At 44.2% G+C, this 66058-nt stretch overlaps 1 protein-coding gene and 1 long non-coding RNA gene across 4 annotated transcripts in view; one reads left to right on the plus strand and one right to left on the minus strand.

The window, feature by feature from the left end:
* The first annotated feature begins 385 nt into the window (after positions 1–385).
* Positions 386–28408, plus strand: NCLN (nicalin). 3 transcript variants are annotated; one of them, XM_056518066.1, is made up of 15 exons: positions 386–778; positions 5310–5500; positions 8588–8732; positions 8841–8935; positions 14981–15061; positions 15169–15272; positions 16076–16164; positions 16394–16533; positions 17923–18101; positions 19470–19557; positions 19660–19698; positions 19838–19998; positions 20613–20666; positions 26431–26509; positions 27855–28408. In XM_056518066.1, exons 1-15 carry the CDS (start codon positions 604–606, stop codon positions 27912–27914), a joined length of 1680 nt encoding a protein of 559 aa, XP_056374041.1. In that variant the 5' UTR covers positions 386–603; the 3' UTR covers positions 27915–28408. The 3 variants fall into 3 exon arrangements, with proteins under 3 accessions (XP_056374041.1, XP_056374039.1, XP_056374040.1); XM_056518064.1 differs by having other exon boundaries at positions 387–778; positions 19814–19998; XM_056518065.1 differs by having other exon boundaries at positions 387–778; positions 19835–19998.
* Positions 28409–52313: 23905 nt separating this feature from the next.
* The window catches only part of LOC130269090 (uncharacterized), a 34871-nt gene continuing 21126 nt past the window's right edge, over positions 52314–66058 (minus strand). The window contains exons 2-3 of the long non-coding RNA XR_008843548.1: positions 54280–54370; positions 52314–52649 (exon numbers count right to left, since the gene is read on the minus strand). This is a non-coding gene — a long non-coding RNA (uncharacterized LOC130269090). The remainder of the gene's footprint in view (positions 52650–54279; positions 54371–66058) is intronic.

The raw sequence follows: 66058 nt of genomic DNA on the forward strand, positions 1-66058 counted from the left end.
GCTTGATAAATCTCCTTCATAGTGGATGGATACGGCCAACCCAGGTCCTGCATCACAGGACATAAAAAAAAAACTGGCGGGTGTGTAATGGGTGTTATATGCCCTGGGGGGAGTGTTTTATTATTATTTATTAAAGATTCCTAGGTCCTGCAGCGCTCAGGAGCAGATAATCACTCCATCACTGTGCTGCTAATCAGACATAAGGAAAATCACTTGAACGGAAGACATGTTCAAGAACTACTCGTCAGTAACAACACACAGCGCCCCCTAGCGTCTGCACATAGCCTCCCCACTACACGTACAGAGGAGCGCACTGAAGACGAGGCTACTTCCTCCCAGCTGTGGCTCCGCCCGCACGCCCTCTGCTGTCCTTCCTCCTGACCTGTGCACGAGGCCCCCGATTCAGCTGTCCGTGCACCGCCTGTCACTGTGTGATTGGTCATCGTTGTCGCACCGGTAGGACCCACACAAAGGTGTCCACGCAGTGCCTGCTGGTCCCCAGTTGCTGAGGAAGCTGTAGGCATTTGCGGCTTCGCCATAGCACTGGTTCCCGGCCCGTCTTTCCCCATTACCGCTGAGGAGAGCTCTGCACAGAGCGGCAGGATGCTGGAAGAAGCCGGGGAGGTGTTCGATAACATGCTGAAGGCGTCTTTTCCCCTCACGTTCATCGTCTTCATCCCGGCAGTGCTGCTCCTCGTGTCTCCCCTGCAGGCCGAGGCCGCCCATGAGTTCACAGTGTACCGCATGCAGCAGTACGACCTCCAGGGCCAGAGCTACGGTCAGTGATGGCGCCGCGTCCCTCAGGGACTGTTCTGTCATTGTGTCCAGCAGAAGTCTGGCAGGCTGAAGGAGTGACAGCCCTCTCCTCAATGGAACATCGCCTGCACTGTGTGAATTCAGACACAAGACTTAAGTAATGTGCTATAGATTTCACTTCTACTGGTAAAGTCATTGACAAACATCAGATAATACTATGGCCTGTCATTGATCAGAGGGGGGCATCACCCATCATAAGGGGTATCACAAATGGGAAGGGTAGCACCGATCAAGAGAGGGTGGCATCCCCAGTCAGGAAGGGAGGAACACTGCCATTCAGGAGGGGCATCATTAGGTGTGCCACCAATGTGGAAGGGTATTACCCCTCAGGTGGGCTGTTATGGCTGTGCAGGGGTAGGTGTTACCATCAGTGGTCAAAGCTGTCAGCCCCTGGTCCCTATCTGACCACCGTCTTGTGTCATTTGCCTTCTTTTCTCAAATTCCTTCCAATAGGTTAAATGTTAATATTGAGATCCCTATTAACTAGACGGCCACCAGATGTATTTTCTACCATGATTTTGGAACATTGCAGCAAAAACACATAGTCAAAATGCAAGAGGGGTTGTTAAAAAAAGCCATAGAAATTCAGTAAACACGGAATAATATACCTCAATCTTTAATAATAACTTCAATTAATAACAAAAACCATGGTGAAACGGGAAAAAAAAATAGTTCTTGGTGATCTCTGTAAGGCATTACTCAGATCTGTAGCAAAGACATTGTATGAATAAGTGATCATTCATTCCCCTTCCTCAGCACTTCTACAGAGATTACTGTAACAGAAATGAGAAGGCACAAAACAGAAGGCATAGAGGGGGTGGGAACACTAATAGCTGATGGGGAGGAATGTACGTTTCCACAGACATCACCATTAGAAAGAGAAAAGTGTTGGCAGAAAAAAACACCTGATTGATGTTGTCTGCCCTAGATTTCCTTTTTATTTTTATCTTGGGATAGATATATGCTTTTATAAGACAGATTTACATTTGCTTCTGCTAGAAGTTTGTTCTAAGCATCTACTACTTAAAGGGGTAGTCCAGTGGTGAAAAACGTATCCCCTATCCTAAGGATAGGGGATAAGTTTGAGATCGCGGGTGGTCCGACCGCTGGGGCCCCCTGCGATCTCTCTGTACGGGGCCCCGGCTCTCCGCCGAGATAGCGGGTGTCGACCCCCGCACGAGGCGGCGGCCGACACGCCCCCTCAATACATCTCTATGGCAGAGCCGGAGATTGCCGAAGGCAGCGCTTCGGCTCTGCCATAGAGTTGTATTGAGGGGGCGTGTCGGCCGCCGCCTCGTGCGGAGGTCGACACGCCCCCTTCCCGCGGGCTGTCGGGGCTCCGTACAGGAGATCGCAGGGGGCCCCAGCGGTCGAACCCCCCGCGATCTGCAACTTATCCCCTATCCTTTCTGGAGCCAGTTGATATAAAAAAATTTTTTTTCCTGGATAACCCCTTTAAGTAAAATAATGTTTTTGCCTCTATTTCCCCTGGTCAGTTAGAGGAGATCTGTAGTGCTCTGATCTTTGTCTCCTATCCGAAGGAATCCCATAGAGATACATGGAGGGGCGTGCTGGCTGCCGCGTCATGCGGGGACGGAGCCCCCTTTCCTGTACATACCTGACAGCGGCGTCTAAAGCGACATGTGAACGCTCCCTGGTGGGCTAGTGGGGCGGATCGTCCCCTGCAGCGCGATCGTGGGGGGGGGGGGGGGGCAGGGGAGAGAGATCCAGAGATCCACTATAGAGGTAGCCGGAGGGCTTACCTCTGCTTCCCTGGTGTCTGTGGCTCTGTCCTTAATAGAGTTTGGCCGGACTAGGCTCTATCAATGGAGCGCAGAGCACACAGATCTATGGAGTTCAATAGAATGCTGTTGATCTGTATGAGGAATCTAATGATTCCTCCTAAAAGTCCCCTAAGGAACTAATAAAGTGTAAAAAAAATTAAAAAAAAATTAAAAAGTTTTAATAAGACACACACACCCCTTGAATATTTTTTGTTCAAATCACCCCCTTTTCCTATATAAAACATGTAAAAATAATAAAAATAAACATATTTAGTATCACTGCGTGCATAATTGTACAAACTATTAAAATATTATATTATGTATATTATGTAAATGACGTAAATGTAAAAAAAATACCAAACCACAGAATTGCAATTTTTATAATATCCCAGATTTTTTTTTAAAGTGATTAAAAAGTCAGATCAATACCAAAATGGTACAGATTATGGCGCAAAAAATTAGACCTCATACAGCCTCGTATGCGAAAGAAAAGAAAAAAAGCTACAGGGGACAAAAATGGCAATTAAATCTTAAGTTCAGAATTATTATTTTTTTTAATTAGTAAAACATGACAGAAACTATGCAAATCTGGTATTGCTGTAATCAGGCCGGCCTAAAATATCAAAACATGTTAGCTCAACCATTGGGTAAATAAGGTAGAAAACTACCAAATTAGCAAAATTATCTTCTATTTCAATTTCACTTCACCAATAATTTTTTTTGTTTCGGAGCATTTGTTATGGAAAAATTTTAAAAGGTATCATAATAGTAGGTAGTTATGGCTATTATAGGGCGAGGAGGAAAAACGAGAGTGTAAAAGCGAAAATTGGTCCGGGCAAACGGATCATCATGAGGGACAAGTAGATTTTGCTCCATTTTAATCCTGTGGACAAGTAGTTTTTTATAAAATTTCCACACCCCTGGGAGGGCTCTTGACTCTTCACCCACACATGAGGTCGGGGGTGTTGGACTTTTACCGCTTGATCCTATTCTGGAAGGAATAAACTGGCACCAAAGCTGTCTGGCGGCAGCTTACTCCTCCCCTCCCCTAGAACACATGAATGTTCACCCATGCCTAATGTTCATGTGTATGGGGAGAGGAGGAGAAATAACTGTCAGCCAGATGAATGTTCGGCTGACCCTATTAACCTCTTAAGGACCAAGCCCATTTTGACCTTAAGGACCAGGCCAATTTTATTTTTGCATTTTTGTTTTTTCCTCCTTGCCTTCTAAAATCCATAACTCTTATATTTCCATCTACAGACCCATATAAGAGCTTGTTTTTTGCGTGACCAATTGTACTTTGTAATGAAACCTCTTATTTTACCATAAACTGTAGGGAGAACCCCCCCCCCCCCCACAAAATATTTTTTTAGGGAGGAAATTTTTATGAAAACCACAATTTTGCACATTTTGCAGGGTTTTGTTTTCACACTGTACACTTTATGGTAAAAATGACACGTGTTCTTTATTCTGTGGGTCAATATGATTAAAACGATACCCATGGCTAGATACCTTTATATTTTTGTATCGCTTAAAAAAAAAAATCTAAAACTTTTTGTAGAAAATCGGTAATCTCCCTAGTTTGACCACCTATAACTTTTTCATTTTTCTGTATGGGGCGGTATGAGGGCTAATCTTTTGCGCTGTTATCTGTACTTTTTATCGATACCACATTTGCATATATAAAACTTTTGAGATCATTTTTTATTAATTTATTTTGGAATAAAATGTGACAAAAAAGCAGCTTTTTGGACATTTTTTTATTTACGTTTACGCCGTTCACTTACGGGATCATTAACATTATATTTTGATAGTTCGGACATTTACGCACGTGGCGATACCAAATATGTTTATAAAAAATTAATGTTACGCTTTTGGGGGTAAAATGGGAAAACATACAATTTTCATTTTTATTGGGGGAGGGGATTTTTCACTTTTTTTTTTTTTACACACTTTTTATGTCCCCATAGGGGACTATCTATAGCAATCATTTGATACTGTTCAGTGCTATACATAGGGCATAGCACTGATCAGCATTATCGGCTATCTCCTGCTCTGGTCTGCTCGATCTCAGACCAGAGCAGGAGACGGACGGATGCAGGTGAGGGGACCTTCGTCCGCCGTTACAGAGGATCGGATCGCTGCGGGCGATCTGATCATCTATTAATACATGCGCATTGCCGCAGATGCCGTGATCTGTACTGATCACGGCTTCTGAGGGGTTAATGGCTGACATCCGCGCAATCGCGGATCTCTGCCATTACCGGCGGGTCCCCGGCTGCTGATAGCAGCCGGAACCTGCTGTGTATGACCTGGTGCGCGAAGTACAGCCAAACCAGGACGTACATTATGTCCGTGATCGTTAAGGGGTTAATAATGTATGGCTACCTTTAGGGCATATACTTAATCTGCTGCAGATTTCAGCTATTTATTTATATTGATTAAATCTGCAGCTCAAAGTTCACAGTGGCGTAAGTGTGAACGTGCTAGTGAAGTGTGACTGCTGAGCAATATTGTGAAACACCAAAGACAATAATCGTGTTACGTTCTCTATAGCCCTTATCCCATTTATTCTGGAAATGTACTATTACATATATAAAGGTTTTTCTGGGGTTTTCCCTTTTTAAGGCTTATTTTTTATTAATAGATTTTATGAGCAATGACTATGCTTTTCCTTACCTGACTTGTGACATTTGTTGTGTGCAGGTACCCGAAATTCAGTTCTTAACACAGAGGCTCGTACAGTGGAAGCAGATGTACTGAGTCGACGATGTGTTCTCATGCGCTTAGTGGATTTCTCTTTTCAGCAGTATCAGAAAGCGCTGCGCCAGTCAGCAGGTGCCATAGTGATTATCCTGCCACGGGACATGGCAGCTCTGCCACAAGATATAGTACAGGTTGGAAATCTTTTTATACTGTTGATATCTTACTTTATTTTTTACATTTATATGTATGCTAGTTTCAGACATTCATTCCAATGGTAATAGCCCATTACATGTGTTGTATCTTACTGTGTAATATGTTAAACATGCATCAAGAAAGTCATAGAATCTCTTTTAAACTACGGTCCCACGTAGCGCTAACAGTGTATTACGCTCTGCACAAAATGTGCTGCGCAGCAGGAATATTCTGCACTGAACATGTTCAGTGAGGTTTGGGGGTGGGACCACGTGCCGGCAAGCTTGTGATGCGCAGCCCTGCCCCCAAACCTCACTGAATACACAGGGCTGCCACTGGTTAGCCCTGTGTGTATGCTCAGTGCAAAATATGCAGAGTTATCGCTACGTAGTAGGGATCGACCAATATTGTTTTTTTTAGGGCCGATAGCCAATAACTTATATCGATATTCCGGTATAAGTTAACGGCTATTTAGGGGTAAGCAGTTATTTTTTGCTCTTAAAGGGGTTCTCCGGTGCTTAAACATCTTATCCCCTATGCAAAGGATAGGGGATAAGATGCCTGATCGCGGGAGTCCCGCAGCTGGGGACCCTCGGGATCATGCACGCTGCACCCCGTTTGTAATCAGTGCCCGGAGCGCGTTCGCTCCGGGACTGATTACCGGCGACCGCAGGGCCGGCGGCGTGTGACGTCACGCCTCCGCCCCCGTGTGACGTCACGCTCCGCCCCTCAATGCAAGCCAACGGGAGGGGGCGTGATAGCTATCCACCTCACACCGGCAACACTGGAGGCTTCGGATCCCGACCACAATGGGGGACGAGCGTGACGTTACGACTCCGCCCTGTGTGACATCACGCCACGCCCCCTCAATGCAAGTCTATGGGAGGTCCGTCATGCTTTGAGGGGGCGGGGCGTGACTTCACACGGGGCGGAGTCGTGACGTCACGCTCGTCCGCCATTGTGGTCGGGATCCAAAGCCTCCAGTGTTACCGGTGTGAGGTGGAAGCCGTCCAGGTGGATGCTGCAGCCGAGATCCCGGGGGTCCCCAGCAGCAGGACCCCAGCGATCTGACATCTTATCCCCTATACTTTGGATAGGGGATAAGATGTCTAGGGGTGCGGAGTACCCCTTTAAGTACAGCTACAAGCCATTACAGCTCAGCTGATATGGAGAGACTTTTTTTTTTTTTTTTTTTTTTTTTTGCGTGTACGCCATTGACCGTGCGGTTTAATTAACTATATATATTTATAGTTCAGACATTTACGCACGTGGCAATACCACATATTTTTATATTTATTTACACAGTTTTTTTTTTTTATTGAGAAAAGGAAATTATTCTAACTTTTATTAGGGAAGGGGTTAAATGATCTTTATTAAAGGGGTACTCCGGTGCTTAGACATCTTATCCCCTACCCAAAGGATAGGGGATAAGATGCCTGATCGCGGGAGTCCAGCCGCTGGGGACCCCAAATCAGTCCCCAGAGCGTGTTCGCTCCGGGTCTGATTACCAGCGACTACAGGGCCGACGGCGTGTGAAATCACGCCTCCGCCCCCATGTGACGTCATGTGTGACGACTTGCATTGAGGGGCGGAGCGTGACCACACGGGGGCGGAGGCGTGACGTCACACGCCGTCGGCCCTGTGGTCGCCGGTAATCAGACTGGTTACAAACGGGGTGCCACGCGCAAGATCACAGGGGTCCCTGGCGGCGGGACTCCCGCAATCAGGCATCTTATCCCCTATCCTTTGGTTAGGGGATAAGATGTCTAAGCACCGGAGTACTCCTTTAACTTTTTTTTCACTTTATTTTTTTGCAATGTTATAGCCCCCATAGGGCATTATAACATGCAGTACATTGATTCAATACACTGATCACTGCCATTGCATTGCAATGGGAGGGATCAGTGTAGAGATGAGCGAACTTACAGTAAATTCGATTCGTCACAAACTTCTCGGCTCGGCAGTTGATGACTTTTCCTGCATAAATTAGTTCAGCTTTCAGGTGCTCCGGTGGGCTGGAAAGGTGGATACAGTCCTAGGAAAGAGTCTCCTAGGACTGTATCCACCTTTTCCAGCCCATGGGAGCACCTGAAAGCTGAACTAATTTATTCAGGAAAAGCCATCAACTGCCGAGCCGAGAAGTTCGTGACGAATCGAATTTACTGTAAGTTCGCTCATCTCTAGATCAGTATTATCGGCGGTTGATCGCTCAAGCCTGGATTTCAGGCTTGGAGCAATCAATCGCCGATCAGACACGCAGGAGGCAGGTAAGGCACCCTCCTGTTGTGTTCTAGCTGATCGGGACATCGCGATTTTACAGTGATGGTCCCGATCAGCCCGACTGAGCTGCCAGGAAGCTTTTACTTTCACTTTATCAAAGTTGATCGCCGCGTCTAAAGAGTTAATGCCGGACATCAATCCGATCGGCGATGTCAGGCATTAGCCACGGGTCCTGGTTGCTTATAGCAACCGGGACCCACAGGGTATGATACACGCTCACCTTGCTCTGTGTGCGTCATACCTCGGGAGCCGCTTATGGACGTTTATAAACGTCCATATGCGTTAAGTGGTTAAGATTTACATATGCCCTGTTAGGTAGTCTGGTTGTTTGCAAAGTTTAAGTAGTAGTACGTTACAGGAATACCGTAGTGGAATATAACTTATCCCCCATCCAAAAGATAGGGGATAAGTTCTAGATTGCGGTGGGGGGTCCAACTGCTGTTATTCCCCGTGATCTCCTGTATGGGGCTGTGGCAGTCCGCAGGAAGGGGGCGTTCTGTCCCCGCATGACGAGGCGGCCGGCACACCCCCTCCATGTATCCCATAGAGATACAAGGAGGGGGCGTGTCTGCCATGGCTTCCTGCTGGGGACGGCACGGCGCTTCCTGCGCACTGCTGCGGCCCCATACAGGAGATCATGGGGAATCCCAGCGGTCGCCCCCCCCCACGATTTATACCTTATCCCCTATCCTTCGGATAGGGGATAAATTATATTCCACTACAGTATTCCTTTAAATTGGTCAGCAGTTATGGGAAGCTGCCATGTAGCATTTAACAGCTATTTGGTTGTTATTTTTCATTTATAGCAATTCATGGACATAGAGCCCGAGATGCTTTCAATGGAGACTCAGGTTCCTGTTTACTTTGCTGTGGAGGATTCAGAACTTCTGTCTATATATGAACAGACTCTTTCAGCTTCTGCTAACCAGGGCACCTCTTCTGCCGCTGAAGGTGAGTTACTGTAACAGTGGTTGTAACATTTCACAGCTAAGGTGGTTTGTTACAATACAGATTTGCCATACATATATTATTCACTGACTGCCATTTCTGCCCATGTAGTACTCCTTCACACTGCTACTGCAAATGGTTTCCAAATGGTGACAAGTGGAGCTCAGAGTAAGGCGATCAGTGATTGGCTGGTAACCAGTGTGGAGGTGAGTATGTATGTTTACAAAATTTTCTAGACTTAGTCATAGTGCCAAAAAAAAAAAGTGTATGTAAGCATCTTATCCTGATCATGTACATATATTTTTGTGTCTAGGACCTATATATCCAGAGCAAATATAATTTATATGCTGCTCAGTTACTTTATCTTCCTGCTTTCTGGAGGTGTCTGTCTTTTTCCCTCACAGTGATGACTCATCTTCTCTGAGTCTCGGGAGCTGGCTGGATTACTATACAACTAACCTGTTGGGTGTCCCGGAGGCCGAGGGAGCTGCAAACTAATGTTCTTGTAGGGCCCGTGAGTGGTTTCCCGGCTCTCTGTAATGTTATACTGTGGGATTACTCTGCACTGCCTGTGTGCGTGCTCCCTGCGCTCGCTCACAGGCAGTGCATGCCCTCGCATACACTGTACCTGATACAGCAGCGATCTCCTATAGCGGATACCAGCGCGCTTTAGGCCAGTATCCATAATGTTTCAAAATATAGACTAGTTTGTTCGTTTAAAGATAGTTGACCCCTAGTGGCAGCTATTTTTAGTTTCAATTTTTGGGTACCCTTTTGGGTATCCTATGCAGATTTGCTGCATAGGATTTTCTGCTGCAGATTTCAATGTAAACTAAATGACTGAGCACAGCTTCTAATCTGCAGTTACAAATTCTGCGCATCAAATCTGCACAGGATCCTGTATGTGTTAAAATGCCCTTAAACGGCATCACTCACACTATTAACCTATATATTCAGGTTAGTGTGGGTGCAGCTGCTGTCAGTTTCTCTTTGTTTTGTGTAAACCAGTACCATCTGCCTAAAATCAATGCCACGTGATGGGTAAGAAAACAAACACAAAGATGCAGCAGCACCCTGTGAAAGCTAAGATATATGCTAATTTTGAATGTTAAAGGGGTTATCCAGGAAATTTATATATATATGACTCCAGAAAGTTAAACAGATGTGTAAATTACTTCTATTAAAAAATCTTAATCCTTTCAGTACTTGTGAGCTTCTGAAGTTGAGTTGTTCTTTTCTGTCTAAGTGCTCTCTGATGACACCTGTCTCGGGAACTGTCCAGAGTAGAATAAAATTCCCATAGCAAACCTCTTCTACCCTGTGCAGTTCCAGAGACAGGCAGAGGTGTCAGCAGAGAGCACGGTTGTCAGACAGAAAAGAACAATTCAACTTCAGCAGCTGATAGTTATTGGAGGGATTAAGATTTTACAAATTTACAAATTCTGGAGCCAGTTGATGTATAAAAAAATGCATCTGTTTCGAGAAACTTTTCAGGATATGCTGTTGTGTGTATACAACAATATTCTGCACTAATTATTGTCACTATATGACAATTTTTTCTCAGATTTGTGCTCTGCATGCTTCATCCCTAAGAAGCCTAACATCAATGGTGTCCGCCATATACTGCACACACAGAAGAGGATTTTGCTCTTCTTTTTTATTCTATTATTCCCTAAGAAGCAGCATCAGCATGGAGGACATTATAGAGCAGTGTAAACTGTGACTCGCCTAGATCTAATCCCTAGAGATGTCTCTGCAGTTTCTCTGCCTCTGCTCTGTAAACTTACTCCCCTTTCCTTTCTCCATCTAAGTGAGCTATAGGTCTGTCTTGTAAGCACAAGATATAATGGAGCTTTTTTTTTAAACTATAATTCAGCAAGGGGGAGGGTCTTCTCTCCCTTGTACAGATTAAAGACAGGTTTTCAGAAGCACTGAAATCAGTTTACACTATATATTGAAGCCCATGGAGAGGGGCAAGTGAAGATGATGAAAGGTGATGAGCGAAGAAGGTGCAGCTAGAAACACACTCTGCAGGCTTACTATCACACAAAAAGTGCTGAATTCAAAGGTTTGACTGCTCTATATGCTGCTGCAACATCTAAGGTTTTGTTAGAGAGAGCTAGGGAAGTTGGATCCCCTGTTTCTCATGTCATTGGGGGACACAGACACTGGACAAGAAGTTCTGTATGAATTGGTTACATTTTCTGTATCTCTTTCCAGAGAACTTGGTGGAGAAGTTGTCTGTCTCCCTCTGTGGATCCTTCCATCTCCTAACTGTCCAAGACTACTACTCTGCCCACTGCAGATGTCATGTCCTTTTGTGACCCTCTGTACTATCACATGGAGCACTCTTGAAGGCTGCATGTTCAGCTCTTCGACCCATTTTCTCCTCTGCCTAGATCACCATGACTTCTACAGAGTTAATTCACCAACCATGCCACAACATCCTATCAGGATCTCCTACTGGTGGGCATCACCTACTAACTTTCCTCTGCTAGCAAGTACCTCTGAGGCTTTCATGGACACTGCCTGTATGGTCGCTTGTGCATCTGCCTCTGTCATTGCCATTCCCAGGTCTGCTTGGCTGAAAACCTGGTTGGCGCTCTTGCAGCGTTTCCCTTCCAGCCATTTGGATCCCACTTGACCAAGCTCATTTTTGAGGCCACTGGTCATAGGATCTGTTTGCTTCCGCAAGCCAGCACTTGCTGGCAATTTTAGGAAGCCTTTTCAGACTTTGTCCATTCTCTCCTCAGCGGCCTCCTGTATGTCACAGCGTTTCCCCCTCACCCTGGAGCAGAAAACCAGGCCTGCCTACAAGCTCAACCCCTCACCCACAACCTTCCACCACCTCAAGAGCTGTCTCCACTCAACTCTCCTTGAGTGGGAGGGCAGACTCCTCCGGTTTCAGGACATCTGGATTTCGCAGATTTCAGACACTTGAGTCCTGCAAGTCGTTTGATTTGGCTACTCCATTGAATTTCTGGGCACCCTTCAGTCTTTTCCTTTGAGCCTTTTAAGGGAGACCCTCTGCATCTTAGCCTGGAAGGTTGCCTTTCTGGTGGCAATCATCTCCCCTTTGGGGATTTGTTGGCCGCCCTATCTTGCTACTACTCTCCTAGTCATCCACCATTCGTCATGTCCCCTCCATCCTTCCCAAAGTGGTTTCTGCCTTTCATTTGAAAGAGGACATTGTCGTTGGCCACCTGGGCTTCCCTACACATGTTCAAAAAGGTCTATAGGGTGCATACCTTTGCATCTACAGATGCTTCACTGTGTTGCCGGCTTCTGTGAGCCTTTGTGATTGATCTACTTCAATTTTTTTGCCTACTGTTATATTGGCTATTCTATCCCATGGGGACTTCTTTAGGATATCCCATATTGTCTTTGCCCCCCAATGACATGGAAAAAAAAATCTCAAGTTCATTTGGGAACACAGCTCTCTCCCAGTTTTTGTTGGTGGCTCATTCATTGTGGCCATTGGGAGGCCTGTCTTTTTCACTTTGACTATCTGCCCTCTTACTACTTGGTACAGACTGGATTTGCTCACTGCCTGCAGGAGGGGATAGGCTGAAGGAACTATGACTTTTTAAATTTTTTTTAGCTTATTGTCTCTCCTAGTGGCAGAAGCACATGGTTTTGGTGCCCCCCCCAATGAACTTAACAAGAAAGGGATTTTACAGTGAGTTCTCACAAAATCCACTTTCATGTTTGTAGTTTAGGGTGTACCAATATTGGTCATTTGCACAAGTACTTGTGCAAATATCCCTGTAACCCATCCCTTTACCCGCAGATTGGGCAGTCGCCAAGCAATCAGTGGACATGGAGACATAGTTTCCCCAATAAGTCCCCTCCATAAAAAAAAAAAAATTTTTAAAACCCTCTCACCATCCTTTCATTTCCGCACTTAGGCCTCTTCGTCGTACACTTTATTGCAGTGATTCGCATAACATAAAAAAAATTATTGGTATTCTGTCTCTGTCTTACTCTGAAATGTGACATGTTAAAGTTATCTAACTTTGTAATGTACAAGTGTAATCTTTGCTTACCACATACCCTGTTTCCTTCAGGCAGGAAGTCTAGTAGTAGTTCTTAGCACACATGATGACTGTCATCTCCACCTTGCTGGGTGTAGACCACATGTCACTTTGCAGTGTCACACTCCTTTCTTCTCAGAGAGAGAAAGTGTGCTTTAAGCTGTTGTTGGCTGAGGTGCACACACTTCCCTCATCTATATTCACTACTTCTCTTCTCTTGGTCTGACACGATTTTCAGTCCGTGTCAAAAATCTGACATGTTGAGAAATGACCAGATAGTAGTCAATAGCAGACTACGATCGGGTCCGCAGCCTCATAATAGTTAAAGGGCTAGTCCAGTGGTGAAAAACTTATCCCCTATCCTAAGGATAGGGGATAAGTTTGAGATCACGGGGGGTCCGACCGCTGGGGCCCCCTGCGATCTCTCTGTATGGGGCCCCGGCTCTCCGCCCAGATAGCGGTTGTCGACCCCCGCACGAAACGGCGGCCAACACGCCCCCTCAATACATCTCAATGGCAGAGCCGGAGATTGCCGAAGGCAGCGCTTTGGCTCTGCCATAGAGTTGTATTGAGGGGGCGTGTCGGCCGCCGCCTCGTGCGAAGGTCGACATGCCCCCTTCCCGCGGGCTGTCGGGGCTCCATACAGGAGATCGCAGGGGGCCCCAGCGGTCGGACCCCCTGCGATCTGCAACTTATCCCCTATCCTTAGGATAGGGGATAAGTTGCTCACCACTGAGTCACCACTGGACTACTCCTTTTAATGGCTCCATATCTGTCAGTACATGTCCGTGCACTGATCTGATTTCAGGAGATTTGAGCTTCCGAAATCGTATCTCTGCATCGGAAGGTCAAATCGTGGTGTGAAGCTAGCCTAAGTTAAACCTGTTAGTTCTAATCTTTTTGTTCTTTTCTATGTTGTACATCTTGGCAAAACATTAACCTTTCTAATATACTTCATAAAAATTTTTTTCTTACCTGCGCAGGCATGGACAATGTCCAGTAAGTGAGGGTGGGTTAACACTCCTCTGTCCTCTTTCCTGTCTGGTAGGACCCCTCTGTGCGCTCTCCTGTCTGATAGCACTCCTCCGTGCTCTCTGTGCCCATTTAAAAGACTATTTTACAAATGCTACTTGCAATATACACTATTCAAAAATATAAAGGGAACACTAAGACCTGGACTAAAGCATCCGCCAACTCCTGGACAGTCCGTGGTACAATGTGAGTGGATGGAGCGAGACATGATGTCCAAGATGCGCTCAATCGGATTCAGGTCTGGGGCAACGGGCGGGCCAGTCCATAGCATCAATGCCTTCCAAACCGGTCATGCTGGAGGATGTTGCAGGCAGTCACGTGCTCAGTGTGAACCTGCTTTATCTGTAGAGAGCACAGGGTGCCAGTGGTGTATTTGCAAATGTTAGTGTTATCTGGCAAATGCCAAATGGCCTGCACGGTGTTGGGCTGTAAGCACAACCCCCACCTGTGGATGTTGGGCCCTCATACCACCCTTGTGGAGTCTGTTTCTGACCATTTGAGTGGACACATGCACATTTGTGGCCTGCTGGAGGTCATTTTGCAGGGCTCTGGCAGTGCTCCTCCTTGCCCAAAGGCAGAGGCAGCGGTCCCACTGCTGAATTGTTGCCCTCCTACGGCCTCCTCCACCTCTCCTGATGTACTGGCCTGTCTCCTGGTAGCACCTCCATGGTCTGGACACTACTCTGACAGACACAGCAAACCTTCTTGCCACAGCTCGCATTGATGTGCCATCCTGGATTAACTGCACTACCTGAGCCACTTGTGTGAGTTGTCGACTCAGCCAGCAAGCATAGGAACTAAATGGTCTGTGGTCACCACCTATAGAACCACTCCTTTATTGCGGGTGTCTTGCTAATGGCCTATAATTTCAACATGTTGTCTGTTCCATTTGCACAACAGCATGTGAAGTTGATTGTCAGTGTTGCTTCCTGAGTGGACAGTGTGATTTCACAGAAGTGTGATTGACTTGGAGTTACATTGTGTTGTTTAAGTGTTCCCTTTATTTTTTTGAGCAGTGTATTTTGCGTTAGCTCTTGTGGGAAACCTGGGACCAGGCGCATATTTGCCAGTATTTCAAGGATGTAATTTTTATTTTCAGGACAAGCATTTTTTAGCTTTATTTTTTCTGTGTAACTTCAGTTTTCCTAGTATATTGTCTTATGGGGTTTCTTTTTTTTTTCCCAGGGACGTTTGGCTGGCCTTGGTTCAGAGGACCTTCCAACCATTGCCATTGTTGCTCACTATGATGCTTTTGGAGTTGCTCCAGTAAGTGAAGCATAAAATCTAATCTATTAAAATTATATAACTGAGACTTGATATCATATCATAATAGCAGTTCCCAAAATACAATATGATGCTTTTTTTTCTTCTAGTGGTTGTCTTATGGTGCAGATTCTAATGGTAGTGGTGTTGCAATCCTATTGGAGCTGGCACGTCTCTTCTCTCGGCTGTACACCTACAAACGAACACATGCCAGGTAAGAGAGGCACACACCCAGAAACTTTTACCTTGTTTTACCAGCCTTACAGCGTGGTCATGTATGTATGTTTCCCAATATGTTAACTATTTATGCAGGTTGCTGATCTGTTAGGCATAAAATTGTACATATATGCTTGAATAATAGTCTTTAAAACTACTTGTGGGAAGCTTGCAGAAGCTGGGTTTCTTCATCATTCTAGTGACCTTTCTCACAGTGACTTTAATAGACCAATACTGCAGATAAATACCCCAATGTAAAAATGAAAAGCATAGCTGCTGAGTGAACTTGTAAGCTCTGGTAGACGTAGGATACCGTGTTAGAGGAGGTATTCTGGCAGCAAAAATTTGTAAAATATTTGGCTCTGTGTGCTGTAGTGAAAAATGGCCCACAGCTGGTCTTCCAATGGCTTCTGGTCCCCACTGCTCTCAGCTGGTTCCTGTGTCCCCGCAGGAAATCTCTGCTCAGCTAATCACAGGCCTAGACAGGTCACTGCTGTGATTGACCGGGAACGACCTATAAACAGTGCTAGCTGTTAAAATGGCAGGGGAGTATGGGTTCTTTTTTATTTATTGTACCCCAAGCCAAATATAAAAAGAAATTGTGCTATTTGTATACCACCTTGAAGTATTTGTATACCAAATTGTCATTTTCCAGAATAACTGTTATGAATGTAGTTTTTCTTACATTATTTAGAGTGTTTGGTGCTTCCTTGCCTAATTTAATGTTGTTGGTATTTGCTGATAATATAATTTTCTTGAAAGTGTCCCCTCTTTTTAAATGCATATCTCTTCCATGCACAGTTACAATCTGCTGTTTTTCGCATCAGGAGGAGGAAAATTTAATTACCAGGGAACAAAGAGATGGTTAGAGGATCATCTGGACCACACAGGTATTATAACATGTAGAGCAGACACAACATTAAAAGAAATCAAACCGGGGGGACAGACGTGATGCATAAATGTGCTTGGTCCACTAAGACTGTAGTAAAGGTATAGTGTATGCATTTTTTCCATTTTTGTTTTGAAACCAAGAAAACGTTTTTGCCCTTATTGTGGTTGGAACATATAATAAGTGTTATGTGACCTGAGAAATTTTAATCTAGTCTCTGATCTTTTTAGATTCAAGCCTCCTTCAAGATAATGTGGCTTTTGTGTTGTGTCTGGATACTGTAGGAAGTGGTAATAGTTTTCATCTGCATGTCTCTAAGCCTCCAAAAGAAGGAACTTTACAGCATGCTTTCCTCAAAGAGCTGGAAATGGTAATTAAAATGACAGATATCACTACTTCTGGTTGATGTGTTATACAGTACAGACCAAAAGTTTGGACACACCTTCTCATTCAGAGTTTTGTTTATTTTCATGACTATGAAAATTGTAGATTCACACTGAAGGCATCAAAACTATGAATTAACACATGTGGAATTATATACATAACAAAAAAGTGTGAAATAACTGAAAATATGTCATATTCTAGGTTCTTCAAAGTAGCCACCTTTTGCTTTGATTACTGCTTTGCACACTCTTGGCATTCTCTTGATGAGCTTCAAGAGGTAGTCACCTGAAATGGTCTTCAAACAGTCTTGAAGGAGTTCCCAGAGATGCTTAGCACTTGTTGGCCCTTTTGCCTTCATTGGGTTCAGGTCTGGTGACTGTGGAGGCCAGGTCATCTGGCGCAGCACCGCATCACTCTCCTTCTTGGTCAAATAGCCCTTACACAGCCTGGAGGTGTGTTTGGGGTCATTGTCCTGTTGAAAAATAAATGATGGTCCAACTAAACGCAAACCGGATGGAATAGCATGCCGCTGCAAGATGCTGTGGTAGCCATGCTGCTTCAGTATGCCTTCAATTTTGAATAAATCCCCAACAGTGTCACCAGCAAAGCACCCCCACACCACCTCCCCCACACCATCACACCTCCTCCTCCATGCTTCACAGTGGGAACCAGGCATGTAGAGTCCATCCGTTCACCTTTTCTGTGTCGCACAAAGACACGGTGGTTGGAGCCAAAGATCTCACATTTGGACTCATCAGACCAAAGCACAGATTTCCACGGGTCTAATGTCCATTCCTTGTGTTCTTTAGCCCAAACAAGTCTCTTCTGCTTGTTGCCTGTCCTTAGCAGTGGTTTCCTAGCAGATATTCTACCATGAAGGCCTGATTCACACAGTCTCCTCTTAACAGTTGTTCTAGAGATGTGTCTGCTGCTAGAACTCTGTGTGGCATTTACCTGGTCTCTAATTTGAGCTGTTGTTAACCTGCGATTTCTGAGGTTGATGACTCGGATGAACTTATCCTCCGCAGCAGAGGTGATTCTTGGTCTTCCTTTCTTGGGTTGGTCCGCATGTGAGCCAGTTTCTTCGTAGCTCTTGATGGGTTTTTGTGACTGCACTTGGGGACACTTTCCACCTAGAATATGAAATATTTTCAGTTTCACACTTTTTTATGTCTATAATTCCACATGTGTTAATTCATAGTTTTGATGCCTTCAGTGTGAATCTACAATTTTCATAGTCATGAAAATAAAGAAAACTCTGAATGAGAAGGTGTGTCCAAACTTTTGGTCTGTACTGTATGTTCAGATATCAACTAGTATTATTAACAGGATAGATGAAAATAATACCTTTTCTACTATGTCCTCCTTTATCCAGGTTATTGCTACCCAGTTCCCTGAAGTCAAGTTTTCAATGGTTCATAAGAAAATAAACTTGGCTGAAGACACTTTAGCTTGGGAGCATGAACGTTTTGCTATCCGTAGGATTCCATCCTTTACTGTGTCTCACCTAGATGGGCACCGTAGTGGTCACCGCAACAGTGTCTTGGATCTAAGGTGAGCGAAGTTGAATAATCTCCCCAAGCCAGATCTGAATCTTTTTGAGAGATGTTTCTGTTTAAAGGGAATCTGTCATCAGTGTCACTCTCACTGACCTGTTAGTAGGCGGCCCTCTTATCCTCCTTATTCGTTTAATGATAATCAGGCTTGATGCAGGGGCGGCACTCCAGGAGCACTCTGATGTCATCGCTGTTGCTTCCTTAAACGTGCTCTGAGTTGGGCGGAGGGTGGGATAAAGCAGCATCTGAAACATTGATGTTCTACTGGAGCTCTGCCATACGCCAAGACTGCTGATTTTTATCAACCGAATAAAGTGGATAACGCGTGAACAGGGTGCCATGAAATGGCCCATGGTAAGTACGATTTTCATCAATGTTACCTGCACTACCAGCCTGTACCGACATGTTAGTGCGGGTGACACTGATGACAGATTCCCATTAATGTTTTCTAGTGTTGTGATGCAAAATGCACAAAAATTTGTGCATAATATTCTAGATTTGTGTGTTGCTAAATTTCCAACAACAACATTGTTTTTCCAGTTAATAAGCCAAGGTAGATTAGCTTTACCATAATGTATCACACAGAAGATATTCTGAGCAATACCAAAAATCTGCAATAACTCGCATTACAGTCCCATGAATTAGGTTTTCAACTTTCATCCAACTGTAGTGAAAAAAAATCTGTTTAGAGGACTAGGACAAACTAAGGTCCCTTCCCTCTTTCTTTGAATTAGACTAGGACAAATTCCCAACGCCACCTCCCCAATGTACCCTAGAGGTGGAACTGCCACAAGAAAGGCCTCACAAGTGAAGTGTGTGGCATTGTGCCTCACTTCCTGGCTTTAACTCAAACCTGGCTCGCTGCATAAGTCTATGAAGTGAGAGTCAGACCAGAGTTATAACTAGTGCTTGCAGTGGGTCTCAGGAGTCAAACCTGGTGTGCTTGAACTTTTGCCATGTCTGGACTAAATGTCTAAAGTTTATTCAAATGACAGTGACTCTTTAATCACTGTTATAATACAATCCTACACCAGGCATATAATATTATCATTACTCCCATGTATGTCAGTATATACAGTCATATAAAAGAAGGTATATAGATCACCTTTTTATCCAATACAATATATGACACTTAGAACTGTTATTTTCCTGGTGCAGAAATGTGTACCGCACAGCAGAGGGATCCCTAACCCCACCACAAATAAGTTGACGCACGTTTTGCATTCTGCGCCAGGTGGAAACATTTTGTTGCTTCTGAACATTCACAGCAGTGTATCAGTTTTGTTGTACTTTTGTTTTTTTGTTTGTGTTTTATTTTTATTTTTTTTTATACCCTGATAACTGTGTAATTGTCTTTGTACCCTAGTTGGAAAGTGGACAAAGAGGTTCTAGCCCGTAACACTCGTATACTCGCTGAAGCGCTTACTCGGGTCATCTATAATCTCACAGAGAAGGTAAACTTCTAGCATTATCTGCTTTCATCTGCACTGTTTCTGCTTTGAACTTCTCTATTTGTCCAGCAGTCTGTAGTCACATTTTGGTTTATCTGATTTCAGGGAGCTCCATCTGACCTACAGATCTTCACACAGCAGATGGTAAGCAGGGGGCAGGAAGGCTAAGTTAGTGGAGAGGGAACTACAGCATTGAATGGAAATGGCGTAGGACATCATGACCACTAACTATACCATTGCTTTGATGTCCTTTATCTAGAATGCTGTGTTTTCTGTGCAGCAGGTCCAAAAGGAGCAGTTAGAAGCTGTGATGCAATGGCTTAGCAACCAGCCTCGTGCGGCACAGCTTGTAGATAAAGACAGCAGTGTACTCAACACTCTGGAATATTACATGAGCCGATACCTGAAAGATGTCAAACTTTATCATGTCAAGGCTGATAAAAGGTAAATAAGGCATGCAGATGGGGAGAAATGGTAAAAATGTTTTTTTTTATTTTTTTTATAATTTACTTTTAAGTATAAGCCTATAAACACTACTATATAAGCATTATCCAGCCTTTAAAAATAAAAAGCCTAGTCTCAGCTTAGGCCATAACGGTTAGATTGGCTGATGTCTAGCTTCCAGCACTCCCACCCATTAATGTTTTATGGAGCTGAAGTGCTCCTGTGTCATGTTTCCAAACTACTTGAAGTGACAGTGCAAATCACTGCAGCATTGTTCACTTGAATAGGATAATGCTGCATTGCCGTGCACCACTGCTATAAAGTTGTGCAATTCTAAGTACAAACTGATGTAAACAATAATAAAAAGAAAAAGCTATGGCCCCTTCAGATAACTGATTGGCAATACAAAGGGTTGGCTAATAGACAATCTTATACTGATTTCCTATCCTGAGCATAGGCCACCATTTTTAACAGTTGGCTAACCCCCTTTAGAGGTCTCAGAGGTATAGTTTTTCAACCATAGTAAGTAATTTTGTATTGCTAGAAAACTCCATGACACTTTGTTTGGAGTCCCACTGCTATGTATTTTATTCCTTTTTTTTTTTTTCTAACAGAGATCCAGAATTTGTGTTTTATGATCAGCTGAAACAAACTATGAATGCATACCGGTGAGTATAAACTAAGTCTAGACTTCAATATTATGCTTCAGCTTTCATTAATTTTGTTATCTAAAAATATATGCTTATACAGCATAGCACCCCTTAAGGACGCAACATTTTTTTAAAATTTTTGCATTTTTTTCTCCTTCTAATTGCCATAACACTTCATCTACAGTTTTCATCTACAGACCCATATGAGGACTTTTGCTCCGCCTATTGCACTTTGTGATAATCAAAGTTCAAAATTTATTGCCAAATAAAAAAAATAATAATAATATATTGTATGAGAGGCAAAATTGAAAAAAAGAGCGCCATTTCCCAAATTTCTGGGTTTTCTGTAATAATGACAGGTTATCTTTTTCTGTAGGTCATTCGATCACTGTAATACCTAGTTAATATGGGTTTGAAAAAAAAAATTAAAATATGTATACCGTATTTATCGGGGTATACCACGCACCGGCCTATAACACGCACCCTCATTTTACCAAGAATATTTGGGTAAAAAAAGTTTTTTACCCAATTATCCTTGGTAAAATGAGGGTGCATGGGTGTGCGTGTGTCTACCACGATACACTGTTTCTTACCCCGCAGAAGCCCCCCAGGAAAGGCAGGGGGAGAGAGGCCGTCGTTGCCCGCTTCTCTCCCCCTGCTTTTCCTGGGGTCTAGAGCCCTGCTACCGCCCCTTCTCTCCCCCTATCTATCGGTGTCGCTGCCCCTTCTCTCCCCCGTCTATCGGTGTCGCTGCCCCTTCTCTCCCCCGTCTATCGGTGTCGCTGCCCCATTGCTGGCGCCGACAGACAGGGGGAGAGAAGGGGCAGAGGCACCCATTGCCACTCGTCATTGCGTCTTGCAGCGCATAGCAACGACGCAGGGGATGCACACCGGAGGCCTGAAGCAGCGCGGACCCGACCCCGGCAACAGGTAATTATACAACCGGGGATGGGGGAGGCAACGGGGCAGCTTCGCCGGCAACGGGTGCCCCTGCCCCTTCTCTCCCCCTGTCTGTCGGCACCGATAGACAGGGGGAGAGAAGGGGCAGTGGCGCCGATAGCCAGGTAGAGAGAAGCGGCAGCAGCAGGGCTCTAGACCCCAGGACAGGCAGGGGCAAAGAAGCCGGCAGTGGTGGCGGTCTCTGCACCTGCAAAAGCCGCTGCAGTTCAATGATTTAAAGCGCCCGCTTTAAATCATTGAACTGCAGCGGCTTATCGGCGTATAACACGCAGACTTTAGACTAAACATTTTAGCCTAAAAAATGCGTGTTATACGCCGATAAATACGGTAACTTTATGCCCTATAACCTTTTTTTTTTTTTTTTCATTTATGGGGCCGCTTGAGGGCTAATTTTTTGCACTGTGATCTGTAGTTTCTATATGTATCATTTTAATTTTGATGGGACCAAAAATCTGCAATTCTGGACGGAGATGTATCTTTTTTTTCCATATTTTATATATATTTTTTTAATTATATTTTACTAATTTGAAACGTTTTGTTTATTTTTCTTCGCATTAATTTGTTTGAAAAATAAGGAAAAAAGGATGATTCAGTTTATTAACAATTTTTTACTTCATTGGGGGACACCGATACTATCGAGTATATGCTCTTGCCACTAGGAGCCGCTGACAGTAGGAAAAAGTCGGCTCCTCCCTGGCAGGATATACCCGCCCACTGGAAGTGAAGTAATCCGTTTTAGCTAGTGTCAGTAGGAGGCAAGACACACGTCTGGAGTTATCCAGACCTGGTATTTTTCTTGTTTTATAGTTAGAGTTTTTTTTTTTTTTTTCATTTTATTTTCCGTTTTCAGGAGCATGGCGCTACCTGTTTGGCCTTCTGCGATGAAGGTGCACGGTACATATAGTATGGACCGTTAACCCCTTCTCGCCAACAGCCAGGGTAGTACCTCTGGCCCGGGTCCCCTCTTGCCACTGCTCATCCCACTATGACAGCCTGGCATGATGCTGTGTGGCTTTAAGCTGGCCGAAGACTCAATCAGGTGAGTATGAGAGGACGTCTTCCCGGTAGGTGAGTATTGCTTCCCTAATCTCCCTTCCCTTCCCAGGCTGTGCATTCATCCATCGCATCAGCAGCGGTGGTGGTTGCACTTAAACCTGTGCGGCTCTCCATCGCCCAGCATTTACACTTTGCTAGCGGCCATGATGGTCGGGCAGGGAAACGGAGCATGGCTCCGCCCCAAGTCGCCTCTCCTGCAGCGTGTGAAATAGCGCAGAGTTTTTCTTTTCCTCCTTACCTTACTATGTAAACCGGCTGCCATTATATCCGAGCCGGAGGAGTTGGGGCTTAGCTCCGCCCTCCTCTCCCTCTTCAGCAGCTGGGGACATTCCTTTTTATTCTTCTCCATTATCGCCACTTGCGCTGCAAGCTGACAGCCCTGGTCTCAGCCCTGTCACGCACTCTCCGGTGGTGGGGCACGTGGGTACGACATAGGGGAGGAGTCGGCCAGCACGCATCCTCCTCTTTCCCTTGGCCTGGCAACTATTGAGTTCATCATAAAAATAAAAAAAGTGTGTGTATGTATATATATATATATATATATATATATATATATATAATATATATATATATATATATATGTATATGTGTATATATATATATATATATGTGTATATATATATGTGTATATATATATATGTGTATATATATATGTGTATATATATATGTGTATATATGTATATATATATATGTATATATATATATGTATGTATATATATGTATGTATATATATGTATGTATATATATGTATGTATATATATGTATGTATATATATGTATGTATATGTATGTATGTATATGTATGTATGTATATGTATGTATGTATATGTATGTATGTATATGTATGTATGTATGTGTATGTATATATATGTGTATGTATATATATGTGTATGTATATATATATGTGTATGTATATATATGTGTATGTATATATATGTGTGTATATGTATGTATGTGTATATATATATATATATATATATTTTTTTTTTTTTTTTTTTTTTCAATTAAATCAAATCAGGTGTTACAAACATTTCCCCCCCCCTTGTACCATTTACTGACTCTCAGCTCTTGGTTGTATGCTTACCAATGAGCTCTCTCTGGTGGCAACTTTTTGGCCTGCATCCCTGCAGTCACTCCATCTCAGCCCTTCAGACAGGACTTATGTGACCCTGGCAGGTCATTACCGAAGATGCATATTCTCTTAAATAATCCTGGCGATACACATTATGCGGTTTCCCCTGCTGACTGTTACCAGGTCATGTTTGCCTCGCCCACGGATGATTCCAAAGTCCGCCACGTCGCCTTTCATTCTCGGGATGGCATTTGGAAACCTATCTGCAGTGGTTTCCACCTGTACCCCATAACTAGGGTGTTGACGGAGGAATGACCTATACCAGTAAGCCAGACTGTCGTCTGCCTGGTTTTCTTCTCCTCTCACGTCTGCTGCAGCTGGAGTTCCAGATCCCCACCTCTAGTGTAAGGGTTCCACGGAAGTGGTCCTGCACGGACATCTATTGGACATGTACTGTACTTTGAGGGGTCACGATCACGATGGTCTGCATGGTTTCCTCTACCACCTGTCATTCATCTCAGTACTGCCGTATTCGCGGCTGGAATTCCGGTACCCCACTACTAGTGCGAGGTGTCTGAAGGACTGACCCGGTGTATACTATGGACCCTATACCAGTAAGCCAGACAGTGGTCTGCATGGCTTTTCCGCCGCCTGTCACTCATCACACAGTGTTGTTTATGCAATCATGTATGGCTCAGTGAAAGCCAGTCAGGACACAGTCGGTTGTTTGGGCACTGCCATTGCTCTCCTTCCTTGGCGCAGTCTCCCGGGAGGGGTGTGTTCATCCTTCTCTTTGACAGTGTCAGTTGCACTACTCTGACACAACAGTGTTCTGGAGTAACATTCATGTACCCGGATCCTGAGAGTCCCAACTGGGTTCCCTTTGTTTTCCCTCTCTGTTCCCGTCCTGACCGGATGTTGTTTTGAACGGGGGTTCAAGGCTGGTTTTCCGTGCCCATTCCCTGGCTTGTGCGAGTACTGGGGAGTCTCCTTGTATTGGGCAACTTCCTAGGCTGCTGTGGCTGGCCTTATTATCTAGCTTGGCCCTTCTAGTTCTTAGGGCCTTAGTGATGGTTGCGGTCTCGGGCATGGTAGCATTCCTGCCCAGACTTCTCCGCGATCCATTTGTGGGGCAGTCATTCTGTACCGCACTTTTTTTTTCTTAAAGTATGTCTCCCAGAGAACTTTTGCGGTGCTGGGTTTGCAAGTCTTCTAGGAGACTCTGGAACCTCCGTTCCCTTGTTTCTACCTCTTTCCAAGATGTTTATGGCCGTTGGGCTTCCTAGACAGCCCTTTTTTTTTTTTTTTTTTTGTCTCCCTATGTTGACCATAGGTTTGAGTCTCTTCAATGGATGATCCCTTCCTTGGCTTCCTAGTCCATCATCTTGGATGGTGGGACTTTCCGGACACTCAGTTTCTGGGTCTTGGTTGTCTCTTGGACCAGGGTCTCGTTTGCGAGCCTTACGGATGAATAGGGTTTCAGTTTCCAGACTGTATTTCTTTCTCTGGTGGTTGTTATTCTCACCCTAAGCGACTGCTTTTGTACGTCCCAATAATATCGGTGTCCCCCAATGAAGAGCGACCGTGCTAAGTTTTTTTAATTTTTTTTATACTCTCTGTAAAATCTCTTTCGCGTAGCCTTCATTGGGGGCACACCGCACCCACCCATTTCTTAATTTTTGGCCCGGATCCTCTTTTCTGGTTTTTGGTTTTTTTTCTCCGGGATTCTTTTTTCTAGGGTCCTTCGGGCACATTTCTTTTGTTGGCTTCTCCTACTGCTTTGGGACAAAACTGATTACCTCACTTCCAGTGGGCGGGTATAGCCTGCCAGGGAGGAGCCGACTTTTTTTCTCCTAGTGTCAGCGCCTCCTAGTGGCAAGAGCATATACCCAATAGTATCGGTGTCCCCAATGATGGCTACGAGAGAGATTTTACGGTGAGTACAAAAAAAATCTTATTTTCTTTCTACCTTATTTTTACACTTGCAGCTATTTCCTGCAATTTTTCGATTGCCATAGCACAACATTGATCATTATCGGTGCTCCACTTAGGGTATGTTCACACGATGGAATTACTGTGCAGAATTCTGCATTAGAATTCCACAGCAGCAGAGTCCCTTTGATGTCAATGGGATTCTGGAATTTCTGCAGCAGATTTTCCTCTGCAGAAATTCCAATTTCGGAGTCCGCAGAAAGAATAGACCTGTCTATTCTTTCTGCGGAGTCCACATGGAAAGGCATTGCTGTCTACGAGACGGCGCATTTCCGAGCGGTCTTGACATCAGCATGTTCTGCCAACGCTCCACTGACTATTGAGGCTGCCTGCACAGATGGAGAAAGGAGCTTGGTGAGCGACCTCCAGTCATCCTCTCAGCTGATCTGGAGCACACAATTTAGCTGTGGTGGTCCTGATCAGATACCCTGAGCATCTGGCAAGTGCATTTTGACACTATTAGACACCACAATCAACTTTGATTGCAGTGTCTATAGGGTTAATGCAGGACCTCAACCTCATCGAGGATGTCCAGCATCAGCCGTGGGTCCCTTGGGCTGCTTATAGCCGGGAATAACCAGACATGAAGCAGAGTGCGCTTCATAGACTTTAAGCTGGGGCAGGTGTACATTTACTATAATTAACTAATTAAATTCTTACACTTTCTAAATATTTGTATGTGTTTGCTTTGCATTTTTTTCAGAGTAAAACCAGCAATATTTGACCTCCTATTGGCAGTGTGCATTGCAGCTTACCTTGGTCTAGCATACCTTGCAGTTCAGGTACATGGAGTATTTTTGTTGCTACGTGTGCATATTAGATACTGCAGTTGATCCTTTCATTTATCAACCTTTAAACTGTAGTTCATTCATGATGAATCGTATCTCTTATAAAAAGTTTAATAATAACACTAAAGATTATAGGCTGTGTGCACTCTTCAGGGATGATCTCTCAGCAGTCTTTGTTGGCTTAAAGGGGTACTCCCGTGGAAAACTTTTTTATTAATCAACTGGTGCCAGAAAGTTAAACAGATTTGTAAATTACTTCTATAAAAAAATCTTAATCCTTCCAGTACTTTTTAGGGGCTATATACTACAGAAGAAATGCTTTTCTTTCTGGATTTCTCTGATGTCACGACCACAGTGCTCTCTGCTGACCTCTGCTGTCAATTTTTGGAACTGTCCAGAGCAGGAGAAAATTTCCATAGCAAACATATGCTGCTCTGGACAGTCAGCAGAGACACTGTGGTCGTGACATCAGAGAAATCCAAAAAGAAAAGCATTTCTTCTGTAGTATATAGCCCATAAAATGTATTGGAAGGATTAAGATTTTTTAATAGAAGTAACTTACAAATCCAAATCGGATTAACTTTCTGGCACCAGTTGATTTAAAAAAAAAAAAAAAAGTTTTCCACGGGAGCACCCCTTTAAAGGGGTTATCCAGGAATAGAAAAACACAGCAAATTTATTTCAAAAACAGCTCCCCGTCTCCAGGTTGGATGTGGTTTTACAACTTCGCTCCATTCACTGCAATGGAAGTGAGCTGCAGAACCACTCCAAACCTGGAGACAGTCGGGGAGCTGTTTTTTAAAAGAAAGTAGCTCTCTTTTTCTATTCCTGGATAACCTCTTTAAAGTCCATACTGGGCTTGCTTTATTGCTTTGCATTCCTGGAATTGTCATAGTTACACAGTTATCTGATATAGTAAAATTTAAATGTCCCACAGGGGGCTCAGCTAAGCCACACTTTAAATGAACATCTAGGTAATAACTATGTATACTGCGAGATGTTTATTGGTTACCCATAGAAATTTAGTGTGTCTGTGCACTGGGGTCAACAATGAAACTATAAAAACAGATGCAGCCAGAAAGATTAACTGATATCCATAGCAGCCAATCACAACACGTACTTTACCTTGTAACCTGCACAGGTTTTGATTGACTACTGCTGCTACTTTTGTGTACATAGTTTTTTTTGTTTGTTTTTTTAAATCTTTTTATGGCTGCTTGCTCACAAACATCCCCCAATATATTTGGATTCTCATAAATATCACCACTTGGCCTGGTATAGCGTTTTCATGCTTGATATCTGTGGGTAATTCTATCTAATACATTTGGTCTTTTCACAGAACTTTGGCGTGCTTTATAAATTAGTGCAGAAAGTGGCCTTGAAACCAAAACAGATGTGAAGAATACATTCCAAGTCTCATCCATTGGCATCTGAATACCTTTTAAGAAGGGGGTTCAGCTACAACAAAAGCATTATTTTGTCGTTTTAAGCACTGGAGATTGAACTTAAAGATGGTCCTTTTTACTCCTTTGCATGAATCTCCGCCTGACGCCTTCCTTTACTAAAGTGTTTTGAGCAGAATAGATTGGTTGTTAAATATTGTGATCACAGGATGCAGATGTTACCTTCTGCCTCGGGGAAACAGACTTTTCTCTGTTGGTACTCAGGATTTAACTATGAAGGTTAAATATTTTTATGTATTTATGATCCCAGGGATTGTCCCATCATTTTTGCCTTTTTCTTTATTTTTGTTTTATTTTCATTCATGCACTGAATCACCCCTTTGTGACAATTTAATTGAAGATGATGATCAAAGTCTAAAATTAACACGGACTTGAAATGAAATCATTATGGAAATAATAAAGAAAACTTTAAAATAAATCATGTGGATGTGTATCTGTAACATCATAGGCAAAGCAACATAACTATTGTTTTATAATGACCACCAGGTCATGTATTTTCTAAAGATTTCTAAAGTACAACAGAGTACAAAAAGTATCCAAACTTATCCTGACATAGTAAGATTTATTAACCCCTTAAGGACGCAGGGTTTTTCAGTTTTTGCATTTTCATTTTTTCCTCATCACCTTCTAAAAATCATAACTCTTTTAATTTTGCACATAAAATTCCATATGATGCTTATTTCTTGTGCCACCAATTCTACTTTGCAGTGACTAGTCATTTCACCCAAAAATCCACAGCGACAAAATTGAAGAAAAAATTTCATTTTGTAACTCTTGGGGGCTTCAGTTTCTACGCAGTTAATTTTTCAGTAAAAATAACACTTTATCTTTATTCTGTAGGTCCATATGGTTAAAATGATACCCTACTTATATTGGTTGGATATTGTCGTACTTCGGAAAAAAAATCATAACTACATGCAGGAAAATTTATATGTTAAAAATTCTCATCTTCTAACCCCTATAACTTTTTTATTTTTCCGCATATGGGCCGGTATGAGGACTCATTTTTTGCGCCGTGTTCTGAAGTTTTTATCGGTACCATTTTTTGTATTGATTGGACTTTATGATCACTTTTTATTCATTTTTCATGATATAAAAAGTGACCAAAAATACACAATTTTGGACTTTGGAATTTTTTCGCGTGCACGCCATTGACCGTGCGATTTATTTAATGATATATTTTTTATAGTTCGGACATTTTCGCACGCGGCGATACCACACATGTTTGTTTCTATTTACGCAGTTTTTGCACGGATCAGTGAGATAGGGGTTCGATTGCTCAAGCCTGTAGCTCAGGCTTGGAGCAATCAATCGACGATCGGACCACACAGAGACAGGTAAGGAGACCTCTGCCTGCGTCCCAGCTGATCGGAACATCGCAATGTCCCGATCAGCCCGACTGAGCTGCCGGGAAGCGTTTACTTCCGCTTTCAGCCGCGGCGGTCAACTTTGATCGCCGCGTCTGAAGGGTTAACAGGGCGCGGCACAACAATCGATGCCGCGCGCTGTTAGCCCAGGGTCCCGGCTATGATTAGCAGCCGGGACCGACGCGGTGTGATGCGGGGTCACGGCGTGACACCGTTTTAAACACCGCGTGTAGGGCGTACAGGTACGCCCTACGTCCTTAAGGTGTTAATATAGGTAAAAATTGCATTTTGAGTTTGTACCGAACTGTATAGAGTACATGCACTTTCTTGAGAGTTCGATATGACCTTGAAATGCATTGTGTTGTGCAATACTTTTTACCTTTACATATTAATAAATCTTCCTAAGTCGAGATAAGCACCAAGTTTGGATACTTAGTGTTTTTCTTTTTATCTGTTCTGGACTTTTGCTGAATCCTCCGGGGAATCCAGGCTGATCCTAAGCAGCTGACCTGCACATGCTTTCCTTATATGCCTGAAAAGCATGAGCACAATTACCATCTTTTGTCTTAAGTTACACTTTGATGGGGAACTAGGAGCACACTCAGCCCTTTTCTTTGTAATCTTTCAGTAAGGGTACGTTCACACATACAGGATCCTGCGCAGATTTGATGCGCAGGATTTGGAACTGCCGATTAGAAGCTGTGCTCAGTCATTTAGTTTATATTGAAATCTGCAGCAGAAAATCCTGTGCTTCAAATCTGTGTACGTGTGAATGTACCCTAAAAGATTTTTAAAAGCAATCATGGTTTTGTGACATTAAACCTTTTTAGAGTTGTGACAATGTAATTTCAGTTCCCTTACTGCTATTAACTCCTTAAGGACGTAGGGCGTACCTGTACGCCCGGTGTTTAAAACGGGGTCACGCCGTGACCTTGCATCCCACCGGGTCGGTCCTGGCTGCTAATCATGGCTGGGACCCTGGGCTAACAGCGCGCGGCATTGATTGTTGTGCGCGCTGTTAACCCTTCAGACATGGCGATCAAAGTTGACCGCCGTGTCTGAAAGCGAAAGTAAACGCTTCCCGGCAGCTCAGTCAGGCTGATCGGGACATCGCGATAAAATCGCGATGTTCCGGTCAGCTGGGACGCAGGCGGAGGTCTCCTTACCTGTCTCCGCGGCGTCCGATCATCGATTGATTGCTCCAAGCCTGAGCTACAGGCTTGAGCAATCAAGCCCCTATCTCACTGATCCGAGCAAAGCTATGGCTTTGCAGGGATCAGCATAGGAGATCAGTGTGTGCAGTGCTATAGCTCCCTTTGGGACCTATAACACTGCAAAAAAAAAGTGAAAAAAAGTTAAAGGTCATTTAACCCCTTCCCTAATAAAAATTTGAATCACCCCCCTTTTCCCATAAAAAAAAAAAAAACTGTGTAAATAAAAATAAACATATGTGGTAAATGTCCGAACTATAAAAATATATCGTTAATTAAATGTCACGGTGAATGGCGTGCGCGCAAAAAAAATTCCAAATGCAAAATAGTGCATTTTTGGTCCCTTTTTTATATCATGAAAAAATGAATAAAAAGTGATCAAAAAGTCCAATCAATACAAAAATGGTACCGATAAAAACTTCAGAACACGGCCCAAAAAATGAGCCCTCATACTGGCCTGTACGCAGAAAAATAAAAAAAGTTATAGGGGTTAGAAAATGAGAATTTATAGCATAAAAATTTTCCTGCATGTAGTTATGATTTTTTTCCGAAGTACAACAATATCCAACCTATATAAGTAGGGTATCATTTTAACCGTATGGACCTACAGAATAAAGATATGGTGTTATTTTTAGCGACAAATGAACTGCATAGAAATGGAAGCCCCCAAAATTTACAAAATGAAATTTTTTTGTTCAATTTTGTCGCACAATGAAATTTTTTCCGTTTCAACATGGATTTTTGGGTGAAATGACTGTCACTGCAAAGTAGAATTGGTGGCGCAAGAAATAAGCCATCATATGGAATTTTATGTGCAAAATTGAAAGCATTATGATTTTTAGAAGGTGATGAGGAAAAAATGAAAATGGAAAAACCCTGCGTCCTTAAAGGGGTAGTCCAGTGGTGAAAAACTTATCCCCTATCCTAAGGATAGGGGATAAGTTTGAGATCGCGGGGGGTCCGACCGCTGGGGCCCCCTGCGATCTCTCTGTACGGGGCCCCGGCTCTCCGCCGAGATAGCGGGTGTCGACCCCCGCACTAGGCGGCGGCCGACACGCCCCCTCAATACATCTCAATGGCAGAGTCGGAGATTGCCGAAGGCAGCGCTTTGGCTCTGCCATAGAGTTGTATTGAGGGGGCGTGTCGGCCGCCGCCTCGTGCGGAGGTCGACACGCCCCCTTCCCGCGGGCTATCGGGGCTCCGTACAGGAGATCGCAGGGGGCCCCAGCGGTCGGACCCCCCGCGATCTGCAACTTATCCCCTATCCTTAGGATAGGGGATAAGTTGCTCACCACTGAGTCACCACTGGATATCTCCTTTAAGGGTTTAAGCCCCCTCCATAGTGCACAGCTATTTGTGATTTTAGTAAGTAGAACCAGAGCTGGACTGTTTGGCCACACAAGTATTGGTTTCCTGTGTGCAAATTATTGGCAATGACAGGACAGCACCTACTCCTCTCTACTATGCTATGAGATGGTGACGGAGGAAGTTCACTGGAATGAACACAGTCACCGTTCTGAATTACTTAGACATATAGATGGCATGTGTAGGGAGAAATGGGTTATTAATGTACTGGGTTTGCAAGGCGCTATGTAAGCAAAAGTGAAAGACTGTAGCAGGATGACAGCAAGGAAGGGTCTACATCACAAAAGTCCTTGGTGTCAACGGTGAACTGCTGCTGCTAAGTTGGGAGGAAAGGGTTTACATTCAGGAGTAAGCTGTGTACATAGTAAGAACTCAAGTATTTACACAAGGGACAGCAGCCCAGAACTTTATGGGTGGTGAGAAATAAAAGGGAAGAAATGGTTTACCTCTGAAGGAGGCAGACTGGTTCAGCTTTCATTTACCCAGTCTATGCTTTCTCCTCTTGTGCACATAACAGTGGCTAAGCCTGGCCCTCACTTTGTGTTCTATTTAGCTTTCTCTGTTACCAGAGATGCATATTGTAGGGAAGCATAAAACTTAGTGGTCAAGACTTTACAGCAGGGAACAAAGCCATGATGAGTCATTTTTGGTAATGAGGGCTTGTTTTTGCGGGACAAGTTGTTCTTTTTATATACATTTGATTCCAAATAATCCCTGTTTTCCCATCCACCAGTGTAATTAAAATATAACTTTAAACCCTGTCACGACAGCACCACCAGAGAGATGGACTTCTCCCCCAGGGACAGGAAACCTAGAGCACAAAAAGAAGCACAACCCTCCATAGCCTCAGTGGTTTCCTGTCCCCATGGGAAGCCTGGAGCAGTCCATGTCCCTGATGGGGATGTGGTGACAGTGAGGAGGCCTAGAAGTCACGTCTCTGCCAAGTCAGGGTTATCAGAGCCTCCAATAGCTCCTGGTTGGGAGCTTTCCGGGATGTCCCCAGTTTAGATTTTTTAATCTCGCGCCACCACCCAGCCCCCTCCGTCATTGCTCTAGTGCTGCCGCGGCTGCCCGTGCATTCCACCCGGCCGCACCACTCAGTTTAAAACACACCTGGGAGTTCTCAGGCGTCTGCTGGAGCTGGGATTGCGGGCTCCGCTTGTTTGTCTGGGGTTCCGTGGCTTCAGGCTGCGGGGTGGGTCTGGCTTGTCAGCATCACTTGCCGGGTGCTGGGAGGAGGAAGTTCGGGCCGGAGGTGACGTCAGACGCTGGGTCACGTGGCCTCAGAGCGCGAAGCTTTAAAGGAAATCCTTTTGCTTCACTCTGCCTCCTATGTGCATGCTGGATAGCCGTTCAAGCTGTGTTAGCAGGCTTTAAAGGGGTTCTCCGGTGCTTACACATCTTTTCCCCTATCCAAAGGATAGAGGATAAGATGCCTGATCGCGGGAGTCCCGCCGCTGGGGACCCCCGGGATCATGCACGCGGCACCCCGTTTGTAATCAGTCCCCGGAGCGTGTTCGCTCCGGGTCTGATTACAGGGGACCACTGGGCCGACGGAGTGTGACGTCACGCCTCCGCCCCCATGTGACATCACGCTCCGCCCCTAAATGCAAGCCTATGGGAGGGGGCGTGACAGCTATCGCGCCCCCTCCCGTAGGCTTGCATTGAGGGGCGGAGGTGTGACGCCACACGCCGCCGGCCCGGTGGTCGTCTGTAATTAGACCCGGAGAGAACACGCTCCGGGGACTGATTACAAACGGGGTGCCGCGTGCATGATCCCGGGGGTCCCCAGCGACGGGACTCCCGCGATCAGGCATCTTATCCCCTATCCTTTGGATGGGGAAAAGATGTGTAAGCACCGGAGAACCCCTTTAAGGAGGGGGTACATCTCTGAAGATGAGTGCACATCTGGTGAACATTCCAAGCGGGATTGTATGGATGAGGGGGTGAGTGTTGCATAAGTTTTATTGTAAGCCCGTTTTTTCTAATGTTAGTCTGGTTCTAATTTAGGGTGATTTCCCCAAAATGACCTCTAAAAAAAAAAATCTAAGAACAGGGAATGCACTTTGTGCAGGTATTTTATATCCGGGTAGATACCTTTTCTCATATTATGGGTATTTTTTTCTTGTCACTATTATACTTTCTAATTTTTTTAGAGTTGGTTTGGCTGCTGATTATGAGAGACCGAATTGTGCGGCTTGTACTAACAGAGTGATAGCAGCTGAAACCCCATCCATATTCATGCAGATGCAGGAGTTGCTTAAGAATCATATTGAAGCTTCACTAAGGGGGTTATTGCCTGGTTCTTCCTTCTGTTCCATCTGGTGGAGGAAGGAGGAGGACAGATTTTGGAAGTGAACTCTGATTCAGGTACTATTTTTTTCTTTGGGATTTCCTGAATTATTTAATTCCTCTCTCTCCCCTATACTGATGTTTTTTTTCTTTCTATACATCCCTAAAGGGGATAGCTCTATGTCATCATATGATGATTCTACAGGAAAACCCTTATTTTTGGTAGAGGACACTGACCAATTAATAAAGGCGGTCAGATCATCCATGGGGATGGTAGAGACAAAGGAACAAAATCCGTCTTGGACATGTTTGAGGGACTGGAAATTAAGAAGAGGAGAGTTTTTCCCATGCACAGGACTATCTCCCAATTAATTTCTAGAGTGGGATTCCCCAGATAAAATCTTTTGTTCCAAGGGCCATTAAAAGAAAGTATCCCTTTGATCCTGCAGACTTTAAGTATTGGGATAAGGTGCCCAAGATTGACAAAGCTATTGCTAAGGTGACCAAAAAAAGGGGCATTGCCTTTTGAGGACTTAGGTTCTCTTAAAGCATACCCGTCAGATCCAACAAAAAACATTTTTTTTTTATATCACTCAGTACCTAATCCTGAACATGTACATCTAATTTGTATGTGTCTAGCACCTTTATTTTTTTATTACACTTTTAATTTAGCTCCCTAGTCTGAATTCCTCTCAAAGGGAGGGGGTGTGGCCTCACAGGGCAGGTCTCCGCCCCTCCCTCAGTATGCTGTGTGCTCACATCTCCCCTAGCATTAGAAAAACTACAACTCCCAGCTTGTCCTCACTGACAGTAGCGGGACACAAGCTGACAGTGGGAGGATTTTTCCTTCAGCTGTGAGCCCTGCATTCACAGCTGTCAATCAAGTGTCCATGACATAGGTGATGACTCATGGACACAGCAGGACTAGTATGTGTCCAAGCAGGCAGAGGGGGCAGTTGTTTGTCTGGCTTTTTCAGTATAAAATAATATTGGTTTTGCATGCTTTACAACATATTAAAAGTTTTTGTATCTGACAGTGCCTATTTGAGGATCCGATGGACAGGAAGGTGGAGGGATTCCTTAAGAGAGCTTGGGAAACGGCTGGTGCTTCTTTAAAACCAAATGTGGCAGGTATCTGTGTAGCCTGTTCCCTTATTCTGGGGATAGACCAGTTATCTACCAACATCCAGAATGATGTCCCCAAAGAGGATTTGTTAGCCTCTCTGCCAGCTATTAGGAATGCGGCTGCCTTTCTAGCGGATTCCTCCTTGGACACTCTGAGGCTGTCTGCCAGGTCGGGGGCCCTAGTCAACTCAGCTAGAAGGGCGTTATGGATTAAAAGTTGGATGGGAGACAGTAACTGTAAAGCTAAACTGTGTGTGCAATCCCGTGTGAGGGGGAACTGCTGTTTGGATCGGTCCTATCTGGCCTTCTAGATAAGGCAGGGGATAGGAAGAAGGGGTTCCCTTTTCCTCAGACCTCTAAAAACCCTCGGCCCATTTGTTCTCGGGGGGGGGGGGGTACCAAAAGTAAAGCAGAGATCAGTCTTCCCAGTGGAGTTCTCCAGGAAGAGCAGCGGACTTCTGTTTAATCAACCCCAGTTCACCTACAAAAAACCTAATCCCCAATGACTGGGTCTCTCGAATGTGTGGCAGGCTGACAGAATTTTTTTGCGGAATGGGAAAAGCTAGCTGGATGTTCGGGACACTATAAAAATGGTCTTCGGTTGGAATTTTCCAGCCTGCCACCCACTCAATTTCTCATCACAAGGTATCGGGGCTTGCAGGCAGTCCTCCTTAGAAAAAGAAGTTAAGTCTCTAGTTCAAAAAGGAGTGTTAATAACAGTACCTCCAGGAGAGTTAGGTCATAGGTTTTTATTCCTCCCTCTTCTTAATAAAAGAAAAAAACAATGGGTCCTACAGGCTGATTATAAATCTAAAGCCTCTGAACCGGTTTTTGATGTACAAAAATTCAAGATGGAGACTATCAAGTCAACAATCAACCTTCTCACAAAGGACTGTTTTCATCTCATCATCACATCAGCACCATAATGAGATTGCCCCCATTAATCCTAAAGGAACAGGAAGGACAAAGAGGTTAAAAGGCCCCTCCCCAGACAACCCCTCAGTGTTTCCTGTTCCTTTGGGAAGCATTGAGGTTTTACCTCCTGGGGCTGGTGTCAGGATCGGTGTGGGCCAAGCCAGGCGGTGGAGGTCTGTTTTCTCCAGGATTTCCCCCTCTCAAATGCCGCTCCGGGTCGTGCGCTCTCCATAGCAGGCCTCCCGGACCCTCTGATTCCCCGCCGCTCGGTGAGTTTCAGGGGCGGGGGGAAATGTGCGTGCAGGACCTCAGGCGCACGCGCGTGTTCCCCCCCTTGGTCTTTTTTGGTCTCCGGTGGTTCCGCCGCTTGCATGTGACGTCACGTTGCATGCTAGATGCTGGGATTGCCGGGGACCGGAAGTTCTGCCTCGTGTGGTGGGGATTGCGAAAATCATTGCTGGGTGGAGCTGCACACAGACGCCGCTGGAAAGGTGCCAAATTCAAACCAGCTCGGCTATTTAAAAGTAAGACCTACTCGTTTTCCTGTCTTTTGTCAGAATGGACGCTGCTTCCTCAATCCGCTCTGAATCTGTGGAGTTAGGGAAGTCTATCAGACCAGTGCGTATCTGGCCCCTTGGGGTATCATTTACTTGATCTTGTGGGGTTTTTTCTCCCTATTCATGGGTATTCCTTCTCTCCTTTTATAGAGAGACAAGGAGCCCCCGAAAAAACCTTCTAAGGCCAAGCCTAAGAAATGGGCTATAATATGCTTTGAGAAATTACCTGAGGGACACCTGAAATTCTTATGTAATCCTTGCACGGCCAGGATTGTTCAGCAGGAGACTCCGTCCTTTATGGACGAATTAAGATCCATGATTAATCAACAGGTCCAGGCCTCTGTGGCAGCTGCTCTGCCTACGCCAATTTCTTGTGATCTAAGCCAAGTTTTATTGTGGATTCTAACTCCTATTCTGAGATTAATGCGCTTTCTTCTAATGTTGATTCAGCAGAAGATATTCCTTATACCTCCAAAAAATTAGAGGACAAAAGATACTATTTTTCGGCCGAAGATATGGATGCCCTCCTAAGTGCCGTAAAAAGTACTATGAATATAGAAGACCCTAAGGTTACCCTTTCTGTTCAGGATTAAATGTTTGCAGGGTTAAAACTTAGAAAACCAAATATGTTCACAGAACCTGAATAGCCTAATCTTGGATGAATGGAAAGATCCAGATAGAAAGCTCATAGTGGCTAAAAATTTCAGAACAAGGTTCCCATTTAATAGTGAAGATACTGATTTATGGAGTGAAGGCCCTAAAATAGATATACAGGTGGCTAAGGTAGTCAAAAAACGTCTCTCCAATTTGAGGACTCCTCACAATTAAAAGACCCTTTGGATAGAAAAATGGAAGGAATTCTTAAGAAAAATTGGGATGCTTCGTCCGCTTTATTAAATCCTAAAATCTCAGCAACAAGTGTTGCAAGATCTCTGTTTCTATGGCTAGGTCAATTGGAAAACCACATTGAAAACAAAACACCCAGAGATCCTTCTTTCCTCTATCCCTATGCTAAAACTAGCCACTGCTTTTTTAGTTGATGTGTCTGCTGAATTTGTAAGGATAGCAGCAAAATCTGCAGCATTATCCAACTCTGCCCGAAGAGCCTTGTAGCTGAAGAACTGGCAGGGAGATTCTGTATCTAAAACTAAACTCTGTTCTATTCCCTTTGAAGGGAAACTGGTGTTTGGATCTGTTGGATAACATTTTGCAGCAGGCGGCAGACAGCAAAAAGAAATTTCCTGAAGAGAAGAGTACAAAACCGAAATTTTTTTTTGTCCATTCAAGAATAGACAGAGAGAGTATAAAGGGAAAGGTAAAACCGGAAGGTGGAGTTATCCTAAAGGAGGTAAGGGGTGAGATATCTTGCTCAGCCCTAACAATTCAGACAAAAAAAGAGTGACTTTCTTCCGGTGGGTGGGGGGGGAGATTATTATGTCCTTCCACTGATGGTAGAATAGAGTAACAAACCAGTTCATTCAAAATTCCATCAAGAACGGGTTCAGGATCGAGTTCGTCTCCCCTCCTCCTAAAACCTTTCGCACAACAAATCAGTTCCGAGTGTCTAAACAATCAGTTATTTCAAGGGGTTCAGGATTTGCTAGCTCTTGGCACGATCATTCCTGTTCCCCTGGGGGAACAAGAACAGGGCCACTATTCACGCCTTTTTCTTGTTCCCAAACTGAATGGTTCTTTCAGAACAATAATAAATTTAAAACATCTGAACCGTTAAATAAGTTACAAACGCTTCAAGATGGAAACACACTGGGTGGCAACTATAGATTTAAAGGACGCTTATTTTCATGTACCCCTTTTTCCGAAGCATCAAAAATTTCGGAGATTTGCTGTAGCCAATAACCATCTGACCTTCCACTATCAATTCAAGGCTCTACCGTTTGGGATATCCGTGGCCCCAAGAATATTTACGAAAGTAGAGATAGAAGTAGTGGCATCCTTGAGACAAAAAGAAATTCTACTTATTCCATATCTGGACGATCTCCTGGTTATTGCCGGGTCCAAAAATCTACTGTCCCAGCATGTCAATTTAACAATTTTCTCTTTACAGAATTTTGGCTGGATCATACACTTCCAGAAGTCAAATCTCCTGCCTGCAAAACAGAAAATGTATTTAGGGATGAAATTGGACTCAGACAAGCAAATTACTTTCCTTCCGGAGGTAAAGATATCTACGCTAATCCAGAAAATCAAAGTCTTCTATCAAGCAAACTATTCTACCATCAGGAATGCAATGTCCCTGTTGGGTTCCATGACTTCTTGCATTCCAGCAGTCCCATAGAGCCAAAGTCACTCCAGAAGCCTTTAGAAACAAGTCCTCAAAGTCTGGGACAGCTCACAGAGTTCCCTGGAAAAGATGATGAGGATTCCTCTCTGTCAAGAATTCCCTCAAATGGTGGAGGAAGAGAAAAGATATTATCAATTTCTGCTGTACATCTCAAAGTAAGAGAGAATATTCAGGCAGATTACCTAAAACGACACCAGATCAATCCAGGGCAATGGGAGCTCAATCCAGAAGTTTTTCAGGAACTGGTCTTGAAGTGGGGCATACCAGAAGTGGATCTATTCGCCACCAGAAGAAATCGGAAGGTAAACAAATTATTTTCCTTGTTTCCAGCCTATCTCCCGAAATGAAGTAGATGCCCTTCAACATAGTTGTAACTTCAACATGGCCTATGCGTACCCTCCTTTCCCTCTGATCAGCAGGTCTCTACAGAAGATAGAGATGGAGAGGTCCAAAGTGATATTTATAGCTCCAAGATGGCCCAAGAGAGTGTGGTACCCCTTCTTCAGCAACTGTCCATAGATCATCCTTACCCTCTTCTAGTAAGAAAAGATCTCCTGTTGCAAGGCCCTCTATTCTTCAAGGCTCTATCAAATCTGCAGTTGACAGCCTGGCTTTTGAGCTGTCAATTTTGAATCAGAAGGGGCTATCTCACAGAGTTATTGATACTCTATTGAAAAATAAGAAACCTACAACTTCTGCTGTCTACTGGAAACAACGAAAAAAATTGTCTCCTGGTGCGGCTCCTTTCCTCCTAATCCCTTGAACCCTGATATCCCTCAAATTCTAAATTTTCTTCAAGACTGACTTGACAAGGGATTATCCATCAGTACTTTGAAAGCACAAACAGCAGCTTTGGGTTGCTTTTTTGACGCAAGTATTGCAGAACACAAGTGGATTAAAAGTTTTTTTCAGTGCTGTGTCAAGACTAAAACCAAAAATATCTAACCTTTCGCCACCGTGGGATCTAAATTTAGTACTCACTAGTCTTACTAGAGAACCTTTTGAACCACTTTCGGATTCTTCAATAACATTTCTAACCTGGAAAGCAGTCTTCTTGACAGCCATAACAACAGCAAGAAGGCTAAGTGAGATTTAAGCATTCTCAATTGAAGAACCCTACCTAACTGTGCTTGAAGACAGAATTATTCTGAAACTAAATCCAGCTTTCCTACCAAAAGTTGTGATAAATTTCCATAGGTCTCAAGACATCATCCTACCCACCTTTTGTAATACTCCAAAAAACAAGAAAGAAATGTTCCATTCCTTGGACATGAGAAGAACTATCCTTCTTTATTTCCAACAAACCAAGGATTGGAGGAAAGATCTAAATCTTTTTGTTCAGTTCCAGGGCCCTAACAAAGGGAAGAAAGCCTCTAAAGCTTCTATTGCCAGATGGGTGAAGTCATCTATTTCTGAGGCTTACAGAAGATCTAGAAATCAAGTTCCTGTACATCTAAAAGCTCATTCAACCAGAGCAATGGCAGTCTCCTGGGCTGAAAAATCTTCTGCCTCATTAGAGCAGATTTGCAGGGCAGCGACTTGGTCTACCCCTCATACCTTCTTTAAACACTACAAATTGGATGTAGCCTCGTCTCAGGATTTGGCCTTTGGACGGAAAGTGCCGCAGATCGCAAGGGCGATTTCCCTAGCGATTTGGCCTACATGGCCCCCCTCAGCGTTTGCCCTGGATCCCTGCTGAAGGATTTCAGCAGGGATCCGCTTCCGATCTCCGCCGGGTGAGCGGCGGAGACCAGGAAAAGACCATGACGTATGCATACGTCAGGGGTTCTTAAGGGGTTAAGGACTGAGCCCTTTTTCGCAATTCTGACCACCGTCGCTTTACGCATTAATAACTCTAAAACGGTTTTACCAAATATTCTGATTCTGAGATTGTTTTTTCATCATATATTCTACTTTATTTTGGTGGTAAATTTTCGTCGTTACTTGCATCCTGTTTTGGTGAAAAATCGCCATGTCATGAAAATTTTGAACATTTTTCATTTTTCTAACTTTGAAGCTCTCTGCTTGTAAGGAAAATGGATATTCCAAATAAATCTTATTTTTCTTCACAAGTACAATATGTCCACTTTATGTTGGCATCATAAAATGGACATATTTTCACTTTTTGAAAAAATTAGAGGGCTTCAAAGTAGAGCAGCAATTTTCAAACATTTCATGAAAATTGCAAAATCTGAAGGGATAGATGTTACAGAACTACAACTCCCAGCATGCCTGGGCAGTCTAGGCATGCTGAGAGCTGTAGTTTGGCAACATCTGGAGGGCTACCGTTTGGGCACCACTGTAACAGTGGTCTCCAAACTGTGACCCTCCAGATGTTGCAAAACTGCAACTCCCAGTATGCCCAGACAGCCTTTGGCTGTCTGGGCATGCTGGGAGTTGCAGTTTGGCACCCACTAGGAAGGGCAGCAGTAAATATCACAGATTTGTAAATTACTTATATTAAAAAAATCTTAATCCTTCCAGTACTTATTAGCTGCTGAATACTACAGAGGAAATTCTTTCCTTTTTGGAACACAGTGCTCTCTGCTGATATCACAAGCACAGTGCTCTCTGCTGACATCACTGTCCATTTTAAGAACTGTCCAGAGTAGGAGAATATGCCCATAGCAAAGATATGCTGCTCTGGACAGTTCCTAACATGGACAGGGATGTCAGCAGAGAGCACTGTGCTTGTGATGTCAGCAGATGTTTAACTTTCTGGCACCAGTTGATTTAAAAAAAAAAAAATTGAAAAAAGTTTTCCACTGGAGTACCCCTTTAACTCATCGTGTTGTTAGGGAAAACTATAGAATCTTCTCATAACCCTTAAAAGAGGTTAGCGTAATTTGGTGCACAAAGAGTGCCCATAGTGGTGCCTTTCTATTGAAAATAATCCCGGTGACCAAAAAGAAATTGTGCGTAAGGAGAAATTTAAGCAGTCTGAAAACAAAGTAATTCATTATGTGCAGTGTACTGAGTGCCTTTTTTTGTCTTTAAAAAGTGATGTACTGTATAATTTGTGTTGTATATTTGTATCTAAAGATTCAACATCTTTGAGTGTGCTAGGAAAGAATGTGATCTCTTGCAGTTTTAGGACAGCGTCCTTAGTATCTTTGAGGAAAGAAGGCAACAAAGACACAAAAGGGGCCAAAAACTAGTCCATGCAAATACTCACATTCTGCGTTAAATTTTCACAGCTGGAAAAAATGGGCCAGCCGAGCACAGGGTGACTCCGCTTTTGAATTTTGCGTAAAACGTAAAAAGTTGTAATGGTTCATAGATAACTTGATACATTTTTATTCCTCCCAGTTAATCATGATAAACCACCACCTGCCTATATTTTTGTTAGTTTTCTACCTTGATGTTCAGTGTGAGATGGGCTGTGATTGGCTAACCCTGTGATTGGCAGACTGCACACAACTACCTATGCTCTCTGCACTGCACTGAACTGTAAAGTGTGTCAGCTCTGCTCAGCAGCTTTCAAAGTGAGAAATATTTAGCACAATATTCAGCACTAGTCACCAAAGGCATCTTGACTCTACAGCAGTGATTCCCCGGTGAATGAAGGCGGGGAGAATGGAAGCAGGGGTGGGTGGTTGGGCGGCTGCGGGGTTAATGGAATCAATGGCATGGGTTGATGGGTGGATGCAGGGTGAATGGAAGCAGTGGCTGGGGGGTGAAAGGAAGCAGTGGATGGGGGGTGAATGGAAGCAAAGGCGGGGGGTGAATAAAGGCAATGGTGCTGGGAGGCAGGAAGCTGGAAGCATCATGGGTGGGTGGCTGAAGGCAAAAGGTGTGGGTAGGTGGCTGCTAGTCTGGATGTAATAGTGGTGGGTGGCTGGGAGTCTGGAGGCAATAGGGGTGGGTGAAATGCTGTAGTTATTTGAGAGGCTTAGGTATTGTGTGTGAGAAGGGGGCTGGAAGTATTGTGTGTGTGGGTGGGGGAGAGAGGTTGGAGGCATTTGGGGGGATGCTGGAGGCATTGTGTGTGTGGGAGAGAGGTGGGAGGCATTTTGGAGGAAGCTGGAGGTATTGTGTGTGTGTGTGTGTGTGTAAGGCTGGGTTCACACTACGGTTTCTAATTACGGTTCCCGTATACGGCTGGGAGGAGGGGTGGGCGGGGCTTAATCGCGGCACCCGCACTCAGCCGTATAGGGAACTGTAGTTAATGTATGTCTATGAGCCGACCGGAGTGAACCGCAGCCTCCGGTCGGCTGCTTTTTCGGCCGTATGCGGTTTCCCGACCGCAAGCAAAAACGTGGCCGACCACGTTTTTGCTTGCGGTCGGGAAACCGCATACGGCCGAAAAAGCAGCCGACCGGAGGCTGCGGTTCACTCCGGTCAGCTCATAGACGTACATTAACTACGGTTCCCGAATACGGCCGAGTGCCGCGATTAAGCCCCGCCCACCACTCCTCCCAGCCCTATACGGGAACCGTAATTACAAACCGTAGTGTGAACCCAGCCTAAGACTGCTGGAGGCATTGTCTGTGTGAAGGGGGCTACTGGAGGCATTTTTTGTGTGTGGCTGCTGGAGGCATTGTGTGTGAGGCTGCTGGAGACATTGTGTGTGTGTGTGGCTACTGGAGGCATTGTGTGTGTGTGGCTGCTTGAGCTATTGTGTGTGTGAGGCTGCTGAAGGCATTGTGTGTGTGAGGCTGCTGAAGGCATTGTGTGTGTGAGGCTGCTGGAGGCATTGTGTGTGTGAGGCTCCTGGAGACATTGTGTGTGTGTGAGGCTGCTGGGAGGCATTGTGTGTGTGTGTGGCTGCTTGAGGTATTGTGTGTGTGAGGCTGCTGAAGGCATTGTGTGTGTGGGGCTGCTGGAGGCATTGTGTGTGTGGGGCTGCTGGAGGCATTGTGTGTGTGAGGCTGGAGATATTTGTGAGGAAAAAGATAGGATGATGCTTGAAAAGTGTGGAGCCTAATATGTGTTTTTGTTCTTGATTTTTTGAAGGTTCTGCGGTAAAGAATTGTGACCGGAAGAAACCATCATGACGGTCCGGGCCAGATGGAGAAGAAAAGTGAAAGACTCCGATCGTCCTATAACAGCACTGTCATCTACATAGCTAACAGATTTATAGGTTATGTGTATTGCTTCTTTTTAGCCATTTTTTGTCACGCGTCGACTATAATTTGATAGGGGTGCCCCGCGAAAAATTTTTTTTTGCGAGGGGTGTCTGAGCCAAAAAAGGTTGGGAACCACTGCTCTACAGTCTAGCTTAGCTCAAAGGGAAAACGAGCTAAAATATTCAGTTCTACACACTGTGCTGAGATGAGGTCCCACCTGCTTTTCCTGACTTTTCTGCAAGCAGGACTGCAAACAGGACCAGAAGGAGGACTTCCGGTGGCCAAACTTTTAGGGGTTAATTTTACGTATATTAGAGGGGTTAAGTATATTAGAAAAGTAATTCAACTAGGCTAATCTAGAACATATTAATTTTACATTGTCTGGTACCACTTAATTTACCTGCTCCAGGTAGTTACAGCAGGAGCCTCGCTATCATACTGATGGCCAAGCTCCCAAGATCCCTGCACGGGAGAGCTGCTAAAGCTTAGACTAGCTGTAAAAACACAGAGAGCTAGAATAAGTACCCCAATGACCTCCATACAAAGGTGTATCAGGGGTCATTCAGCAGTTAAATACATTTGTTTGTTTTGGTGCAGAAAAACTGCACATTTTCTGTACCAGATTGGCAGCAAATCTGCTGTGTGAATTATGCTTTTTGTCCATTTGAAATACCCACTTCTGCCCCAAGCTGATGCGTTGAGATGTTTTGCTTCACCCTTTTGTTCCCTTTAGGCTAGGTTCACAACAGGGCCGGTTCGGCCTAAAGGTAAAATAGGCAGCCGTCTAGAGCGCCCTGTTGATGGGGCCACCACTCTGCACCACCGTGTCACCCCATTAGTAAGGCAATTACATGAGGAGGTTTGTTACAGTGTGTTATCTGAATAGTAAGGTGATTACAGGAGGAGGTTTGTTACATTGTGTCACGCCAGTAGTAAGGTAATTACATGAAGAAGGCGGGTTATTACAGTGTCAACCCAGTAATGAGATTGCATGAGGAGGGGGTTTGTTACAGTGTGTCACCCTAGTAAGGTGATTACATGATGAGGATGTTTGTTACAGTGTGTCACCCCATTAGTAAGGAGATTACATGAGGAGGAGGTTTGTTACAAGGTGTCACCCCAGTAGTAAGGTGGGGCGTGTCAAAGGGCGGGGCCAATGGGCAGGATCAAGGGGAAGCAAAATTAGCTTTTGCATAGGGTGGCAAAAATCCTTGCACCAGCCCTGGTTCACAAAGGGATTTAGTTTGAGGTATGGGTCAGCCGCCTGCCAAAAATGGGATTCCAACTTATACAGTAACGGAGAGCAGTGAATGCTGTTCGTTTTGATGGCCCAAACAGAGTCATGTGTTCAGGATGTATGAGCTATTTTAAGTGAACTCAAAAGCTCAGTCTTCTGCCTTATCCTTTCAGTTTAAAATAGCATATACGTCCCGAACTTAGTCACCAAGTGACTTCGTGTGGGTCATTGAAATGAATGACATCCAATGCCCTCCGTTACCATATATGTCAACATTCTGACAAATATCTGACCTAGCCTTAGACAGCAATGACACTGGTTGTCTGCTGTTATAGCCCATCTATGGTAAGTAACAATGAGTTCTGTATTCAGGCATGTTAGTTGAAGTCACCAGTGTTTTATTCAACTGCAATTTGCTTAAAGGGTGGTTCGGCTTTATACATCTTATTCCCTATCCTTTAGATGTATGATCGCAGGGGTCCAGCCGCTGGAGACCCGCATCTCGGTGCAGCCCCCGGCAATCTGTGCAGTCAGCCCCCCTCCCATAGACCTGAATGGAGTGGGCGAGGCGTGACGTCACTAGGGGGCATGGCCGTGATGTCACGTCCCCATCTCGGAGGCAGCGCCCGGCACAGATTGCCGGGGGCTGCACAGAGATCGCGGGGGTCCACAGTGGCGGGACTCCTGCGATCATACATCTTATCCCCTATCCTTTGGATAGTACATAAGATGTATAAAGCCGGAATACCCCTTTAACTGTTATTCATCTGTTTATTTGAACACTTCTTTACATCCTCCTCTCACCCCTTTGGTCCTTGAGGGGTTTATGCTCTCAGGATTTCCTTCTCTGGATGTTTACCAAATCGCTCATGACAGCCCCTCTGGAGAGGACCTCCCACCGCAGGACAGGAAACCTGGGAATATAAAAATGAGACATGCCTCTCCACACCTCAGTTCAGGTTTCCTGTCCTCCAGTAGGAGGCCTGGGAGCTGTTTCCATGCCTCTATAGGGGCTGCAGGTCCTCTGGTAGTGGAAGTGGGGCTACCTGACCGGCAGAAGTCTCTTCTGGGGAGCAGCTTTAAGCCTGCCTGCGGGGGAGTCCGCTGGCATCCCAACAGCCCTGTATCTCCATCCTTTCCCCCGGTCTCAGCGGCGTTAAGGAGGTGGGGGCTATGGAGTAGTGTGGTTTCCACCGGCTCTCCCGTCTCTGGGGCCAGAGCGTCGTTTGTACAGTAACGCTAGTGGATACCGTCACTTCCGATTCCGGCTCCATTCAAAAGGGGCGCAAGTTTTCTCCATTTTCGGATTCCCCATCAGCGTTCTACAGTGTCCTGAACCCTGTAAACAGCAGGCAGCAAACCCGCAGCAATATCCACAGCTCGCAGCAATATCCAGAAGCTCGAGCCTTCAACAGTACAGCAACCTGCGGCAGCAGTTTCAGCCCACAGCAGCTGAGCAGACCATTCTTGGTTGCCCTGCAGTGTTTTGCTGAAAAAACTCCTCCAGCATGTCGGAGCATTCGACAGAGGAAGATGGACGCTCCAAGAAGAGTAGTTCCAGCCCGACTACAGAGGTGTGGATCTACTTCTGGGTGAGATCATTTCAATTTCATTCCATATTTTGCTAGCTAAGTTTTTCTAGGGTAGCAAGAAGTCTTCTTCTAAATCCCATTATAAAGAATGTGCAGAATGTAGGAAGCCGTTAGATTATGCCTATAAAAAGTCTATATGTGCAGCCTGTATTGAAGATATCGTGGCCCAGGAGTCCTCTGCAATTGCTAAGAGTAATCCAGAAGGAAATAGATTTATGCCTTAAAGGACTAGGAATTGTTGGGAATGTGGGTGCTTCAGCCTCTGTGGTCACCCCTGCTATTTCCAGTCCCCCTAATGTTCAAGAAGTAAATCTTACTCTATATTCCTCCTCTGATAAAGAGCAAGAAGAGTTTAAATCCAAATTGCTCTTTTCTCCAGATGATACTGATCAGCTCCTTTAAAGCAGTCCGCCTAACAGCTAATCTTGAGCACCGAGACAGTCACAGCCTAAGACGCCCTATATGAAGGCTTAGGCCCCAATAAGTCCCATACATTTTCATTTGCATAAAAGTATAAAGCAAATAATTGATAAGGAATGGGAAATCTTTTTTCCTAAACTCCTTAAAAGGAAGTACCCCTTTGAGGAGTCAGTTACTAAGTCATGGGATAGAGCCCCGTTAATTGATGCCCCGGGGGCTAAAATGACTAAGAAAGCCGTCTTGCCTTTTGAGGATCTAGTAACTCTGTCTGACCCAATGGACAAAAAGCCAAGTTCTTTAACAAAAAGATCTGGGAGGCGGCCACAGCTTCTATCAGAACCAATGTAGCTGCTACATGTGTTGCTCGCTCCCTAAGAGTCTGTGTTTAACAATTACAATCCCATCTTGTTAACCAGACCCCTAGAGAAGAGATCTTAGAATCCTTACCCGTAATTTCCAAGGTGGTAGATTTTTTGGCAGACTCCTCTGTAGATTCTGTAAGATTGGGTGCCAGAGCAGCTGCTTTATCTAATTCTTCTAGGAGAGCCACATGGCTTAGGCAGTGGAAGGGTCATGTGGGCTCAAAAGGCAAACTATGTTCCATCCCTTGCATTGGAGATCGCCTTTTTGGTCCCGTCCAAGACAAAGTACTTGAGATTCAGGACAATAGGAAATTTAAAGTCCCTAGTAAAGGTAGAGGTTTCCTATTCATTCCCAACAAAGAGTCTAGTTCCAAAGAGCCCCAAAAATGATGGCTTTCTCCCAGTGGGGGGGGCATCTGTCCAGGTTTGCGGGGGCCTGGGAGAAAATTTCTTCCAGCCCCTGGGTTCTATCCACCCTGATATCGCGTCTCCTTCTGGCGTTCCGGTCTTTTCCTCAAGACAGATTGTTTCCTACTGGGATAGTGCAAGATTCCCTGAAACAAGAGGCCATGATAACAAATAAAATCTCTTTTGCTAAAAAAAAGTCCTGGTTCCAGTCCCACAGGGGGAAGAAAAAGTTAAACATCTTTCTGTAATACTAAAAATTCAGGATGGAGTCCCTAAAATCCACAATCCCTCGGCTATTTCCAAATTGCATAACGACCTCTGTAGATTTAGAAGACGCCTACTACCATATTCCCATCCACAACTCTCATCAAAAGTTTCTAAGAGTGGCAGTGTTTATGGAGGGAGCATGGGTCCATTTACAGTACCAAGCCCTTCCCTTTGGGGTCTCACAAGCCCCAAGGGTATTCACCAAAGTGATGGCTGAGGTGGCAGCTTTCATAAGAACCCAAAACATCCTGTTAGTTCCATGTCTGGATGATTTACTGATTGTATCAGACTACTCAGAAACCCTTCATTTGCACATTCAAGTAGTTTGCTCCATACTGAAAGATCTAGGTTGGAATCTGAATCTACAAAAGTCAAACTTAAAGGAGTAGTCCGGTGCACATTTTTCTAATTTTATCCCGTCCGGGCTGCAAAATAAAAGAAAACAAACTTTCTCTTACCTGCCAATGAGCCCCCGGAGCTCCGGTACAGGTGTTCGGTCCCCGGGCTGTATTTTTCTTACTTCCTGTTAGCCCGGCATGTCACATGGAGCTTCAGCCTGTCACCGGCCGCAGCGATGTTCCGCCTCGGCTGGTGATAGGCTGAAGCTCCGTGTGACGTGCCGGGCTAACAGGAAGTAAGAAGAATACAGCCCGGGGACCGAACACCTGTATCGGAGCTCCGGGGGCTCGTTGGCAGGTAAGAGAAAGTTTGTTTTCTTTTATTTTGCAGCCCGGACAGGATAAAATGTGAAGAGTGCGCGCCGGACTACTCCTTTAACCCCTTCCAGGCAGTGCATTTTCTTAGGCATCCTTCTGGATTCAATGTCTCAGCTCTCTCTCCTGCCTCTAGCCAAACAGATCCTCATCAATGACAGAGTAGAAATTATTTTCCAGTCTCACTTATGCACCTTTAGGGAAGCAATGTCAGTACTAAGTCTGATGACTTCTTGTATTGTAGCAATGAAATGGGCTCAGTACAGATCCAGCATATTGCATACAGATATCCGTCAAAAGTGGGATGGCAATCCCTCATCACTAAACAAAAAATGTTCCCTTTCGTCAAAAGCAAGGGTCTCCCTGATATGGTGGATGAACCCCAACAACCTATCTCAAGGGTTGCCTTGGTCTCACTTGTCAGTAGTGAGTATAACTACAGACGCCAGTCCTTGGGGTTGGGGTGCCTCCAGCGGCCAACATCTCTTTCAAGGCAGATGGTCTTCTCTGATGCATCAGTCTACATCAAAGTACAAAGAACTTTATGCAGTGTTCCGGGCAATATCTTTACTTATTCCTCAAATCCAAGGGAAGGATGTGCTGATATATTCAGACAACACCACCGCTGTAGCTTACTTAAACAAACCGGAGGGGACAAGATCAGACTCCCTGTTAAGTCTCTCCTTCCAGATTTTTTCCTTAGCAGAAGCAAGGCTAGCATCTCTCTCTGCAGTTCACCTGAGAGGGGAAGACTACAAGGTGGCAGACCTCCTGAGCAGAGTTCATCTTCTTCAGTCCGAATGGTGTCTAAACAAAGAGATATTTGCAATGATAGAGGAAAGGTTTGGAAAATTCTCTATAGATCTTTGTTTTCAGAAACAACAGGAAGATTCACAGGTTATATTTGCTCAACCCACTGGATTATCGGCAGCAGTAGACGACATCTCTCAGGACTGGGGAAGAGAAAGAGGATACGCTTTCCCACCTCTTCGACTTATCCCTTGGGTCTTGAAGAAGATAAGACAGGACAGAGCCTTAGTACTATTCATAGCGCCCTTCTGGCCTTGAAGGCCCTGGTTTGCCTTGCTAAGGACAAAGTCAGTCTCACAACCATGGGTTCTTCCAGACAGGGAGGATCTACTGTTCCAGGGACCAATTCATCATTCTCAGCAATGTCAGTACTAAGTCTGATGACTTCTTGTATTGTAGCAATGAAATGGGCTCAGTACAGATCCAGCATATTGCATACAGATATCCGTCAAAAGTGGGATGGCAATCCCTCATCACTAAACAAAAAATGTTCCCTTTCGTCAAAAGCAAGGGTCTCCCTGATATGGTGGATGAACCCCAACAACCTATCTCAAGGGTTGCCTTGGTCTCACTTGTCAGTAGTGAGTATAACTACAGACGCCAGTCCTTGGGGTTGGGGTGCCTCCAGCGGCCAACATCTCTTTCAAGGCAGATGGTCTTCTCTGATGCATCAGTCTACATCAAAGTACAAAGAACTTTATGCAGTGTTCCGGGCAATATCTTTACTTATTCCTCAAATCCAAGGGAAGGATGTGCTGATATATTCAGACAACACCACCGCTGTAGCTTACTTAAACAAACCGGAGGGGACAAGATCAGACTCCCTGTTAAGTCTCTCCTTCCAGATTTTTTCCTTAGCAGAAGCAAGGCTAGCATCTCTCTCTGCAGTTCACCTGAGAGGGGAAGACTACAAGGTGGCAGACCTCCTGAGCAGAGTTCATCTTCTTCAGTCCGAATGGTGTCTAAACAAAGAGATATTTGCAATGATAGAGGAAAGGTTTGGAAAATTCTCTATAGATCTTTGTTTTCAGAAACAACAGGAAGATTCACAGGTTATATTTGCTCAACCCACTGGATTATCGGCAGCAGTAGACGACATCTCTCAGGACTGGGGAAGAGAAAGAGGATACGCTTTCCCACCTCTTCGACTTATCCCTTGGGTCTTGAAGAAGATAAGACAGGACAGAGCCTTAGTACTATTCATAGCGCCCTTCTGGCCTTGAAGGCCCTGGTTTGCCTTGCTAAGGACAAAGTCAGTCTCACAACCATGGGTTCTTCCAGACAGGGAGGATCTACTGTTCCAGGGACCAATTCATCATTCTCAGTTGGCTCACCTTCATCTAACAGCCTGGATGCTGAGAGGTCAATTTTAAAAGCATGAGGCCTATCTGACCAAGTAATAAACACCTTACTTGCAAGTAGGAACGACGTAACATCCGCCATGTACCTAAGAACATGTAGAGCCTTCTTAAGAGTAGTTGGACCTGCAGTGGATTCTTTTGGAGATCCTAATATCCCTCAAATCCTTAATTTCCACCAGTTAGGCCTGGATAAGAAGTTAAAGGGGTACTCCAGTGGAAAACTTTTTTTTTTTTTTATCAACTGGTGCCAGAAAGTTACAGATTTGTAAATTACTTCTATTAAAAAAAATCTTAATCCTTCCAGTACTTATTAGCTGCTGAATACTACAGAGGAAATTCTTTTCTTTTTGCAACACAGTGCTCTCTGCTGAAATCACGAGCACAGTGCTCTCTGTTGACATCTCTGTCCATTTTAGGAACTGTCCAGAGCAGCATATGTTTGCTATGGGGATTTTCTCCTACTCTGGATAGTTCTTAAAATGGACAGAGATGTCAGCAGAGAGCTTTGTGTTCCAAAAAGAAAATAATTTTCTCTGTAGTATTCAGCAGCTAATAAGTACTGGAAGGATTAAGATTTTTTAATAGACGTAATTTACAAATCTATAAGAATAGAGATTGGTGCAGCTCACAATTAAATACTGGCCGAGGTAAAGTAGGCAAATACACCTATACTCAGGTGTGTAATAAAAATATTGAGAAAAAGAAAAGAACTGCCTACACCTCACGGACAGTAATTGTAATAACATTTTTTAGTTAGTAATAGGCTGAGACCATGCTTCAAATATTGATATTGTAAATTTATTTAAAACATATCATAGACATTAAATGCAGAAAAATTCCCCTCACAGGGCCCTTGGGGGGGGGGGGGGGGGATTAATACTAACATAGATCATGAGGCATGATAAAATATGAATATAAAAAGAATATAAAAGGAATATAAAAAGTTTTTTCTGAAAAATAAAACTGCAGTGTGACAGTTAGTCCGGCAATTCTGTCTGTCTGGTAATCCGGTACAAAGCAACAAAGTCTGGAGAAAATGAGTATGAACAAATATACATATGTCCAGAATGTTATCCAGTGTAGGTCAGTGGCATACTGTGTAATGCAACAATAGTATATTACCAGATAGTGAGATTTCTTGGTATACCTCGCTATGTTGTGCTGCCCTGTGGGCGCTTGCATGCGCCGGCATGGCTGGTTCAGACGGCACTGGACCTGATGTTTACCGTGCAATGCTGCGGAGATCCGGAGATGTCAGCGCAGATGGTGTTCGCTGGTCTCCCTCGTGTGGATGGCGTCTGACATCAGCAGTCAAAAGAAAACACAGGTAACAGATGATCCAGGTGAAACACAGGGTCCCTTAACCCCTTAAGGACCCAGACAATTTTCAGTGTAGGACACGGCCATTTTTTGCACATCTGACCACTAATTAGGCATTAATAACTCTGGGATGCTTTTACCTTTCATTCTGATTCAGAGATTGTTTGTTTTTTTGTGACATATTCTACTTTATGTTAGTGATACAATTTTGTCGATACTTGCATAATTTCTTGGTGAAAAATTCCCAAATTTGATGAAAAAAATTAAAATTTAGCATTTTTTTCAACTTTGAAGCTCTCTGCTTATAAGGAAAATGGATATTCCAAATAAATGATATATTGATTCACATATACAATATGTCTACTTTATATTTGCATCATAAAGTTGACATGTTTTTACTTTTGGAAGACACCAGAGGGCTTCAAAGTATAGCAGCATTTTTCCAATTTTTCACAAAAATTTCAAAATCAAAATTTTTCAGGGACCAGTTCAGGTTTGAAGTGGATTTGGAGGGCCTTTTTATTAGACATACCCCACAAATGACCCCATTATAAAAACTGCACCCCACAAAGTATTCAAAATGACATTCAAAAGGTTTGTTAACCCTTTAGGTGTTTCACAGGAATAGCAGCAAATTGAAGAGAATATTCAAAATCTTCATTTTTTACACTGGCATGTTCTTGTAGACCCAGTTTATTTTTTTATTTTTACAAGGGGTAAAAGGAGAGAAATCTTCCTAAAATGTGTGGCCCAATTTCTCTTGAATAAGGAAATACCTCATATGTGGATGTCAAGTGCTCTGTGGGTGCACTAGAGCAGTGTTTCCCAACCCAGTCCTCAAGGCACACCAACAGTCCAGGATTTTAATTTTTCCCTGTTCTATTCCAATGGAGTAACTGAAAAAACCTGGAATGTTGGTGTGCCTTGAGGACTGGATTGGGAAACACTGCACTAGAGGGCTCAGGAGGGAAGATGCGACAGTGGGATTTTGGAGAGTGAGTTTTTCTGAAATGGTTTTTGGGGGGCATGTCATATTTAAGAAGCCGCTATGGTGCCAGAACAGCAAACAAAAACACATGGCATACTATTTGGAAACTACACCCCTCAAGGAACGTAACAAGGGGTATGGTGAGCCTTAACACCCCACAGGTGTTTGACGACTTTTCGTTAAAGTTTGATGTGTAAAAGATTTTTTTTTTCATTAAAATGCTGGTTTTTCCCCAAATTTTCCCCAAGTGCTCTGCTGGCGCACTACAATGCTCAGAAGAGAAGGAGTCACATTTGGCTTTTGGAAAGCAAATTTTGCTGTAATGGTTTTTGGGGGGCATGTCCCATTTAGGAAGCCCTTATGGTGCCAGGACAGCAAAAAAAAAAAAAAACACATGGCATACTATTTTGTAAACTACAACCCTCAAGGAACATAACAAGGGTTACAGTGAGCCTTAACACTCCACAGGTGTTTGACTTTGACTTTGGATGTGTAAATGACAATTTATTTATTTTTTACTAAAATGCTGGTTTTTCCCAAAATTTTTAATTTTTACAAGGTGTAATAGGAGAAATGCCCCCAAAAATGTGTAAATACATTTATTTGGATTAAGGACATACCTCATATCTGGGCATAAACAGCTTTGCGGGTGCACACCGATCTCGGAGGAGCAGGAGTGCAGTCGGGGGCCTTGAGCTTCTACATAGCTGCCTATGGAGCCAGAACAGTGGGACCCCCCCTCAAGGAGCATTACATGGGGTAAATTAATAAAATGGGGTACACTAAATTACTAAAGCAGAGTACAGTGGGACATAAAATTATGAAACAGGTTATGTTCCCAGAATGATGACCCAGAGCATAGCCAAAACTAAAAAAAAAATGCCCACCCCAAACCCTATGCTCAGAATCATCATTCTGGGAATGTGATGTGTGGCCGTCCCTAACCTGTTGCCTCAAATGCGCACCCCGCTCAGGTGGAAAGAGAGCGCTGCACATTTGAGGCAACATAAAAAAGTTCCCTACGATAACTGACCCATATGACCCAAAGTTGCGCAAATCGCAAGTGTGATTTCACTTGCGATTTGCGGCAATCGCCGACATGGGGCATTTGCGTGGGGTCACCCCGGTCCGGTCTCCGCCCGGCATGTGGCAGGGACCGGAATTCCCACGGGTGTGCCTGTACGCGTTTCCATACACCCATACGGTCCTGTATGGGTTAACGATTTTTCATTTTTGCACTTCAGTTTTTTCCTCCTTACCTTCTAAAAATCATAACACTTAAAATTTTCCTCCTAAAAATCCATATGAGGGCTTGTTCTTTGCGTCAACAATTTTACTTTGTAATACTATTAATAATTTTACCACAAAATCTACGGCAAAACCAGAAAAAAATTATTTGTGAGGCAAAATTGAAAAATAAAAAAAAGCCATTTTGTAAATTTTAGCAGCTTCCGTTTCTACGCAGTGCAGTTTTTGTTAAAAATTGCACCTTATATTTATTCTGTAGGTCCATATGGTCGCAAGGATACCCAGTTTAGATAGGTTTGATTTTATTTTACTACAACAAAAATATTATAACTACATGCACCAAAATGTATACGTTAAAAAATTTCCTCTTCTGACCCCTATAACTTTTTTATATTTCTGTATAAGGGGTGATGTGAGAACTCATTTTTTGCACCGTGGTCTGAAGTTTTTATTGCTACCATTTTTGTTTTGATCAGACTTTTTGATCACTTTTTATTAATTTTTTATGGTATAAAAAGTTACCAAAAATATGTTATTTTGGACTTTGGAATTTTTTTTTTACGTGTACACCATTGACCGTGCCATTTAATTAATGATATATTTTTATAGTTTGGACATTTACACACAGGGCAATACCACATGTTTATTGTTATTTACATATGTTTATTTTTAAATGGGAAAAGGGGGCGTGATTCTGACTTTTATTAGGGAAGGGGTTAAATCACATTGATTACCCTTTTACACTCATTTTTTGCATACACTGATCTCTTACACTGTTCACTGCCATGCAATAACATGGCATTGATCAGTGTTATCGCCGCTCGACTGCTCCTGCCTGGGTCAGTCATTCGGCGATCAGGCAACGAGGAGGCAGGAAGTTCGGGACGCCGCAATTTCACCACGGCGGTCCCAAACACCACCACTGAGCTAACAGGCAATTTGTACTTTTGTTTTAGACGCAGCGATCGCCGCGTCTAAAGGGTTAAAGCCGAACATCAGCCGATGTTTGCCATTAGCTTTGGGTCCTGATTGCTTATAGCGACCTCTTTGAGTCCTTTGAACACTTATTTATGATACGCTTAACATCCAGGCAGTATTCCTCGGCAAACAGTGTTGGGCATAAGTTTACACGGAGCCCTCTCTGTATCTTGTCAGGGCGTTAGTATTCTGCTAATGTAGCGGCATGCAGATCATAAGATACCAACTTTCTGGACTCCCAGAGTCCGCTTTTTTAATTCATCTCCCGGTATTCGGAGAAAATCTGCTACCTCTGTAGCCTGCAACATAATTGTGGTTGCTTCATCATCACTGTAGGTCAATGTTTGCGACATCCGTCCACAGTGCCTGCACCCGTTGCAGAAACAAACAATCACAAGGAAAGGTGGTGCACGCGGAGAACAATGTACAGGTAAAGGAAAAAATCCCAGCACTCATTTGAAATCTTCTGCAAAGTGATTAGTGTTTATTCACACAGTGCATATAACAGATGACGGGTTTCGGCCAAAGCCTTACTCAGACTGACATACACAACACGGTACATTCCTCCCTTATATATATAGAAGCTCATCCCATTTCCGGTTTAACCTCAATGGTTGTCATGGATACCGGACTGTTAACATAACAGTATACGATCATAGAGTACTGCATCATTACAAAACATGTATACAAAAAAGAAGATTGCAGCAGCACACATTGGTCAAAAAATTTAGGCTCTTAGCGCACCCTCTGACTGGGTGACATGCTGGATCCATATACAATTTAAAACACCACCTGGGAGAAAGGGGGAGGGGTGCACAGCTAAAGAGGGTGCCATTCCCCCTGTGTAGTAAATACAAGCAAAAAGAAAATTAGCCAGCACAACAACCTAATACACGGGTGCACACTGCCATGGCAGATACAGAGTATACAAAAAAGAAGATTGCAGCAGCACACATTGGTCAAAAAATTGAGGCTCTTAGCGCACTTTTTTGATCAAAAACGTGTCCCCCATCCACCACGGGGAGGTGGCCTCATTCAGGATGGGACCCTAACACACATTCTGAGCCTAACACTCAGATACCAACTCACCTCTGCTGGGCATATAGCCTCTGACTGGGTGACATGCTGGATCCATATACAATTTAAAACACCACCTGGGAGAAAGGGGGAGGGGTGCACAGCTAAAGAGGGTGCCATTCCCCCTGTGTAGTAAATACAAGCAAAAAGAAAATTAGCCAGCACAACAACCTAATACACGGGTGCACACTGCCATGGCAGATACAGAGTATACAAAAAAGAAGATTGCAGCAGCACACATTGGTCAAAAAATTGAGGCTCTTAGCGCACTTTTTTGATCAAAAACGTGTCCCCCATCCACCACGGGGAGGTGGCCTCATTCAGGATGGGACCCTAACAGGATGGCTAATTTTCTTTTTGCTTGTATTTACTACACAGGGGGAATGGCACCCTCTTTAGCTGTGCACCCCTCCCCCTTTCTCCCAGGTGGTGTTTTAAATTCTATATGGATCCAGCATGTCACCCAGTCAGAGGCTATATGCCCAGCAGAGGTGAGTTGGTATCTGAGTGTTAGGCTCAGAATGTGTGTTAGGGTCCCATCCTGAATGAGGCCACGTGGTGGATGGGGGACAGGTTTTTGATCAAAAAAGTGCGCTAAGAGCCTCAATTTTTGACCAATGTGTGCTGCTGCAATCTTCTTTTCTGTATACTCTGTATCTGCCACAGCAGTGTGCACCCGTGTATTAGGTTGTTGTGCTGGCTAATTTTCTTTTTGCTTGTAATTACAAAACATGTGTTAACTATAACTATTTTTCCCTTTACCTGTACATTGTTCTCCGCGTGCCCCACGGAATAGCACGAGTGCCGGCCTTTCCTTGTGATTGGGGTAAGACTGATAGGCCCCCATATATTGTTGTAGGCCCCCCATATTGTTATAGGCCCTTTTTGTGCCCCCATGTGAAATTATAGTCCCCCCCATACATTTTTGTAGGTCCCACTGTGCCCCTCATATATTGAAGGCCCCATTTATACCCCCATGTGAAATGATAGGCCCTGTATATTGTTGTAGGCCCCTCTGTGCCGTCACAGACATACTGCCTCTAGCCATATACAGGATATTGCTGAAGGCAGTATGTCTTGTGTGGTGCCCTGCTTCAGTGCTCCGACAACTGCTCCTCCAGTCTTGGGCCAAAGCAGTAGGTCCCCGGACTGGAGGAGAAGTGGTCGGAGCATTGAAGGCAGCTTGAGTGCTGTAATATTACCTTTCCGGGCCGGCGTCTTTCTGTACTCCACTCTTCTCTTCCGGTCTGGGTGCACGCAGGCACGTTAGTGACGTCCTTGCGTACGCTGCCTCCCGGCAGCCTCCAGTGATTTAAAGTGGCCGCGGACCGTGGTGGATTTACCATGAAATCGTAATGACCATGACAAAAGAATCCTCAGGACCAAGGGATATCCTTGGCAGGCTGCAAGCAACATTCTTCATTGGACCTGGGCTGCATTGATGCTTGGGCCCCTTACTGGGGTACTCCCTGTACCCCTGACAGCGGCTTTGTGTATGACCCTCACTTGAGTATAAGCCGAGGGGGGCTTTTTCAGCATAAAAATTTTGCTGAAAAACTCTGCTTATACACAAGTATATATGGTATTTCAAGTACAGTATACTATACCTATAATTTTATCAAATTTTATCATATATAATGTGTGGCAATGCATTATATATTGTAAAATCTTCTTTCTCTCCATACCCTGAAGATATTCCTGCTGGCAGGGATGGTGAGGATATAGGCCCAGATTCATCAAACTGTGTGAGAAAAAAAGTGGAGTGATTTTCACATCTCAGCTTTCACTTTACCAGAGCTCGTTAGCTGAGCTGTGATTGGTTGCTGTGGAAAAATCTCTCCTCTATTTCTCTCACATAGTTTGATAAATCTGGGTAATATAGTTTAAAGTGTCCTCCGCCGGCCCTGTAAATAGTCCCTTGGCGCAGAGCTATACTTAGCTAGTCCTGTCTTCTATGGCTGTAATCACACCCCCTCAGTGTGATTTGACAGCCCTTGTCACTACTCTTCTTCCTAAGCAGATGGAGCGAAGCAATGACATGGGTTCTGCTTGGGCTGTCAATCATGCTGAGGGGCTGGGGAACCACTAAGGCATACCTGTGGGGTTGTATACATTCTATTTCCTTTTTGAAGTGGGAGGCAGCTAGGGAGGAGAGGGAGCTGGAGGCAAGTTGTTCGGAGCTTGAAACCCAATATGTGGCGGATCCAACAGAAATCACTCGAGATGCATAGCTGAAGGTCGTCTCAAAAACTTTTTTTAACTGCCAACTGGCGTTTAAATTGGGCAATCTGTCTAGACATCTGCTTGCTCATTTGATCCACCAGTCTTCAGTCTCCTGCGATTCTCTAGATCCTGGCTGCTGATGGTACTGTCCCAACTCTGAATGCTCAGATAGTTGACAGTTTTGTTGATTACTACAGTGACTTATACTCCTCTAGGGTGCTGAATTCCACAGCTGGCCTGACCTCTTATTTAGATACCATTTCCTTTCCCCGACTCTCCCCCAACAGTGTGTCTTCTCTGAAACCTTCTTACTCCATGGACGAACTGAGGGAGGCCATTTCATCCTTGGTGAGAGTCAAGTCACCTGGCCCAGATGGCCTGCCAGTGTAAGTCTATCAGCAGTATCAGACACAGCAGGTGCGTTGCCTCTTGCGGACGCTGATTTTGGCCCTCCAGACTGATGGACTTCTGGACTCCTTTTATGACGCCACTGTTGTTGTGCTCCTAAAACCTGTTAAGGACCCATTAAACTGTAGCACTTATGGGCCCATATCGCTTAACTTAGATTACAAAATACTTACCAAAATGTAAGCTACCAGACTCAATAAAGTGATAACTGAACTCATCCACCTGACTAGTCCAGTTTATGCCAGGGCGCTCTACTTCCGATAATATTCGTAGGGTTCAGATTCTTACACAAATAGGGGTTACTTAATCCCGGTACTGGGCTCTAGCGTCATTAGATGCTGCTAAAGCTTTTGATTCCATCGAATGGCCGTTTCTGCTGGAAGTGTTACGTAGATTCGGCTTTGGTCCAAATTTCATTAGCTGGATATCCCTTCTCTACAGGTCCCCGAAGGCACGTATGGCAACTAATGGTGTGCTTTCTCCCTATTTTTCACTAGCCTGTGATACGCGGCAGGGTTGCCCAATCTCTCCCCTTTCATTCGCCTTGGCCATTGAGCCTCTGGCTCTATGGTTGTGCCAGCCTCCCTGTTATCTTGGCATTGCATATGGCGCTTGGGAGCATAAGGGTAGGTCTGTACGTGGACAACACAATTCTTTTTATGTCTAACCCTGTTTCTACTTTACCTCTGGGTATTTCTATTACTGACTTATTTAGTGACTTCTCTGGCCTTACCATTAATTTGGGTAAGTCTGCCTTTATGCCATTGAGGAGGGAGCGCTGGGGCGTTGTGACTGAATTTAATTACTTGGGGATCCGAATGCACCGTTCATTTGGGAAGGATCATGCATCCAACATAGTACCCTTGTTACCCCATTTTAGGGACAAGTGTAGAGTATGGTCGACACCTCCGCTCTCTGTGGCAGGGCGTAGTAATCTGATCAAGATGATGTTTATCTATTGGAGCATGCCTCTGCTCCTGTTCCGATGGTATTCTTTAAACAGCTGCACACTCTCCTTACTAAATTTATATGGTGACAGAATAGGTTGAAGCTTTGGCTTTCGATTCTTCAGCGTTCTAAGTCACAGGGGGGATGTCACTTCCAGATTTGTACCTGTACTATCTAGCTGGACAATGACGCTATCTGAGGACATGGGTGGATGCTGTGTATCTTCCTCCCGGGGAATATCCTTTAGCGCACTTTCTTGGGTTTCGGCACCTTTGGCCGGTGCTGGAGGGCAGGAGAGGTGGTGGGACTGTGTGACTACCTCTGCATAGACTGGCGTCACCGACTTTTGGCTACAGTGAAAAGACTTCTGAACTATTCTGACATTATGCTAGACAGACATGGTTTGACCAATTACTGCCCCACTTCTCGACTGACCTGAACCCTGACTTTTAGATTTCTCGTGGGGTTAAGGCTTTGGGTGACCTCTGTGGGGATGACTGTTTTCACACATTTCAGTACCTTAGAGACTCTAATGGCGTTCCTAGGGATGCATTTAATTAATTTCTACAGCTCAAACATGCCTTTCGTGCTCAGTTCCCTCCAGCCTTTCAGCTGCTCTCCCGCTTTCCTCTTATCAGGGTTTTTAGATCTCAGGGACCAAGGGCCTCATCTCGGCCCTCTACACATTTCTTTTAGATGCCAAAATGAAGGGGTCCTAAATGGAAGGCTTTCATACCCACAATGTGTCATAATTTTTGTAGGCCCCCCAAAAAATGAATCACTATGTTTCATAGCATAATAGCATGATGTCGGTCATTTTGTGTATAATCTAAGTAGGCCACAATTCTGAAGTTTCATTTCTACAAAAAGTGCCAGCCTGAGAGAATGCTTCTTGTCTTCTTAGATATGTATGGCTGTTTAGATAAGGGGGCCAGTTACATCAGTGTTAGAGAATCATCCATTGTATTATAATCTTTCCGATAAATTTGGATGTCTAGTTGGTGACTCTGTCTATGAGAATCCAGGTTTTAATTACTTACATGTGTCACACCTATTAAATAATGACTCCATATGTCAAGTGTGGAATGTGGGTTTAAGATCAGTTATTGACAATTAACCCTTAATGGTAATGATGCTAATTGCTTATGCAATAGCACCCCCTAGCGTATGAGTAGTTGACATTACACCCACAGGAAAGGCATTATGGGTGATATGCTCAATGCATTCTGGGTATTATAGTGATGTCCTAGTCATTACCATAGGTACACACCCAACCTACATTCATTGGGGAATTCCAATTTAGGAGGGTGTGTCTAACTAATTAAAAAAAGTCTGGTAAACCAGATGTTAGGTAGATTGTGGACAGTACTGAACTGTACTGTACTGTGCTGAAAAGAACACACAAAGACAAAGAGGTCTTCCACTGAAAGAGGTCCACTAGACAGAAGCCATGAAAGCCATGTGAAAGTCCAGCAAGCGGACTGATCATACGGTACCAGACCAATGGCTGTCCATGATGATGAGATGGATCGTTCAATTTTCCTAAGAGCTGAAGCGAGGTTCTTACATAGACTTGGTAAGAGAAAAAAAAATGGTATTCTGTTTAATTAAGACCAGTTTGGATAATGTGGAGGGAATTATACAATTTAGATTCTCGAATAAATTAATTAAATAAAATAATTAATTATCTCCATATTGAGAATATAGATTTAGGATATTGTGAGACTTCATTCTACCTGCAGAATAATCAAGACTCATAATCTATCAAAGCATTAAATAATTGCTTAGATATTGATAGAATTCCTAGTCGCCAAACTAAGTGTTATAAGTATATTTCCCACACAGGAAACTTGTTACAAGTTCTTCCCCCTAAAATATAGTATAGCGAGTTCTTAAAACTCTGCTATTTGTCTTAATGTCTTACCAAGATCATGTATAGAAAAATAGTCCAGAATGGGGTGGAAGTATTCTTCCATGTTTATATCCTTATGGATTTGCCCATTCTGTGATTTGTAGTTGGTTAGAAGGGGGCGGGGAGTGTATTTAGCATTCCATATTGATATGTCTATGATTAGATATTGCCCATCTTGATATCATGTTCCTCTGGATAGAGTGATATGTAACCGTTCTCTTATATGATATCCTTACCTAGTAGCTTTGGTTTTATTTTATCAAGTTACTTACTACTCACATGTATTATTCTACTATATGTAGTTAATTAACAAGCTTGTAATGTTTACTAGTATATCTAATTGATATTCATTTGCATATATTATTGTGTTTGTTACTCATTTATGTTTATATCCTTATAACCTATAAATCTGCATACTTTTAGAATACCTGTGTATTATTGTATATTGCAAAACTACATCCTTAAGCGTTAATGTCATTGCGTCATAAAAAGAACTTGTTGATATCTGAGGAAATAGTCGGACTCAGATGTGAATTGTATTGATTGGCTTTGTCTACAATTTACCAGGTCATAATTTTGATATTTTTGATGATTTTCATATTTTTTTTTTATTTTTTCATAATAATATTTTTATGACCATAATTCATCATTCATAATTGAGTTATTACCGTACGACAGTTGACAACGGAGGACTAGGAGGCTGCCCTCTCCTCTCATCTGGCTGTATAGCCGGCGTTTAACAATAAATTAATTAACTTGTATATGCTATACCAAAGATATCTAACTCCAGCCTGTCTGGTTAAGATAGATGGGTAGATGCCAGTCCTCAGAATGTCACAGATGCTTGGCGATTTTCTCCACATGATGTGGTCCTGTCCCTTTATTTCTGCATTTTGGTTGGTGATCACGCAATTTCTGAGTAGTCTGTTGGATCGTCCTGTTCCTTTGGAACCTAAGGGATGTCTTTTGGGTATTTTTGAGGATGACCAATGGTCAGACTATGAATTGATCTTTTTGCGGGAGGTGCTTTTTTTTTTTTGCTTGGAAATCTATTGCTTTAAAATGGATGGACCCTAGAGTTCCTACTCTTGAGTGTTGGAAGACTCTTGTTAATGCCTCTGTCTTGGATGAATATTTGGTGTTTAAAATGCACTAACAAGTCACATGACATCAGGGAGGAAAAATGACTAATTGTGCCCAATTTGGACATTTCCACTTTAGTGTGAACTCACTTTTGTTGCTATTGTTTAGACATCAGTGGCTATGTGTTGTTATTTTGAGGGGACACAACATTAAACAGTTATACATGCTGTGCACTCACTACTTTACATTGTAACAAAGTGTAATTTCTTTAGTGTTGTAACATGAAAAGATATAATAAAATATATACAAAAATGTAAGGGAAGGACTCACTTTTGTTGCTATTGTTTAGACATCAGTGGCTATGTGTTGTTATTTTGAGGGGACACAACATTAAACATTTATACAGGCTGTGCATTCACTAGTTTACATTGTAGCAGGGTCATTTCTTCAGTGCTGTCATGTGAAAAGATATAATAAAATATATACAAAAATGTGAGGGATAGACTCACTTTTGTGAGGTACTTTGTGTCTAACACGAGTTTGCTTTTATTGCATGTGATCTGATCTTCAATAAATACAAGCAAACATTACAGGACCCAATAAGTGTCAATAGCTCTTGTAGAATGTCCTTGAATAGACTCTGGGGAGTTCAGATCTTTATTTTTCAATTTAGTCTCTTTAATTTATTTACACTGTCTTTACCAGTCCTGATTACTCCATGCTTTTGGGAAAGTAAGACGATAATGACAGTGGCTTTATTGCTCTGTAAAACCAACTTATCTGAAGTAGTGTAGCATCCAAAAACCACTAGAAAGAAAAAGATTTGCTACCGTGTTAAAGGAGCTATCTAGGAATAGATAAACTGAGATAATTTCTTTCAAAAACAGCTCCCTGTCTGTCTCCAGGTTGGGCGTGATTCTGCAGCTCCGTTACATTGAAGCAAATGGAGCCAAGTTGTAATTCCCCCCACAACCTGGAGAAAGACGGGTAGTATTTTTTAAGTAATAAGCTCTGTCTTTCTATTCCGGGGTAACCCCTTGTGTCAGGATCCGGACTAGTGTGCTGGGAGGACACGGGAGTGGATCCTCTGCGTCAGTGCCAGTACCAGGGGAACGGAATCTAAGGGGTTACTGGTTTTCACCAGAGCCCGCTACAAAGTGGGATGGACTTTCTGCGGCAGGTAACCCCCTAGGTCGTTCCACCCGATAGCGACTCAACCTCACTGACAGCTGAGACAGGCGCGGTACACAAGGACTAGGCAAGGCGAGGTCAGACGTAGCAGAAGGTCAAGGCAGGCGGCAAGGTTCGTAGACAGGGGCAACGGCAAGGGGTCTGGATACACAGGCTTGGGAACACACACAGAAACGCTTTCTCAGGGCACAAGGCAACAAGATCCGGCGGGGACAGGAAGGGGAAGTGGTTTTATATAGTGTTTGGTGGAATTACATTGATTGGGCCAGGCACCAATTAGTGGTGCACTGGCCCTTTAAATGCCATAGAGCCGGCGCACGCGCCCTAGAGAGCGGGGCCACGCGCGCCTGGACAGAGCTGAAGGAGGACGGGGCTGGTGAGTGGATCGGGATGCGACCCTCCTGCGCCATGTCCCGCCACGCAAATCGAATCCCGGCAGGGACATTAGAGCAGTGCTCCCGGACAGCGGGACTGCCCGGGGCGCTGCAGGCAGAAGGACGCCGCGAGCACTCTGGGGATCAACGGGGACCCGGAGTGCTCGGCATTACAGTACCCCCCCTCCCCTTAGGTCTCCCCCTCCTTTTGGAGCCCAGGAATCTACGGACGAGCTCTTTATCAAAAATGTTAACTTCAGGTTCCCAGGACCTCTCTTCAGGACCACAATTCTGTTGTCCTTGTTGGGCGATCTGGTGCAATTGCTGGGAGACCACGGAGGTGAAGTCAGTGATACTCGGCAGTGGTTCCTCATCGGGATCCATGGCTGGATGTACTGTCAGGATCCGGATTGGTGTGCTGGGAGGACACGGGAGTGGATCCTCTGTGTCAGTGAGGCGATGGCGTGGGCCGTACCAGGGGAACGGAATCTAAGGGGTTACTGGTTTTCACCAGAGCCCGCCGCAAAGCGTGATGGACTTGCTGCGGCAGGTAACCCCCTGGTCGTTCCACCCAATAGCGACTCAACCTCACTGACAGCTGAGACAGGCGCGGTACACAAGGACTAGGCAAGGCGAGGTCAGACGTAGCAGAAGGTCAAGGCAGGCGGCAAGGTTCGTAGTCAGGGGCAACGGCAAGGGGTCTGGATACACAGTCTTGGGAACACACAGAAACGCTTTCTCAGGGCACAGGGCAACAAGATCTGTTGGGGACAGGAAGGGAAAGTGGTATTAAATAGTGTTTGGTGGAATTACATTGATTGGCCCAGGCACCAATTAGTGGTGCACTGGCCCTTTAAATGTCATAGAGCCGGCGTGGGCGCGCTTGGACAGAGCTGAGGGAGGACGGGGCCGGTGAATGGATCGGGATGCGACCCGCGGGCGGGCACGTCCCGCCAC

This window comes from Hyla sarda, chromosome 1 (genome assembly GCF_029499605.1).
Source record: "Hyla sarda isolate aHylSar1 chromosome 1, aHylSar1.hap1, whole genome shotgun sequence".
NCBI lineage: Eukaryota > Metazoa > Chordata > Amphibia > Anura > Hylidae > Hyla > Hyla sarda.

Coding starts and splice junctions, on each gene's coding strand:
- NCLN (XM_056518064.1), top strand. CDS start 604: ATGCTGGAAGAAGCCGGGGAGGTGTTCGATAACATGCTGAAGGCGTCT. Junction 15,062..15,168: donor ATGCTTTTGGAGTTGCTCCA/GTAAGTGAAGCA, acceptor TTTTTCTTCTAG/TGGTTGTCTTATGGTGCAGA. Junction 19,699..19,813: donor AGATCTTCACACAGCAGATG/GTAAGCAGGGGG, acceptor TCCTTTATCTAG/AATGCTGTGTTTTCTGTGCA.